The sequence below is a fragment of the Mustela erminea genome, chromosome 18 (assembly GCF_009829155.1).
Source record: "Mustela erminea isolate mMusErm1 chromosome 18, mMusErm1.Pri, whole genome shotgun sequence".
Classification (NCBI taxonomy): domain Eukaryota; kingdom Metazoa; phylum Chordata; class Mammalia; order Carnivora; family Mustelidae; genus Mustela; species Mustela erminea.
This window is the reverse complement of record NC_045631.1, coordinates 55,964,327-56,025,274: the sequence shown is the minus strand read 5'-3', so window position 1 is coordinate 56,025,274 and position 60,948 is coordinate 55,964,327. Positions and strand designations below refer to the sequence as shown.

The following is a 60,948-nucleotide window of genomic DNA, read 5'->3' as shown; positions in this document are numbered from 1 at the left end:
AACTCTGCAACTGAAATTTTGTCCTTATTTTACAAATGGGAAACTAGCTCTCAGAAAGAAATCCAGATTCAAGCTCTGATTTCTCCAATGGGAACCCGAGATAGCAGCCAACCCACACTGCTTTACCTCCTACTTGATAACTATCTGACTTACAAGGAAGGCACACCTGCTCACTGTCTAGCTCGGTCTGAAGGGTTTTTGTTTTTTAAGTTTTGGGAAAAAATGATCAAAAATAAAAGTTTTGGGGGGCGCCTGGGTGGCTCAGTGGGTTAAGCCGCTGCCTTCGGCTCAGGTCACGATCTCAGGGTCCTGGGATCGAGCCCCGCATCGGGCTCTCTGCTCAGCAGGGAGCCTGCTTCCTCCTCTGTCTCTGCCTGCCTCTCTGCCTACTTGTGATTTCTCTCTGTCAAATAAATAAATAAAATCTTTTAAAAAAATAAATAAATAAATAAAAGTTTTGGAAATTTAGGTCCAGCCTTTTAAGAATGGGCATATTTTAATCCAAACAAGTGGTTAGCACATACAGACGTGATCCATGCCTTCTAGAAGAGAACTTATCTCTGGATTTTCATGAAAACCCAGGAGAGCGGTCAACCAAGAATACAAGCTTCCAACTGCCGGGAAAGGAGGCTACACAAAAAGGAGAATGTGGCTTGATTTTTATGGAGCTACTGAAAAAGGTCTGCCTTGAGGAAGCATGTCTGACATGGGGAGGCCTCCATTCTCGTTTGTTCAAGACTCTTATTAGGATCTTGTAAACAGCCATTCTTGAGCCCTCCAAGTGGTGTCTGCATTTGTTGCAGGGATAGATTTACGCAGACAGGTGGAAGAGTCATGACTTAAGGGTTATAAACAGCTGCAGAGGCCAGGGCTGCTCCGTAGTCTTGGTAGCAAGGGATGTGACTGTTCCCCACCACCTCAACCATTACCCAGTCTTAGAACAGGCCCTCAAACCGGAGCGACTGTAATTTTGGTCCAGTATGTGCACCACCCATGACAGCTAAATAATATTAAAATGGGAAGAATTTCCAGTCGTTTGAAAAGGGATCATCTTGGCTTGCTTTCTGTTGCTGACTCATAGTGCTGCTGTTTTGAGACTGTCAAGTTGCCAAACGGGACACACAGTAGGTATTCAGTGAATGTCAGTTTGTGGCAGTAATTTTCATCCCTTAAGGAGTGTGCCTTACTGTTTCTCCATGAGTAAGGCAAGTTAAGTAATGGTAAAGACAAATCTGTCCTCGGCTTGTGGGTTCCAACTCGCCCAGGGCGAGTTTTCCCTAGGTCAGGTAACTTCCTTTAGTGATAGCGAGCACAACTTGTGCCCAGCGCGGGGCAGGTTCGTCCTTTTGTCCAATCATCGCCTAGATTTGGGGATGGGGGAGGGGGAACTTCTAAAGACACCCTGACCAGGAAGGGGGCGGGTTTAGGCTGAGCTGGGGCCACCGCAGCCCGTCGAGGTGCCGCACGATGCTTGGCACTCCAGGGAGCCAATAGGAACGAAAAAGGCTATTTGAATTGGCCAATACCGGCAGGGTGGGGGCGGGCTTTTCTGAGCCTTATAAAGGCTGCGGCCGGCGAGGCAGGCGGTGGCAGAGGTTCCTGCAGCGGTCGCTGGCAGTGGGGTGGGGAGCAATTCTGCGCCCCTCGGACCCGACCCTTTCAGCGCTCTGCACCCGCTCCAGCCTACCTCGCTCCTCGGCACCATGACCACCACCACCACCTTCAAGGGAGTCGATCCCAACAGCAGGAATAGCTCCCGGTGAGGCTGCGGGGCCGCACCCGCCCCACGAGGAGCTCGGGGGGCGGGAGCGGGGGCGGGAGGGCGGCTGCCCGGTGGGGCCACTGAGGCCGGGCGGCCGGTCGTTGGCGGTAACGTGCCTCGGGCGCCGCGCTCGTGCCGGGGCGGGCGGCGGGGGTCGGCCGTCGGCTCCGTCTTTGTGCCGTCTCGCAAGCCCGGCGCGCCAGCCCCGCCCGATCCCCGCTCCTCTCCCATTCATTCCTGCCCCCCGAGCGAGGGGTCTGCCGAGAAGGGCCGGGGCTGCTCGCCCTCGCAGTGCTGCGGGATTTTGGTAGTCAGGCCATGCGGAGACGGTTCGCTTCCTTCCCTTTGCGGCGCGGCTGGCCCGACTTCAGGGAGGTGGTCTTGGCCCCCAGGTACTTGGGCAGCCCCCGGGGCGCCCCGGTCAGGCCCCATTGTCCCACCCCTGGCCACGCGCTTATGCCTCTAGCCCGGGGCAGGTGGCGGCCCCGCGCCCGGCGCGGCTGTCACCTCTTGCGGCCGCAGCGATCGAGTCTTGCGGGCTCCTACCCGCTGGGGCCCGCCCGGCAGGTGGCATTTGTGGTCGGGCGGGGCTGGTCACTGCGACCCCCACGCCGGTCCGGGACCCAGCCGTCAGTCCTCCGCGAAGTGCTTCCCCTCCGCTAACAAAGGAAAGACCCCTGCTCCTTCCCCTCCCGCGCCCACCTCCGAATGCGAAAGGGGGGGCGGTGAGCCAGTCCGAGTGGGTTTTCTGCGCTCAAACCTTCGGACCTCGGTCTTTGCATCCCACCTCTTTCCCTTCCCCCTTTGACGTTCGCCAAATGAGTTCGTCGCTGGCCCGGGTTCCCGAGCTGGAGGAGGTTTCCTGTTCTTGGGCGGGGCCGGAGACATCCATTGTCTCTTCCGTACTGTCTCCACCTGGGAAGCCAGGGCCTTTCTGGCCAGTCTTGCTACAGCATTGGGGGAAGAGGACACTGGGTGTTTGGACTGGAACCCTTTTCCAAGCCCTTGCCTGACTTGGTGGAAGGGTCTGTAATCGGTGGAAGGTGTCCACATTGTCTCGGCTAATTGCACGCTGTTCTTTTAAGGTGGATACAGACATTTCTGGGATCCTGCTCAAGGCTTGTAGGAAGCTTAGGTTCCACTTTTTCTGGGCATCTGTTCTTCATGGATCACGACCTGCTGTCGTGTGCGACCAGCCTTGGGGTCCTGGGCAAGTGGCACAAAGGGAGCCATTTTGTGGGGCTAAGAAGACGGCTGTGAAATAGTGCTTCACCGGGGTTGGAGAACTTGGGGACAAAAAACTGGGCTCAGCAGTGAGTCTTGGGCGGGAGGTTGACATCCCTTTTCAACTCATTCCTTTCCCTTATACAATGTGGAAAAGAGTGGGAAAGATTTAAAAAACTATAAATTGGTTGGTCCTGGCAGGTTGGGGACCTTGATTAGGACAGACCTATGAAAATACTGGTCACTCCCTCTTCTGTTGTCATCTTTGCAATGAGATCATTTTTTTCAGAGGGCTCTGGAACACACTGAACCTTGGTTTTTCTTTTGTGCCATGTGGTCAACTTTGTGCTGGTCAGACTGTAGTGATTGGAATGTGAAAATCGACACATTATGTAAAAAAATCAGGTATTATCTTTTGGGGTTAAGTTCTGTTTAGTGCTTCATAAAGAATTTCAGTAACCAGGTCAAATGAATCCTCATGCTAGTTTTTTGATATGTATATTGGAAATGTGAGACAGGAGTGATTTTTTTTTTGTTTTGTTTTGCACAATAAATGTTTTCATTCACCTTTTGTCATCAGTTTCCCTCCCATACTGTGATCTCAGGACTAGAGCTTTGTCCTTGTGTTTACTTCTTACCTTTCCTTCTTCTGTAATCTCACCGAATTCTCCACTTGTTTCTGCAGTAACATTTTCCTGGCTCCATAAGCACATTATAAATTTAGGCTAGTAGGGGAATGATCTGCAAAGATCACGTGCGAACTCTGAGGTTTAAAGAAAGAAGAAAGAAAAAGTAATTCTTAAAAAATTGCTGTCCATAGTTCATGGGCACATTTTTGTTGAGTCTCAAATATGTAATCCTGGTTTAGTTCAGAAAGAATAGGAGGATCTTGAAAAATTAAACGGAAATAATTTCTGTCTTATGATCCAAATCCTTTGTTTGGGGATGTCTCACTGTTACAAATGGGCTCTACAACAATGACGTCATTGGAGTAGGTATTACCTGCTATTGCGGGAGGAACACAGACCTTTAAAAAGTTGGGTGCTCAGAGCTTTGACTTTCTTTTTAAGCTGGTGTTTGGGTGCTAGTATTCTTTTTTTTTTTCCCCTTTTTTTCAACACCCCCAAATACTTCCCAGCCTGTTAGGGTTCTGGAGATTTTCATCTTGGTAAAATAATTCATGAGGGTTTAATTATGAAAAGGAAAAAAAAATCATTCTAATCTCTAGGGAGTGAAGGGGATGATATTGAAGCAAGTTAATTTTGATTTTATTTCAGGTGTCTTTGTTGATTTGGGGAACAAGGGATAAAAAGCTGGTTGCTTCAAACTTTACCAAGAGAGAAAGCCTATTAAGAATTTATAACACACCTTTAATTATGATTTAAGCAGCTTAATTAAATAAACCTACAATTATCATCTTTATAGAATGTATGCCTGGATATACTTGCCTTTTTTTTTTTTTTTTTTAAAGATTTATTTATTTGAGAGACAGCGAGAGCGAGTGGGCAGAGGGGTAGATGGAGAGGGAAAGAGGGAATTTCAAGCAGATTCCCTGTGGGGTACGGAGCCAGATATGGGGCTCAGTCCCACAACCCACGAGACCATGACCTGACCTGAAACAAAGAGTCAGAGGCTTAACCAACTGAGCCATTAAAAGTGAGCCTGTTGAATTAGATAGAACAGAGCCCAGCAAACTATCACCCAAGGGCCAAATGCCGCAGGTGCCTGATTTTTATATTCATAAATGGGTGTAAAAAAAAAAGAAAAGATTCATTTCTTGACTTGTGGAAATTACATGAAAATCAAATGCAATGTTTGTAAATAAAGTTTGATTTGAACAGAGCTGTGCTCCTTCGTTTTCAGATTGTCTGTGGCTGCCTTTGTGCTACTTAACAGAGCTGAATAGTTCCAAAGGCCACATAACCCATGGATGCCTGGGTGGCTCAGTCATTAAGCCTCTGCCTTTGGCTCAGGTCGTGATGCCAGGGTCCTGGGATCGAGCCCCACATCGGGCTCCTGCTCAGTGGGGAGCTGCTTCTCCCTCTCCCATTCCCCCTGGTTGTATTCTTTCTTTCTTTTTTTTCTTTAAAAAGATTTTATTTATTTATTTGACAGAGAGAGATCACAAGTAGGCAGAGAGGCAGGCAGAGAGATTGGGAGAGCCCCGCATCGGGCTCGATCCTGGGACTCTGGGGTCATGACCTGAGCCAAAGGCAGAGGCTTTAACCCACTGAGCCGCCCAGGCACCCCGGTTGTATTCTTTCTCTCTCTCTGTCAAATAAACAAATAAATTCTTGGGGGGAAAAAAAGACTGCATGACCCACAGGCCAAAGACATTTACTTTCTCGGGCACTTGACACCATTAGGAGAGGATCTGCCATCCTTTCCTCCATGTAGACCCGACCCTCTTTGAGCCTATGGAGGGTTCTACTGATGGACTTTACGGAGGACGTGGAGGTTTAAGAGATGGGCTAGGTTTTGAAGAGTCCTTGAAAAAAGGGTAGAGAGTGCTCTAGGCCGGAGTAAAAGTGGGAGTAAATACCTCAAAGTGGAGATTAACCAACTATTCAGGGAAAGGTGAGGAAAGGGGCTTGGCTGGATTGGTGAAGAAGGTAAGATCTAGATAAGATGGCGAGCCCTGTTGTTGGTCACATCTCCTCAGTCCCGCCTGGGCTTTTTTTTTTTTTTTTTTTTTTAAGATTTTATTTATTTGACAGACAGAGATCACAAGTAGGCAGAGAGGCAGGCAGAGAGAGAGGGGGAAGCAGGCTCCCTGCTGAGCAGAGAGCCCGATGCGGGCCGTGATCCCAGGACCCTGAGATCATGACCTGAGCTGAAAGCAGAGGCTTTAACCCACCGAGCCACCCCAGTGCCCCCGCCTGGGCTTAACCAAGGCTTGCTCCTGCTAGTTTGTGGGGAGGAGGAACAAGGTAGGAAGGGGTGCGGCGTTAGGGAGCACAGGCCAGGGTCCACTGCAGCCGGGGGAGCAGAGGAGCCAGGGTTTCAGTTGTAAGATGCGAGGGCACAGGGGTGCACACAGACAAGCACATGCTGTGGCCAGGGGGAAAGCTAGGACTGTCGATAGAAGGAGTGTCCAGGAATTCCGGAACCCAGAAGCTGCCATTAAAAGAATTTTAGACTGGAGCTCCTGCTCAGTTGGTGGAACATGGGACTCCTGATCTTGGGTTTGTGAGTTCAAACTCCACGTTGAGTATAGAGATTACTTTAAAAAAAAAAAAAAAAAATCTTAGGGGCACCTGGGTGGCTCAGTGGGTTAAGCCGCTGCCTTCATCTCAGGTCATGATCTCAGGGTCCTGGGATCGAGCCCCGCATTGAGCTCTCTGCTCAGCAGGGAGCCTGCTTCTCCCTCTCTCTCTGCCTGCCTCTCTGCCTGCTTGTGATCTTTCTCTGTCAAATAAATAAATAAAATCTTAAAAAAAAAAATAAAATGGGGCCCCTAGGTGGCTCAGTGGGTTAAAAGTCTCCCTGCGACTCGGGTCATGATCCCAGGATCCTGGGATCAAACCCCACGTGGGGCTCCTTGCTCAGCAGTGAGCCTGCTTCTCACTTTGCCGGCCGCTCCCCCCCGCTTGTGCTCTCTATCAGATAAATAAAATCTTAAAAAGAAGAATTTTAGATTAATGGCAATCCAGAAGAATATGAAGTGTAAAACAGGACACTGAAATTCACCTGAAATTCCATCTGAAAGCACAAACCCTGGATAACACTGTGGTGTTTGTGCTTTTAGTTCTGATGCAGTATCTTGTAGCTGTCTGTGTTCCAGGTTCTGTTCTAGGCAGAGTCTATAGGCTATCCTTAGAATAGCCTTACAAGGCAGCTACCGTGAACCTCTTCTCCTTGCAGAGAAAACCAGAGCATAGAGAGAGGGTAAGCAGTTTTCCCAAGGTCACACAGCTAGATAAGTGTATCTCTCATTGTTCTATGTAACACGTGATTGCCCTTCTGTTATCCAACGTTTTTCATTCACTGTGTTTTGAATAACTTCTGACATCTACCAGTGAAGGTAAATCTGACCCTGATGTATACAGCTTTCTGTTGTATGGACATGCTTGGATAACTAAACCCCTACTAAGGGCCAGTTAGGGTATTACCAATTTTATTTATAGAGTAACATTTTTATAGGATTGTCCTTGTACATATTTCTGGTTATCCGATAAGGATAATTTCTGGAAGTAGAAATGCCAGTTCATATAAAAAGCCAACAGTTGACATATGCTATCAAAATATCCTTTAGAAAGCTTGTACAAATTTGGGGCATCTGGGTGGCTCAGATGGTTAAGCGTCAGTCTTCGGCTCAGGTCATGATCTCAGGGTCCTGGGATCGAACCCTGCGTTGGGCTCCTGGCTCAGCAGTGAGTTTGTTTATCCTTCTCCCTCTGCCTTCCCTCCTGCTTGTGCTTCTCGCTGTCTCTGTCTCTCTCTCAAATTAATAAAAAAATATTTTTTTAAAAGAAAGTTCGTAGAGATTTATACTCTCATACTTTAATTAATGCTGGAAATTGTCATTTTTTTCATATTTACCAGTCTAATAAGCAAAATACATATCCCTTTGTTTTATTTATTCTTATTTTTATTTTTAAAAATTTTTAAAGATTTTATTTATTTATTTGACAGAGATCACAAGTAGGCAGAGAAGCAGGCAGAGAGTGAGGTGGGGAAGCAGGCTCCCCGCTGAGCAGAGATCCCTATGCGGGGCTTGATCCCAGGACCCTGAGATCATGACTTGAGCCAAAGGCAGAGGTTTAACCCACTGAGCCACCCAGGCACCCCTATCCTTTTTCAAAATTTCACTTATTTGCTAGTGGGATTGCATTTTTAATGTTTAGAGGCTACCCACATTTTTAAATTGCCTGTTAGTATTTTTTGTCCCATTTTCCGCTTGTGATTCCTCTCCTTTTTTTATTTTTAAGTAATCTCTACACCCAACATGGGGCTTGAACTCACAACCCCAAGATCGACAGTCACACGATCAACTGACTGAGCTAAACAGGCGCCCCTCTTCTGCTTTAAAGATTTGTTTATTTTAGAGACAGAAGAAGTGCATGTGTGAGTGGGGGGAGGGGCAGAGGGAGAGGGTGAGAATCCTCAAGCAGACCCTGCTGAGCGTGGGCTCAGGGGCTCTATCCCACCACCCTCAGATCATGGCCTGAGCTGAAACTGAGTCCGACACTTAACCGTCTGAGCTGCCCAGGCATCCCCAGTGGCAGTCTTTTGGGGAGAAAACTCCTGACAGAATTCTGAGGAGAAACTGAAAAACTCTTCATTGTAGTAGGAATTGTTAATAGATTCTCTCCTTAAGTGATAAAACATACTTAAAAATCCCCAGTAGATTAGAACAACTCACAATTAGCAGGCTTTATCCTAGTAGATCTATAGAACATTGGCAAATACACGTTCTTTTCAAGCATATATAGATTTCTTAAGTTGACCACATATTAGGCTTTAAAAGCACCTTTCCTCAAATTTCAAGGCACTCAGGCAGTTGTCTGTGTTATAGTTAAAAGCTAGAAATTAATAAACCAAAAAGACCCCTATATTTGGAAACATATAAATGTACTCTTCAATGATGTATGTGCCGAAGGAAAAAATAATGGAGGTGAGAAAACATTTAGCATGCAACAGTAGTTTTTAAAAAATCAAGACTTAGAATGCCCTTAGAGGGGTACTTAGAAGGGAATTTACCCCGTAAGTGTTTAATTTTTTCCTTCGTTTTCTAATGTAAGGAGCTGTATGCAAATGAAAACTGTTATTTATTTGGAAACTTGGATGACATGGACATCCTCCTGTAAAAATATTTCTCAAACTGATTAAGAAGAAGGAGACCAGACTACTCCTATCCCCAATAACGGAATAGAATCAGTAGTTAGAAAATCATCCCGTAAGACCATGTCCATTTCTCTTTCTGAGTAGTGACAGGACAAGTTAAATTGAGTTCTTCCAGGGAGGAAGCACATTGATCAATCCAAGACAGGACGCTCTGGAAATGTCCAAGTGCTGGGTTTCATTGCTGAACTGAAAGCTGTAGAGGGTGTCCAGTGGTGCCTGGTAATCGAAGATGCTGGGAGTCTTACGCCCATGTCTCTTGCGGACTTCCTCCTGTGGCGGGTCCCTTGTCATTACTAGTGAGAACACTGCGTGCCTTACAGGTGTGTAAATGCGGCTCGCTGGTGACGCCAAGACAGGAGGAGACTATCATCAGCTTTCCTTGGGTTTCCAAAATGATCAGCTTTTACATGTATACTCTTGCGTTTTTAGTTTTGTTGAAAATAAAAGTGGAAGTGCGTTATGAATACATAAATAAAGAGATGTGCTTCCAAACGTCTTTGCAAATATATCCAGCCACGCCCACTAGGCGAGGTCTGTTAGGTCTTTGTTAAAAGGGGACATGAACCAGGCTGTTTCAGCTGCCCTGGGCATCAGACAACCTTACTGCAAATATTAAGTCTTTTTATTGAGAATAGTTGACAATACAGTATTATATTAGTCTCAGGTGTATACCATACAGCGTTCGACAATTCTATACACTATGAGATGCCCACCATGGTGAGTGCTGTCACCGTGGGTCCCCACACAAATCTGTTAACAACATTATTGAGTATATTCCCTTTGCTGTACTTTTTATCCTGTGACTTGTTTATTTCATACCTGGAAACTGGTACCTCTTAATCCCCTCCCCCTCGTTTATCTATTCCCCCACACCCTTGCCCCTCTGGCCAGTTTGTTCTCTGTGTTTGTGAGTCTGTTTCTGGGGTTTTTTTGTTTGTTCATTTGGTTTGTTTTTTTTAGGTTCCACATGAAGTGAAGCCATGTAGTATTTGTTTCTGTCTGACTTAGTTCTTTTAGCATCATATCCTCTGCATCTTTCCATGGTGTCTCCAGTGGCAAGGTCTCATTCTTGTTTATGGCTGCGTAATACCCCACTGTGCATCTGTCTGTGCCAGATCTGCTTTATCCATCTATCAGTGGACACTTGGGTTGCTTCCATACCTTGGCTGTTGTAAATAATGCTGCAGTAAACTTGTGCATATATTTTCCAAATGAGTGTTTTTGTTTTCTTCCGGTAGATATCCAGAGTGGAATTACTGGGTCATAGGGTATTTCTATTACCAGTTTTTTCAGGACCCTCCATATCGTTTTCCACCGTGGCTGCATCAGTTTACATTCCCACCAACCACCATGCGTGAGGGTTCCTTTCTCTCCACTTCCTTGTCAACACTGTTGATTCTTGTCTGTCTACCACTGGCCATTCTAACTGGTGTGATCCAGTGCCGAATTTATACCATGATGAATCAATTCCTCTCCCTTGTTGGGGGCGGGGTAGGAGGAACAAATGGGTGAGAGAAATGAAATGAAAGGGGTTTGAAGACATTTATGCCGAGAAGTATTTGGTATGACCTGAAATGGATGTCTTGCCATTATTCCAAGGGTTTTGCGGCCTCCAGGCGGTGGATCCAATTTTTCATTAGGCTTTGATGAACCAACAGAACAGCCTGTGAGGAGGAACAAAATGGCATCTAGCATCTTCGGGACACCTGAGGAAAATCCTCCTTCATGGGCCAAGTCGGCAGGTACTGCTTATATCGGTGGTCACTGGTCAAAAGGGACGGACCCAGCATGAGTAACTACAGTTGGTTTTCTGTGAGGAGCAAAATCCAGCTCAACCATAATGAGATCAACAACAGTTAAAGCTTGTCAGTGGAGGAAGGACTGGGACCAAAAAGTCTTGAGGGGTCGGAATAGGGACTGGGGTCAAATTGGGTTATTTGGTGGAATTTTTAAGCTCTCAGTTAACCCTCCTAACAGTGTTAGCTCATTTTGTATATGAGACTAACATGAACATCACTCATGAAAGCAGTGTTTTCGCTTTAGTTCTGTCCGTTCCTCAAGAAAGTGTGGTTTAATTTAGGTGCCAAGTCTAGTGGTGGCCGACAGGATTCTGAGTCATCTGGACCCCAGAGAAGGAACTCTTCTGAAGCAAACGCTGGAGACTTCTTAGATCTGAAGGTCAGTGTGACAACACGGGACAAGGGCTTTGAGGTTAATACAGTTTAGAAATTCACTTCTCTCCTGTTGTACTAAGAGCGTCAGTTCTGCCACTGGAGTCTGACATAATTAGGAGAGGGACGGAGGCCATATTGGGAATGGAAGTTCGATAAAGAATAAAGTCGGAAAAGTGAGGTGACGTGATCTGGATCTGTTCAGATGTCTCTTCTATTAGTAGGATTAGTCTCTCTCCTTCACTGTTGATTTCGGGAACTAATGGAGCACGCTTACTTCCTACGTAACTCATATGTAGTAGCATTTGTGACTTCAGAGATTGTTCCTGTTGTTGGCAAACATTGCCCAGTTGTTCTGAGCTGAACTGCAGGAGACTCCAGCCTGGGCTTTACCCTCAGTTGTCTGCAGAGGACCATGGTCCCAGTGCCCCCAGGGATGTGTCTGGAAGCAGGGACCTCAGAGCACACACAGGCATCAGCGGTGCAAGTGTGGAAAGACCTGTGTGGGGCTTTGGAATTTATAGAGGCCCTTCAACAGCTAGATAAAGAGAAAGGAGAGAGAATATGGAAGGATAAATTTTACCAGTTTCCCATTCTGATTAAAGGATCCTCTGAAATCCTAATTGATATTAGGTCACTGACGTAAATGTTCACGTTTTTTGGTGTGTTGGATATTGCTGGCACTGGGGCAACCTGTCATGTAGCATTTTTGTTCAGCGTTGTCCAAAAGTAAGTACAAGTTGTAATGGAATCGTGTTGCGGCCTGACCCTGAACTTGACTGCATCAAAATGAAATTTCATATTTGGTTTCAAACAGATAGTACCCTGTCAGAACCGTGACTGCATTATTTGCTTGTTATAAAATTAAAATCTGGAGTAAATTTTTAGGGGCACCCGGCTGGCTCAGTCAGAGGAGCATGTGACTCTGGATCTCAGGGTCATGAGTTTGAGCCCCATGTCAGCTATAGAGATTACTAAAAAAATAATAATAATAATAATAATTAATTAAATAAAAATAAAAACTGAACTAAACTTTAAATTTCTTTTATTTTCCAGGGAGAAGGCGACATTCATGGTGAGTCCTCCCGAAGCCCTGGTTTCTGGTTCTGTAAATGGTTTTTAGCATAGATTGGAATTTGAAATTGAAATCGGGTTTTGGGGAAAAAGAGACTGGGGAGTGAAACCTGGCTTTGCCCCAAGCGCCTGCGCGCACTGGGTTTGGAGGAAAGAAAAATGAAACCGGGAAGTTAGTGAGCACGGCCGCATGTGTATCTGCTGCGGTGAGCGTCATGTCAGAAATGCCGCAGGGACGGGAAACGGAGAGTCTTTCACGAATATGGTAGTCAGGCTGGTAGTCAGGCTGGTGTCTGTTAGTCTTTTTTTTTTTTTTTTTTTTAAGATTGTATTTATTTGACAGATGGAGATCACAAGTAGGCAGAGAGGCAGGCAGAGAGAGAGGAGGAAGCAGGCTCCCCACCCAGTAGAGAGCCCCATGTGGGGCTCGATCCCAGGACCCTGGGATTATGACCTGAGCCGAAGGCAGAGGCTTAACCCACTGAGCCACCCAGGCGCCCCAGCATCTGTTACTCTTAATGAGAGCTTTTTAGTAATAAGTGCTGGCATTTCAAGCTTGGCCTACGTTTAATGACCAAGTTTGTTTGATTTTTATGCTCAGGTGCTTATTTAGCAAGACACGGGTACCTCTGTGATCTTACAGATGATGATTTAGGGGGCAGATGTAAATTCTCAGCATCGATGTTACCAATTATATGTGGAAATGAGCTATAATCATTTATTTAATGATAGTCAATCTTTGAAGTATTTATTGAATCTTCCTTAACAAGTGCCAGAGAATTACTTCTGCGCGTAATGAAAGTCACGTGTGTGTCAGGCAGTAGGAATCGGGTGAAAGTTGACTCAGTGAAATGCAGCCGCCGGAAGGCCTTGTCTGGTCCAGAAGGAAGAGGCTGCTTCCTCGGGACCTCTTCCTACCATTACACTCTGTGAGGCAGCTACTCCGTAGAACAGGTTTAAGAACCAGATTCCTCTCCTGCCCTCTCTCTCTCCCCTCCCCTCCCCTCCCCTTCTTTTTCTTTTCTCTCTTCTCTTCTTTTCTTAAAGATTTTATTTATTTATTTAATATTTTTTAATTTTTTTAAAAAAGATTTTATCTACTTATTTGACACAGAGAGAGATCATAAGCAGGCAGAGAGCCCGATGCGGGGCTCGATCCCAGGACCCTGAGATCATGACCTGAGCTGAAGGCAGGGGCTTAACCCACTGAGCCACCCAGGCGCCCCTTATTTATTTATTTTAGAGAGACAGAACACGAGTGGGGGCGGGGGGGGGCAACAGAGGGAGCGGGGAGAAGCAGACTCCCCGCTGGGCAGGGAGCCCGATGCAGGGCTCGATCCCAGGACTCTGGGATCATGGACCTGATCTGAAGTCAGACGCTTCACAGACTGAGCCCTCCAGGCGCCCCTCAGACAGTGTTTTTCGGTGGGCGTGGTGGGAGAAGGATCTCCTGAACCCTTGTGAGCGTTACCAGGGTTTCTCCTCAGAGCATGAGCCACTTTCTCACTGGACTGAAGATGTTATTGTTCGTGTCCAGTGTGTTCCGTCTGCAGAGACTCTTCTGGAGGTAAAGAAATCTTCAGGGCTTTTCAGTTTTGCTGCTTTTCGTGTTCTGAAGTACTTCCCCATCAGACCTGACTTAGCAAGAATCATCTTTAGTCCCTACTTTTGGACAGGAGATAGAGTTAGCAATCTGGGGAGCCTGAAGAAATATGTGAGAGCCCCTGATGAAGTTAGGAAAAAATGTGTCATTACTCCTGCTAATAATGACTCCTCTCTCACCCCCGTTCAGCTTGTTAGAGATTCTTCAGGTAAACAGCACCCTGAGTTGTGCAGTATGACAAGTCTTTACTTTGAGTTCGTTTGTCATGAAATGACAAGGGCATAACGGATTCAAGATCCGCCTGGTGGCGGAGAAGTCAACCCCAGTCCTGTTGCCTGGTTTACTTCAAAGTCAAGCTACTCTGCTCAGTTTATTTTTTTCTTTGTTCCTACTCAGTTTAAATAAGACAGATTTTTTGGGGGTAGAAGGAAAATTGCCTTCCTTTTTGGGGGAATGAAATACAGCAATGGCTAAAGGGAGCACGTGGGAAATCTGCAGCGGAGGGAGGCGGTCCATGGGATTTAGGTCGAAGTGTTTCCCGCCTTTAGGCAAGTTAGACAGTCTGCTGCATTTCTCGACACTCTAATTCTTTCATCCTTATAATAAGCACTTTATCATTTACTCTGATGTGTCCATTCACTGAGCTCATTGATGTGCCGAGGAAGAAAGACAAGTCAGGAGTATATAAGTTAGCTATTCTAGTAGACATGTTTGTGTTTAAAGTCCCATTTTTCAGTTATTAGATTCAACAGACAGAAGCTTTCTCTGTCAGGTCCTGTGTAAGTTTCTTTTCTTTTTTTAAAGATTTTATTTATTTATTTATTTGGCAGAGACATAGAGATCACAAGTAGGTAGAGAGGCAGGCAGAGGGAGAAGGAGAAGCAGGCTCCCCGCTGAGCAGAGAGCCCGATGCGGGGCTCACTCCCAGGACCCTGAGACCATGACCTGAGCCAAAGGCAGAGGCTCAACCCACTGAGCCACCCAGGCGCCCCTCTGTATAAGTTTCTAAAGCCTTATTCTCAGTTCCTGTACTTGTCTCATTATAGACTAAAGGGATGGAGTAACAGACTAGCCTCATTCTTTCTGGCTGGAGTAGTTCTGAGTAGACAAAGGAGCATTTAAATTAAGAATTGTTTATTCTTCGTATGTGCTTTTTTTTTTTTTCTTTCTTGGCATATTATCTAGACATGAAAGACAAAACTGTTCCCTTAATAATGAAAGACAGACATAAGATTGGTGGGTGTGAGCTTGATTTATCTAAAAATCATTTTATGGAGGGGCTCCTGACTGGCTCTGTCAGTGGAGCACGAGACTCCTGATTTCAGCGTCATGAATTCGAGCCCCACATTGGGCATGGAACCTACCTAAAATTTATAAATAAATAAAATGAAATAAATAGTTTAATGGAGGGGCGCCTGGCTGGTTCAGTCCGTGAAGCATAGAACTCTTGATTATGGGGTTGTGAGTTCAAGCCTACTTTGGGTGTGGAGATCACTTTAAAAAGAGTCTTAAAGGGGTGCCTGGGTGGCTTAGTGGGTTAAAGCCTCTGCCTTCGGCTCAGGTCATGATCCCAGGGTCCTGGGATCAAGCCCCACATGGGGCTCTCTGCTCAGCGGGGAGCCTGCCCACCCCCCACCTCTGCCTGCCTCTCTCTATGTCAAATAAATAAATAAATAAATAAATAAATAAATAAATAAATAAATAAATAAATAAAATAAAATCTTCTTTAAAAAGGTAAAAATAAAAATCATTTTATGAAAATAAATGACCACGGTAGGGCTGCAAGGTAATGAGCTGTGTCCTTTGGAAGTACTCCTAACTGCCTGATGCAGACAGACAACGGGGAGCTGTTGGAGCCTGGGTACTGGTGAGGCCAAGTTCTAGAGCACCAAGAAAATTGCTTAACTCCATAGGCTGGCTCAGGTGGAGTTATGCTCTGTAATCATCCATCTTGGGTTGTTTCAGAATGTCAGGTTTTGGGTTTTGTTTGTATTTACAGTAAATGGGACATATTTAAGAGATACTTATCAGAGGACTTGTGTCCTTAATGTTGATGCCTTTGATCCTGCTTCTTGTGCAACAAGAGTGTGGCAACGGGAAACGGAGGGGGGTGGGGTGACCCTTTCTCGCTCCATTGTTGTTTGTCAGGACTGTCAATTTGGAAAGCTTCAGACTGATTTTTACTGCTGGTTGATGATAGTATAGAACATTGTATGTGTTATGTTACCTCTATAGAAAGTTCCAAATGTTCATAAAAGGTAATGTCAAAAGCAGCAGTAGCATATTTCTGAGGTTTTCTTCTTTTTTTTTTTAGGATTGTATTTATTTATTTGAGAGAAAGAAAGTACGAGCAGGGGTGTGGGGGAGAGGGAGACACAGTCTCCCCGCTGAGCAGACCCAAACTGAAGACAGACACTTAACCTGCTAAGCCACCCAGGAGCCCCTATTTGAGTTTTTTTTGTTGAATTTCCAATCTTAGACCTCTTCCTCCTTGGACTTCTCAGTATCAAAGTTGGCCAAATTAAAACTTGGTACAAGGGGTTTTAGGAACATGAACTTTTAATGGTTAGTCTTTGAAGGACTTAAAGTACATTTCTTGGGGCGCCTGGGTGGCTTATGATCTCTCTCTCTCTGTCAAAAAAAAAAAAAAAAAAAAAAAAAAAAAAAGAATATGCACCTGAATTGAATTTGATGGTTTAACACCAAAATGAGGCCCAGCATTTTGCAGTCACTTTTTAATTTTTTAATTAATCTTTAAGATCTTATTTATTTATTTGACAGAGAGTAGGCAGAGAGAGTTGGGGGGAAGCAGGCTCCCTCCTGAGCAGAGCCTGATGTAGGGCTCGATCCCAGGACCCTGGGATCATGACCTGAGCCAAAGGCAGAGGCTTTAACCCACTGAGCCACCCAGGCGCCCCTGCAGTCACTTTTGACTTGGAACAAAGATTTTTCCAAAAAAAAAAAAAAAAGAAAAGAAAGAAAAGAAAAAGAAAGCAAACAAACAAACTTTTCCAAGTTTGGAAACTGCCTCACCCAGGTGCCCCAGTCTGGCAAATTTTAAAGTGAAGTGATTACTAAATGGTTGGTGTGCAAAGCCGTGTCGGGCTCTGTGCCTAAGCAGGGAGCCTGCTTGAGCATTCTCTCTCTTCCTCTCCCTCTGCCCCTTCCCCTGCACTCTCTATCTCTCTCTCAAATAAATAAACCTTAAAAAAAACAAAAAAGGGCGCCTGGGTGGCTCAGTGTATTGGGCCGCTGCCTTCGGCTCAGGTTGTGATCTCAGGGTCCTGGGATCGAGTCCCACATAGGGCTCTCTGCTCGGCAGGGAGCCTGCTTCCCTCTCTCTCTGCCTGCCTCTGCCTACTTGTGATCTCTGTCTGTCAAATAAATAAATAAAATCTTAAAAAAAAAACGCACAAAAAACCCAAAATACATCTTCCTGTTTGTGTATACTTTAGAAAAGAACACACAGGGGTGCCTGGGTGGCTCGTGGGTTAAAGCCTCTGCCTTCGGATCGGGTCATGATCCCAGGGTCTTGGGATCGAGCCCCGCAACGGTCTCTCTGCTTGGCAGTGAGCCTGCTTCCCTTCCTCTCTCTCTGCCTGCCTCTCTGCCCACTTGTGATCTCTCTCTGTCAATAAATACAAATTTAAAAAGAAAATTAAAAAAAAAAAAAAAAGAACACACATAGAAAAGCGCCTGGGTACAAATATGACAAAAAGACTGACGGTGGTTGGTTTTGGGTTATGGGGACATAGTTGAACGATTGTTGCCTTCTTTAGGTATGATTTGTTATCTCTGTGTATGCTTTGATACCTCTAGGTATGATCTGAACCATCCTTCAAGAAAATCTTAAGATTCTTCATTCTACCTAGAAATAATTATTAGCCCTAAGTTTCTTCTGTTTTCCTAGAAAACGTGGACACAGACTTGCAGGCCAGCCTGGGGCAGAGCGAGGAAAAGCCTGTGCCCGCTGCCCCTGTGCCCAGCCCAGTGGCTCCGGCCCCAGTGCCATCCCGAAGAAATCCCCCCGGTGGCAAGTCCAGCCTCGTCCTGGGTTAGCTCCGATTCTCTTGAACTCTTGTCGTTTTGTTTGTTTTTGTTTCCTCCATGCTTGTGAACTGCACAACTTGAGCCTGACTGTACATCTTTTGGATTTGTTTCATTAAAAAAGAAGCACTTTATGTACTGCTGTCTTTTTTTTCTCCCCCTCCCCCCCCCAAAGAACAGGTTTCTCTCTCTCTGTCCTGATTCCTCTGGGTCTGTAGGCCATGGCATGAGTGTTTTCTAGTAGTAGATTGGAGGGAAAGTTTTGTGACACTTAGTACAGTGTTTTTAAGAACAATTTGGTTCCAAATGTGTTAGAGGATCTTTTGTACTGAGGTTTTTAAAACCCTTTTCTTGTCAGCTTTACTTGGGTTGACCAAGCCTTGACTGGACAGACCAGTGAACAGTCCACAGGCACCGTTCCTTCAGGCCCCCAAACACAGGGTTGTCTTTACGCCAAACCTCCTCATTGTTGGCCTACCTTGTCAGTGGCCTTTGCTAAAAGCATCTCCCTGTGCCATATGGAACAGTAGAGGCCTGCGCCTCATATGCCTTGCTGCCTGCCAAGCAAAAAACTGCCTTTTTCATTTTTGAACCTTAAGAGATAAGCCAGATACTAACTCAACTAATGACGAGCTAAGCCCGCTGCTCTCACGTAGAGGAAGGCTTCCATGTACGCTCAAGCTGACAGATTTCAAGTGGTAAGCAAAGCAAGGGCGGTGACCACACAGAAGTGGGTCTTTGTGGTGAACAGACCCCAAGGGGGCAATGCTCTTCTTCGGTAACTTGAAGCTGTGTGCATGATGCTGGTGCTTGACCTTGAACTGAAGTATCCTTAAAATGTGTGTTGTACTTCACAATCCTGGACTGTTGCTTAAAGTAAACAATGTACAAATTTTGAAACATTGTGTCCTGTGTCATCTTTTTGAGACTGTTTCAATGTTCTACCTGTTTAGTTGCTTTTTTCTCTGTTACTCTAAATTCTGTTGCCCAAGGATTAATGAGTCATTCAAGTCAAGACAAACTAATGAAAACCCAGAGAGGTGGGCTTCTCTCTCTAAAGAAAATAGGTTGGGGGCTCCTGGATGGGTCAGTCGTTAAGCGTCTGCCTTCAGCTCAGGTCATGATCGCAGGGTCCTGGGGTTGAGCCCCACACTGGGCTCCCTGCTTGGTGGGAAGCCTGCTTCTCCCTCTCCCACCCCCCCTGCTTGTGTTCCCTCTCTCGCTTGTCTCCGTCAAAGAAATATATAAAATCTTAAAAAGAAAAACAGATTTAAAGTCACAGCAGGAGTTCAAAGCACCAACATGGTATCTGTGGTACTAAAATACATGAGTAGTATGGATAAATGATAAAACAATTATTAGCTACTATATTTTACATTCTCCACCTACCCTTTGTGCTGGGCAGTAACATGTAAGATTTTAAGTCCTTTCATCTTGCAAGGTGCCTCTCAGTGGTGTGAGGTTACAGAAGAGGACTCCAAAGAAAGAGGGACGAGGATCTGAGGAGACAGAAGATAAGGAAAAAACTCCTGGGTTTTAGGCAGAAAGTTCTAGGTCAACATGCTATATTAAATGTCCTAATTGGGCATTAAGACTTGGCTTTAGGTCTAGCTACACTACTAAATTGTGGTTTTTGTCTTGTAATTTAGGGACCAATTTCCTTTCTGAAAAAGTGAGATCTTTGAGATCATAAGCATAATCACTGGTTCACTTGAACTCCTGGATATTTCTTTGGGAAAATAAAAGTGTTTATAGGTTCTGGGGGTGTTAAGTTTTTCTCCCTTATGGTGCAAAGCATTTGCAAAATGGAGACGTCAACAGCTTTGTTACAGGATCTGTCCAATTTCACTAAAACAGGTTAGCCCTACAAACACTAGCCTGAGTTACGGATTCTATTAGGACACTCAGGAGGTAGGAACCCTACCTGTACCCTTCTTTCTGATGGTGGGGATCCTGGAAAAGAGACTTCTCTGATTTGTGTCACAATTCGTAACTTCAGTGTTTTTTGTTTTGTTTTCAAGATAAGTGCCTCATCAGAAGTCAAGTATTGTGAAGCAGGGAAGTTCTCCCAGTCATTCTGATACCAGAACAGATTTCAGGAATTCTATGTAAACATGTTTACTAAGGGTGTTACATTTTCCACTTTGCTTAGGGTCTTGAAAGTGGAGTCGAATAATCATAAGATGACGCGGGCAGAACAAGCAGTATCTGGTGCACAATCTGGACTTTGGGACTCGGGCTGTGTGACGTGAGTGGGAAGGAGGGAAAACTGGCGGACTCCGGATTGCTTATGCCGATTCCACGTCTTAAGGTTTTTTCATCAGATCGCTCTAGAACGCGACACTAGTCTCCCGCCTGCAATGCTTCTGTTAGCACTGGTTTGGAAGCACCGGGGCGCTCAGTGGGAAACTGCGGGGAGACGCTCACCTAACCCAACCCGAGTTTGCAGTCGCAGGTAAATCTATTTGGACACAGTCCGAAGACGGCGTGAAGCCCACGAAGCAGCATCAACAAAACTCGGCAGCGCTCCGCGTTCTCCAGATGGGGCTGTAACGCCCCACTCCGGAGCAGAGGTCCCTCCCGCAGAAAGGACACTCCCGATGACCGGAGCTGGGAGCTTGTCGTCCCCTCGGGGTGCAACTGGACGTTCGCAGCGGCGGCTCCCGACTCCGGCCGGAGTCCGCGCCCCGGGAGCCCCGCCCCCTTCAGCCGTCGGTTCCCTTCAGAGGCGCTGGGCGCCCCCGTGAGGCGGGCCCTGGAGGCTGCGGGCGCTGAAGGCTGCGGCCCCGCGTCCCGCGTGCTCCTGCGCCCCGCGCCTCAAGCAGGGAGGGCGGCGGCCCGGAGACTCGAAGTCGGGATTCTGGGGCTCGCGCCAGCCCCACGGGTTTAAAAGGCCCTGAGGCCTTCGCAGGGTCTGGGGTCTTCCACTGCGGAGTCGGGGGCGGCGGACGTGCACGCGGGCGCGCGCTCAGGCCGCCCCGCGCCGCCGCAGCCCGGGGAAGGCCGCGCGCTCCCTCGGGGCCGGTCCCCGGGGCGCCGCATGCAAATGAGCCCCGGTGCGCCCGCCCACCCCGCGCCTCCGGAAGTTGCGGGCGGGGCGCCCGCTCCCCCTCCGCCCCCCCACCCCGTCCTTCCCCGGCCGGGCGCCCGCAGTGATGGCGGCGGCGATGGCGGCGCGGCGCGCGCGGCCCGTGCGGGTGCTGGTGGACATGGACGGCGTGCTGGCCGACTTCGAGGGGGGCCTTCTGCGGGGCTTCCGCCGCCGCTTCCCCGGGGAACCGCACGTGGCGCTGGAAGAGCGCCGAGGCTTCCTCGCCCGCGAACAGTACCGAGCCCTGCGGCCGGACTTGGGGGTAGGTAGGGAAAGGGCGGGAACGCAGCGGGGGAGGGGTCGTGGGCGGGAGGGGAGCCCCGACCCCACAGGGCACCCAGGAGTCAGGCCTCCCCACGCCTAGAGAGCCGGGGAACCAGGTACCCCGACCACACAATGTCCCCGGGAGCGGGAACCCCGACCCCACATTGTCGCCAGGAGCAAGAGCCCCGACCCCACAGTGTCCCCGAAAGCGGGGAGCCCGAGCCCACAGGGCACCTAGGAATGGGAGCCCTCCCCTTGGGCAAGACTGCCTCTGCTCCATTTCCAGAGTCACCTCCTTTTTGTTTAGCAAAACCCTCGTTTCAGAATCCATTGTTCGCCCTGGACAAGAAAATCTGAAAGAATGGATGCAAAATCCTGCCCTGTGGCTCTGATTTGCCGACGGGTCCCCCAGGAGTCTTACTGTGAGAGTCATCCCTGGGGCTAGATCTGCTGGAGGTAGAAGCTGGGACAAGAACACCGTATCTTTCAGGACAAAGTGGCCAGTGTGTATGAAGCCCCAGGCTTTTTCCTAGACTTGGAGCCTATCCCTGGAGCCGTGGAAGCCATGCGGGAGATGAACAACATGCAGGAGTGAGGAAGGGCAGAGAAGGGGGGCGGAGGGCGGTGGAGGGAGGGCGGGCACCACCCCCAACTAACTATGCCCCTTCCGCGCAGCACGGAGGTCTTCATCTGCTCCAGCCCTCTTCAGAAGTACGAGCACTGTGTGGGTGAGAAGGTGCGGTTACCCCAACCCTTCCTAGCAAACAGCTTCCTAAGTTCTGATGTTTAAAATAAACCAGCAGAACTGAAACACAGGAAGTGCGGTGGTGGTGGGCGGGGAGCAGCATCTCTCAAAGGCTGGAGACTCCACTAGCACGCATTTACTCACTGGCCCTACTGACAGACCTGTGTCCTCACCACAGTACCGCTGGGTAGAGAAACACCTGGGGCCCCAGTTTGTGGAGCGCATCATCCTGACGAGGGACAAGACGGTGGTCTTGGGGGACCTGCTCATTGATGACAAGGACAGCATTCAAGGTTAGTTTTAGACCTGTTTTTCTGGCAACCTTCCAGGCAGCTGGCCTGCTGGGATTAGGGAGAGGGAGTAAAATAACCACGATTACAGACTACATCTCACTGCCTTTCTCCCATGTCCTGTCCCAGGCCAAGAGCAGACCCCAAGCTGGGAGCACATCCTGTTCACCTGCTGCCACAACCAGCACCTAGCCCTACCCCCATCAAGGAGACGGCTGCTCTCCTGGAGTGACAACTGGAGGGAGATCATAGAAAGCAAGCGGGGGGCCAGAACAGTGGAGAGTAGCTGAAGAAGGGAAGGCAGGCCAGCAGGGAACCCTAGCAGAGCTGAACGACAGCGCAGTGTCGTGGTGGTGGCCCCCGGCACTGCAGAACAGGGAGACACAGTAACCGCTATTCTCGCAAGCCAGCCACCTGGAACCCAACAAGATGGCTGGCAAGGAAACTTGGTGGGAAAATCACTCAGGAACCTTTTTAATAAAACACTTTGCCTCAGCTTTCTTTAAAGGCCCTTTATTTGGGAAGGTAAAGGGACAGGAGCCCTGGGAGGGGCGGGGGGGATACAGGCTGATGGGCTTTCTCCTCCCTCCTCCTGTCTGTAGTCCAGTGGCTCCAGAACCTGCCCCACCTTCACAACCAGACACCACCTTTCTTGGATCTGCTTTTCCTTGGCCATGTTAGAGGTCAACCTTGAGGGAGTGCAAAAGGGAGGCCAAGAAGCTTCCCACTGCTCCTGAACTCTTAACTTTCCATGGGGGGGTCCCATGAGATAGACCGCTGTGGATAAAATGTTGATCCCAGGCCACAGAATTCTCCAGGCCGGCATCAACCATACCCAGGATCCAGCCAGGGGAGCTAGCAGTGCGGGTACCCAGCCTCTGTAGCCCTGGAGTAGGCATGACACCTTCTCGGAGCCCCAAGCTGGCTTCTCATTTCCATTCTTCAAGATTATTTCAGATACTTCTGTTAAAGGAAAATTCCTGTCCTCAAGCACCAGCAAGTCTAATCTGTTCTTCATGAAAAGCCCCTTCCTTTAAAGCCTCTGAATCTAGGGTCCCAACTGCTTCTCACATGATGTTGATGCCCTGGCAGTGAGGCACTGCGGGGGGGTGGCGGCGAGGCAGGAGCTTGACCTCCAGCGGGTTGACAGTGCCAACCTATGGAAATGGCACTGCCTTTGCTCTCCTCCTTGGGTCCCAAAGCCTGGCCTCCTCTCTCAGTGCCCCTCACCACAGTGTAAATACCTGTCACGCTGAGAAAACTCACCTTTAAAATAGCCGAAATGGCACCTTTGGGGAAAAATGCACAGCGGGAGCCAGGCTGCTCCTGCTCCCCGAGCCCCCACCAGGACTGTGGCCTCATCTCTAGCAGTCAGGGCGTCATGGCTGCGAGGTCTCCCTGGGTCTGGGCTGCTGTGGGGCCTCAGTCCTTGGCAGCGGGATCCCCAGGGCAGAGTGGGCCTGCCAGGTGCGGGCCTCCGCCACCTGGCTTGGGGAACAGAAGTCTTCCAGGAAGATCTGGGCCAGGTTGCGGAGCCTCGTGTTGGCTGAGAGAGAGAAGCGCAGCATGCACTGGACCACGGGCATGGCGGTCAGCTCAGGGGGGGAGCCCGGGGAGCTCAGGTACATGATCGTGGTCACAGCAGATAGCACGGTCTCCTCGTTGGGACTGGACAGGCAGTTGATGATGAGTGGGATGCCCCCTGTCTGCAGGATGTGCTCTTTGTTCGCCCTGTCTGGGCACAGGTTGCAGAGGCCTCCTGGGGAAGAACAAGAGGAGACGTGATGCCTCAGGCCTGCGCATCCTCCCAGCGCCTCTGCCCACTTTGTCCCAGGGACAAGGGATCCAAAGTCCATTCTGGTATCCACCCCTTCAAGGCTCCCGAAGGCCTAGCCTTCAGGAAGCGAGTACCAATCCCTTTCCTCCTTGGTTCAACCAGTTGGATGGTTAGTATTTTTTTTTTTTTAAGCAAAAACAAAACCAAAAAGACCAACCCCAACCAAAAAATAAAGCCCATATCAGTTTACAGAATTAAACAGGGGTGCCTGGGTGGCTCAGTTGGTTAAGCGTCTGCCTTCAGCTCAGGTCATGATCCCAGGGTCCTGAGATCGAGCCCCACATCAGGCTCCCTGATCAGCAGGAAGCCTGATTCTCCCTCTCCCGTTCCCCCTGCTTGTATTCCCACTCTCCTGCCTTTCTCTATCAAATGAGTAAGTAAAATCTTTAAAAAAAAAAAAAATTAAAAAAACATAGGTCAGGTGATGATTTCACACATGTATATATGCCAAAACTTATCAAACTATCCTTTAAAGATGTACAGCTTATTATATATCAATTATCTCAATAAAGCTGTTAAAAGTACTAGAAGCCAAATTATAAACCAACTTAATCCTACCATCCATCTAACATTTGCTTTTCCTTTCTTCAACTTCAAAATATGTGAATATAAGGGCGCCTGGGTGGCTCAGTGGGTTAAGCCTCTGCCTTCGGCTCAGGTCATGATCCCAGGGTCCTGGGATCGAGCCCCACATCGGGCTCTCTGCTTGGCGGGAAGCCTGCTTCTCCCTCCCCACCCCCTGCTTCTGTTCCCCCTCTCTCGCTGTGTCTCCGCCAAATGAGTAAAAAAAAAAAATCTTTAAAAAAATGTGAATACACAAACTTTTAATAAAAATGTGATGGTTTCCTCTTTTGTAAGGCAGCTTTTTTCATTCAGCAATGGAACGTCTTTCCATTCCAACAGATCTACAACCATTGTGTCATTTCATGGCTGTGCAGCGCATTACCTTACGGATGCAGTGTAATTTATTAAAACACTACAGGAAGTGGGGGGGACAGGTGGGGGCTGGCAGGGACATGCCTCTTCCAGAGGCAGGAGTCTGCCCAGGTCTGGCGCCCTCCCTCATGGTACCTGGGTCAGTTTGAGTCCTGCTATAGGAAAGTATCTTTAGAAGTTTTATCCATTCAGCCTCTAGGGACTTCTCCCTGCTTCAGAATAAAATCCAAATTCCCCTCTGACGTCCTCACAGCCCTGCGCCATCGGGTCTGGTCCTTCTCTGGCACCCACAGCCTCAACCCTTTCTGGGACCTTCCGGGCCCAGATTTTCACATGCTGCCTCCCTTGGGCTGGTAACCAACACGTCACTGCACCCTCACCAGTGAGGGCCCCCCGGAATACCCTACTCTGACCACGTCCAGGGCACTCCCCACACCCCTGCCATTTTCTTCATATGTCTAGAACCCTGAGAAACCACCCTGGCAAGTTTGTTTTCTTGCTCACTAGCTGCCAAGCCCCACTAGAAGGCAGGTGCCTTAAGGTCAAGACCATGGCCATCTTATTCCCACAGGTCCTTGGTGCCTGGTCAAGAAGTGCTCCACGAGTACTGCTGGAAGAGCTTAGAGCACTGAGCTGGGGAGAGGGGCTGTACTGCAGAGGGCTGGGGGCTGGGCAGTTGGCTCCCTGAGATGTCGCCTACCATGGACTTCCGCAGTTCAGGGACCCAACTGTGGCTCAGAGCACCTCTGAGGGAAGGAAGCAGCTGAGAGTCACTCCCGCAGGGGAACAAGGCACTCTGACAGGGAGGTGCCTCCCTACGGGACACGCAGAGACCTGGCCTGCTGATAACTACCTCAGCACATCCTGGGGCGTCCCGCGGACTGCCTTCCGTACTTGTGCTGTCCCCGTCACGACAGCACAAGGCAAGGCCCCGCTCTCTGGTTTACTGCCTATCCCAGGCACCTGCGACTGTGGACGCTCACTGGACACGTGCTGGGAACATGACTGAACCCCAGGAAGTGGTACCACAACCCTGATTTTAGTGAAAGCTGAGGCTGTTGAGTAAGTTGCCCGAAGTCCCAGAAGATGGGAAGCGCTATGCCACGGTCTGGCGGGCTTCTGGCTTCCTGGACACAGCTACACCATCTCTTCTGAACTGCCAGTGGTGAACCAGCCTCCTACCCACACTGTAGATGAACTGACTGGGGGCAGGCGATGGGATTTATCTCTGCTGTAAAGTATGATAAGATGAAGTCTGAGTCACCCTTGGCCACTGAGTCATCATCACAGAGAGATGTGCCTGGGCAGGACACTGCCACCCAGGCTGGGGGATAATCAGATGGCATCTGCTGGAGGGCGAAGGCAGGCAGCCTCTGGACAGCTGGCCCCATCTGCTCCCCGTCTGTAGACCAAGGAAGTCTCCAAGGATGGATCTTGTGCCTGCCAGAGCTTGCCGCTGCCTGGGACCCAATCCCAGGGCAGTCCTGAAGCCCCTCCACTTTGCGGGCAGCAATCCTCAGAGTAGAAAACAAGAGTGAGTGCTTGGAAAGAGAAGGGCTTCAGGGGGCAAGGAGTCTGAACGGAAGCACCAAAAATGGAGCCGGGGGACCCAGGAGAAGCCAAGGCCACAGCGAAGTGAGCTCGCCCTCTCGAGTCTACCTCTGGAGCCTGCCCTGAAGCACGAAGGAGGGCTATAGGAAAAGAAGAACACAAAACTGTTAACTTCCTAAATAGTGCCCAGCAAGAGTAAGCTGGCTGGATCCAGTTCCGTCTGTCCGGATGATGGGAAATTCTGTAAGTCTTAAAAATCATGTTTTCAAAGAGTACTAGGGGAAAATGCTTGCAACATAAGGTTAAGGAGGGAAAAAGTCATCAAATTGTATATACAATAAAACTGCAATGGAACAAGTTAAGTCCAGCAAGGTGTCACCTCTTCTGAGAGCCTTCCACGACCACCCTCACGGCCCGTCTCCCCAGCACCCTCCCCCCACCTCCTTTGTGTCTCCTCTTCATGCCGAAGTTATCTGTCAGGTTTACTGACGGTCCCACTAAATCCCAACTTCCACCAGAGGGGGAATTTATCTTGTCTCAAACGGTCACCTCGGCCTGGCATATAGCAGATGCTCAATAAACGGACAGATGCGTTAACTAAAGACAAGCTGGAAACACAGCCGAAGGTTAACAAGGCTTATCTCTGCAACAGATGAGGAGTCATTTCACCTTTATTTTCTAAGTTTACTTCCACAAAAATACTTTGTTTCCTGTTTTTTTTTGTTTGTTTGTTTGTTTGTTTTCTGTGCAGAGGAAACAAGGTAGAAAACGTTATTTTTATATGCAGGAAAAGGAGTTTTTAAAAGACTCACTTATTTTAGAAAGAGCAAGAGAGAGCGCATACGCGCACGAGCAGAAAAAGGGGCAGAAGAGGAAGAGAAACCACCTGGAGCGGACCCTGCGAGCACAGAGCCAGACCCAGGGCTCGATCCCAGGACCCTGAGATCATGACCTGAGCTAAAACCAAGAGCCAGCCTCTTAACTGAGCCACCTCAGTGCCCCGGAAAAGGATTTTTTTTAAAGCTACATTTAAGATTATTTATTATTTATTTATTTGGCAGAGAGAGAGAGAGAGAGAGAGACAGTGTGTGTGTGTGTGTGTGTGTGTGTGTATGTGTACACACGGCGGAGCTGCAGAGGGAGAAGCAGGCTTCCCAGCTGGGGAGGCCAAGACGTTGAGATCATGACCAGAGCCAAAGGCAGACGCTTAACCGACCGAGCCACCCAGGCGCCCCTAAAGGTAAATTTCATTTAGAAAGTAAAACTCACCAAATGACATCACTAAAAAAAAGTGAAAAGACAAAAGGAGAAAATATTAATGAACTATGTATCTGAAAGAAGACTTCTTCCCGGATACATAGAGTCTGTATGACTGCCTATCCAGAAAAGATAAACATGTTGTAGAGACGAGAAGAGACCTGAGTAAGGACAGTGACGTGTGACAGTGTGTTCGTCACTACCTCTCGGAGAAATGAAAATTCACACCATGCCAGGTGCCTCCCCCCGCCTACTGTCATGGCTAAACCAGAACAGACCGACAAGACTAAGGGTTGGTGGGAGGTGGGGCTGGGGACTCACAGGCTGGTGGCTGGGAACATCACACGCCATCACGGGGTTGAAAAATACGTGGCAGCTTCTACTGAAGTTAAGCGTATACCTCCCCTGTGACTCAGCAACTCACCTCTACTTGAACCTGAGAGAAAGGAGTACCTATGGATGCGAGAACACTCGCGTACAAACGCTGACGAGAGTTTTATGCACAAAGGCTCCACACGAGAAACAAGCCTCCGTCAGCAGGTAAACTGGGTGAACAGACTGTGGCGTATGCTTACGAAGACATGAGCGAATGACACGATGACAATCTGGACGAATCTCAGAAACGCTGAGTGACAGAAACCAGACCCAGGAGTACATCCTGTGTGATTCCACTAAGATGAAGCTCAAGAACAGGCAAAACAGGGGTGCCCAGCTGGCTCAGCTGGTGGAGCAAGCAAATCCTGATCCTGGGGTTGCGAGTTCAAGCCCCACATTGGGTGTGGAGATTGCTTAAAACTAAAATCATTTTTGGGACGCCTGGGTGGCTCAGTCGGTTAAGCGGCTGCCTTCGGCTCAGGTCATGATCCCAGGGTCCGAGGACTGAGTCCCACTTGGCGGGGAGCCTGTTTCTCTCTCTCCCTTTGCCTGCTGCTCTGCCTCCTTATGCTCTCTCTTTCTGTAAAATAATATCTTAAAAAAGATAAATTTTTTTTTTTTTTTAGAGAGAGGCGTGCACTTGCATGTGCACGAGCATGGGGGAAAGGCACAGAGGGAGAGAATCGTAAGCAGCTCCGCGCTCCATCACTCACCAAAATAAAGTCTTAAAACAACAACAAACTAGGCAAAACCCATAGGTTAGAACAATGGTTACCTGGGCGTAGAAGACACTACCTGGGAGAGGGTGTGAGGGACCTTTCTGAGGGAGATGGAAACATTCTGTATCTTGATTTTAGTGTTGGTTACACAGATGCACATATACCTTAATGAATTTAAAAATCCATCAAACTTCACTGGGTGTTGTACAGAAGTGCTGAATCACTGTATCACCTTAAACCAATATTACACTGTCTGTGAACTAACTGCAATTAAAATAAAAACTTAGGGATGCCTGGGTGTCTCAGTTGGTTAAGCAGCTGCCTTCAGCTCAGGTCATGATCCCAGCGTCCTGGGATCCAGTCCCACATCGGGCTCCTTGCTTGGCAGGGAGCCTGCTTCTCCCTCTGCCTCTGCCTGCCACTCTGTCTGCCTGTGCTCACTCTCGCTCCTCTCTTTCTGACAAATAAATAAATAAAGTCTTTAAAAATAAATAAAATAAAATAAAATAAAATAAAATAAAATAAAAACTTAAAAAGAAAAAAAAGGTCAAGAAAAAAACCTGTCAAACGAACACAAGATATGTGCGCTTCACCGTATGTGGATGGCACAGCATCTTAAACCATGCTTACCAAACAGAAAAGAGAACAAGTTCTGACTGGCTGATGAACATGCCTTGAACAAACCACACAAGACACAAAGAACAGGGGGCAAAAGCAGGGCCCTCCTAGGCACAGGGAACCACAGAAATCCCCAGGAGAGGTGAAAGAAAAAACCCCAAGGACAAGTGAGGATGAGAAAGCTGGAGGCTCAGAGAGGTCAGGTAGGGGACCTCAGGTCACACAGCAAGTAGGGCACTGCTGCTGAGACAGGAGGGTCTAAGGATTGTTCTGGGGATTACACGAGCTCATGCTTAGCCAGCGGCTGGGGGCTGGGCAAGCCCTAGGAGAGTGACCCAAGACTTTACTCCATCTCGTGACTCAGCCATCCCAGGGCGCTGGGCTGGCTGCTCCCCATCCCAAATAAAAAGCTTCATTCGAGACTATTTGTTCTTGGGTTTTACTTTAGTATCTTTTTTTTTTTTTAAAGATTTTGTTTATTTATTTGACAGAGAGAGAGAGACAGCAAGAGAGGAACACAAGCAGGGGGAGAGGGAGAAGCAGGCTCCCTGCTGAGCAGGGAGCCCGATGTAGGACACGATCTCAGGACCCTAGGATCATGCCCTGAGCCCAAGGCAGATACTTAACCATTGAGCCACCCAGGCACCCCTTACTTTAGCATTTTGAAAACAGTTCTTTCTGGAACTTAAATGTTGAGGGATAGAACAGTGTATAAAGTTACCCCTATGTATAAAAAGGAGGGGAACGGGGTAAAAGTGATAGGGATAGAAGGGACACTTCTCTCAAAATACCTTGTCTAGTTTTGACTTAAACTCATGAATGCTTCCCATCATAACAAACATCAAATTAAATCAAAAGCAGAGAAAACATGGCTTTTCATACTTCTGGCCTATATTTCACTTCTGGGAATTTATGCCACCGGTATACCTTTACAGGGGAGAAGTGGCATACATATAAGGTTATCCACGGCAGCACGGCTTGGGAGAGCAAATGGAAACCACCTGAATGTCCACCCCTAAGAGGGAGCTAAACCCAGTCCCTGGGTGCCAGGGAATGGCATGCAACATTTGCAAAGAATGAGGCAACTTTGGGAGCTGATACTGCAGGTGCACTAAGACATGATGCTAAATTAAAAAAATAAAAAGCAGAATATACATATACTACGACACACGTAGAACCTGCAAAAAGGTATACGTGCAAATACATACAGATTTGTCTGTAAATCCTGAAAATATCTCTGGGAGGAAAAAAAAAAAGAAACTAGTAACAATGGTTACTTCCAGAAAAAGCTATATAGAGAGATACCGTTCACAATATACCTTTCTGAATTCTGTACCATGTGACTCAATCATGTAGTCACATAAATTAACACACACACATATACACACACACGGTGTGTTCGTGCACAGAACTCAGAGGAAGGGGAGCTGGTCTCTGCAAGTCTCGGAGGAATGGCAGAGGCTGGCTGCCCTCCTCCAGCTAAGCGTGGAAGGGAGCAGTGGGGTGAGAACACAGACATCACCTCCTTTCTATAAGGGGAATCCTGCCACAGATGGGTAGCTGAGGAATTTTTTCTTTTTTCTTTTTTTTCTAAGGTAAACTCCATGCCCAACGTGGGGCTTGAACTCATGACCCCTAGATCAAGAGTTGCAAGCTCTAATGACTGAGTCACGCAGGCACCCCAGAGATTATTAAATTATTATGAGTCAGGAAGGTGTTCACCTCTGAGAGTAAAGAACTGGATCAGGAAGGGACATACAGAGGTTTTTTTTTAAAAGATTTTATTTATTTGACAGAGACAGTGAGAGAGGGAACACAAGCAGGGGGAGTGGGAGAGGGAGAAGCAGGCTTCCCGCTGAGCAGGGAGCCTGATGTGTTGCTCCATCCCAAGACCCTGGGATCCTGACCTGAGCAGAAGGCAGTGGCTTAACGACTGAGCCACCCAGGTGCCCCGACCAGTCTTTTTTTGAGCACCACCACCATCTGGTGGCAACTATATGTATTGCAGGAAATAGAACACAGGAAAACAATCTAACATGAATTCTGGGAGGCCACCTACTTGAACCCTGTTTGAGTAACAAAACTGCCAAGTATTCTGTGATATCCTAGGATTAAACCAGTTTTCATGGAGGCAGAGAGTTCTCTCCTGGTTCCATTCTATCTCCATACAGCATCTAGGAGAGACGCATAGGCTGCGTACAGAACACCTGAGAATCAACCAACAGTGCTGTGGGCAAACATTCCCAAATAAATGCCAAAGGCTGTCTGAGTTGTTATTTGGAGCAAGAGCCCCAAATTCTTTCACCCACTTGGGTATTTACTGAGATCCTGGCTTTATAGCTGGTCCTTCATAATTCTCCCACTCCCATCCCCCCGACCCCAAGCAGGGGCCAACCAGTATGGCCTCCCAGTGGCAGTTTCCCTTAGTGGCCTGAACTGTGAGCACCGCCAGTAGGAGCAGGGATGACTTCCCACCAGAAACACCTGGAGGACAGTGTGAAAGGGCAAGGTGTGGTGGAAAGAAAGAACAAGGAAAGAGGACACTCTGGAGTTTGAGTCTCGGCTCCGTCAGCCGGGGCCCCTGGGGACAGAATTTGGATCCCGGCAGAATGGGTAAATTCCTGGCTCCAGTCATCACGAACAGTGGGAGCCTCAGACAACAGACCTAACCTCACCGAGGAGTTGTTTCCTCACACGTGAAGAGGACTTAGTACTACGGACCTTGTGGTTGGTGACACATCCAGAGCCCTAGCAGGACAACAAAAGGGTAAAACAGCTCTACAATTGTTCTAAATGGGCAAATCCACAAAAGGTCAAGAAAGGGGAAGGTACAGAGACTCAAAAAGCCCTGCGTGTTACTGGCAATCCTGGTAACCAGATTCATCTTGAAGGCTACAGTTATCCTGCCCAGGGTGGCTGAGGGGTCACGGGAAGTGGCCTCCACAGAAAGTCAGCAGTCAGGCACACCAGCTTGCCACCGGTGAGTGACTGTGGCCGCTTTCAGCCCTCAGAGCCGGCAGGGCTGCCTGACAGGAGAGGTCTTACCGCGGAGCTGAACGCATCAGCACCACCTGGAAAGATGCCTGCGATCGTGCTGGACGGATGGAAGCCCGCGTTCTGACCCTGACCTGCCACTAATCCGCTGAGGCTGGGTGGTCCATGCCTCAGTTTCCTCATCAGTGAAATGGAGGGTCTGCAGTGCCTTGCAAGCTTTCACAATCCACAATCCTAGGAATGGGGGAACTCCTGTGTTCTCTTCTAGAATCTGACAGCCTTGGGTTTCCGTTCCAGGCTGGCCATCTTTAAACCTTCAGCCAACTCACTGATCTTTCCATCTTTCCTGAGCCTCAGACTCCGCATGGAAAATGGAGGTTCTTTTTTTTTTAAGATTTTATTTATTTATTTCACACACACACACACACACACACACACACAGGGAGAGAGAGAGAGAGATCACAAGTAGGCAGAGAGGCAGGCAGAGAAGGGGGTGGGAAGTAGGCTCCCCACCAAGCAGAGAGCCCGATGCAGGGCTCGATCCCAGGACCGTGAGATCACGACCCACTGAGCCACCCAGACACCCCAAAAATGGAGGTTCTGAGCACACCTACTTTTAGTGGGTCTCAGGGTTAAAGGTGACAAAGCACAGGAGCCAGAACTGGGCACACAGAGGGTGCTCTGTAAGCGCTAGCTAGTACTGTAAGTCCTTCTAAGTCCCAGGGCACCGTCTCTGTAATCAGGGGTCTGGCTACAGTAAGCTATCCCACCTCACCTCTTTGAGACATGAGAAAACTGTTTATCCTCAAAAGGTCCTGGACACCAGGCCCTTGGGTGGAGGCCTAGAGGATCCTGAAGCTGCAGACACTTTGTCTCATTTAATTCCCTCAACAATTCTGCAAGGCAGATGCCCCACCTAAGAGATGACCAGAGAAAGGAAATCACATGCCCAGAGTTAAGTGGGAGAGCTAGGACTTGGACCCAGACCTGCCTGACCCTAAAGCCCATTCTTATCAAACTCCCTGTGCTTTGTTCTGCGAGGCCGAGGTGATCGAAACCAGCCCTCCTCTCTGCAGTCACTCCAGAATCAGTCCTGCTCAGGGCTACAGCACTGAGTTTGGGCCCATACTCCACACCTTCTAGGCCCTTCTCTCCTCTACCGCAAAGATAAGCAAAGCTGAGCTCTGCCCTCGTGGAGATAAAGTCATCCCTGCCACCAGAGATAAAAGAGTCAAAGCTACAAAGCACAGCACAGAGCCTATTAGCCAAAAAGGCACCTGAGAATGTTTCCCATTCAGGGCCGGCGACATGAAGAGAAAAGGAAATGACAGCAGTAACAAAATATGCATCTAAGTACGACTGGGCCTCTCCTCGTAAGTCATGCACAGAAAATACAAGAAAAGTTTACTCTGCAGACAATCCCATGGAGGGGTTCAACGCTGAGAAAGCAACTACTCTGGGGATTAGGAACCTTGTGCCGGCTGAAGGAGAGGAAGAGAAAATGAGGAAAAGCGGCAGGGAAAAGGAAAACTGGGGAAGAAGATACTAAGAAAGTGACCAGCCGGTACCTTCACGGAGAGACTCGCACACGCCCATTCTGCTCCCCGCGACCGTCCCGCAATGCAGGGCAAGCAAGGTGAGGAGACGGATCTCAGAGAAGGGACAGATGCATCACCCACTCTCGGAGGCTGCCCAGGAGAGCAAGAACCCAGGCCAGGCCCAAGTCTCCCACTCAGCAGCCCAGGGTCTTAAGAGTACTCTTGCCCTGGGCAAGTTCCTGATCCTGCAAAAACTTTTTATGGGGGACTGCTCCTTTTATCCAAGTTTGCACCCGTCCAAAGCTTGAGCTGGAGGAGCTCCGTCACTCCTCGGTGGAGGCTGTGCGTCGCAGGGACCCCTGTCACCATTCATAGGGCAGAAGCTATGGAGCAGAGGGAGGGGACGGACGACTTCTACAGAAGAAAATCTTAAAGTGACCGATGTTTAGAAATTTATTTAGCATAATGACCTCCGGGGGTGTCCGTCTGGCCCTCTCCACAGGTTGAAGAGTGCAGGGAGCCCACCCACAGCCCATCCTCCTTTCCCCCATACCTGGGGCTCCAGGCCCTGAACCTGCTCCCCCAGCTGTACAGGCCTCTTTCTTGGATCCTGACTCCCATGGGTGGACTCTAAGACCAAGGAATGGCCACAGGGCAGGTATGAATACAGCCGAGATGTCCACACACCTGGGTGAGACCTACTGTGGTGAGGAGGGATGGCCCCCGTTTGTACCGTAGCCCCACGCACCCCGAACAGTAGGGGCCAGCCTGGGTAGTCTTTCAAAATTTTACAACACACCTACCTGATGTATTCAGTGCAAAAAAAAAAAAAAAAAAAAGTGTTAGTTGAATCTATCGAGGCCTTCAAGCTCCAGAGTGCTAACCATTACACAGTGGGACCTGCTCTATCAAGGCCTTCAATGTAACTTCTAGGTTCCAGGAACAAAGAGGAAAGAGGAACAAGCTAAACGACACCATAAAGAGGCAACCAGACAATTAGGAAACAAGGAGGAAGGTGGGAAATTCTGCAGAACTGGTCTGGATCCTTCAATAATTAGTGTCATGAAAACAGTCTACTAGTGATTAAAAGAGATAATTTGTGTAGCGCCTTCCTTCCAAAGACTACAATATGCGAAGAGGAGGAACCTGACCAGTACTAGTACCAGCTGATCACCTCAGCCCACTGATCAAGGCCACGATCAACCGTGAGAAGTCACGCTGACAGCACAGCTCTGTGACACGATGTGGGGAAAACGGCACTTACTTCTGTGGTCCTCCCCTAAAACCCACAACCCAGTCTAATCAAGAGAAAAGCATCAAACAAATCCCAGTTAAGGGACAGTGTACAAAATTCCTGACCAGCACTCCTGGAAACCATCAATGTCACCCAAAAAAGGGTAAGTCTAAGAAACTGGCACAAGTCCAGAGGAGCCCAAGATGTGACAACTAAAAGTAATATGGTATCCTGGATGGGATCCTAGAATGGTAAAAGGGTGTTAGGGAAAAACTAAGGAAATGAATCAAGCATGAATTTTAGTTAATAACAATATATCAAAGGCTGCCTGGGTGGCTCAGGCAGTTAAGTGTCTGCCTCAGGCTCAAGTCGTGATTCCAGGGTCCTGGAATTGGGCCTCATACTGGGCTCCCTGCTCAGTGAGGAACCTGCTTCTCCCTCTCCCTCTGCCCTCAGAGCAGGCGGGGCTGCCTGAGGCTTGTGATCTCCCCCTGCTTGTGCTCTCTGTCAAATAAATAAATAAAATCTTTTAAAAAACGGGCTTACTAATTCTAACAAATGTACCATACTAATGTAAGTGGTTAATAATAGAGAAACTGGGGATGGCATATATGGGGACTCTCTGTATTACCCTTGCAATTTTTCTGAAACTGTTCTAAAATAGAAAATTCATGGGGGTGCCTGGCTGGCTCAGTCAGTAGAGAATCATGACCTGAGCTGACGACAGACGCCCAACGACTGAGCCACCCAGGCACCCCTATTTTTTTTTTTTTTAATTTAAAAAAATATTTAGAGAGAGAGACAGCATGTGTGCAAGTAGGGGGAAGAGCAGAGGGAAAGGTAGAGGGAGAGAGAACATCTCAAGCAGACTCCACATTGAACTCTGGAGCCTGACACAGGGCGATCCCACAATCCCAAGATCATAACCTGAGCCGAAATCAAGAATCAGATGCTTAACCCGTTGAGCTACCCACGCACCCCAGAAAAATCTTATTTTTTTTAAGACGCATGCTGAAAAAAAGAATTTTTGTTTGTTCTCAGAATAAACTGCTTTTGCCCATGGCCTAGAGCTAAGTCAAGTAAACTCTAGTACTGCCCACCTCTCCAACCTCATTTTGTTCCACTCTGCTTTTGTACCACATCAGCTTTCTTTCTGGCTCCTCCCGCTTTAGGGTCTCTGCCCATGCTGTGCCTCTTCCTAGAATGCCTTCGCATGACAGCAGAATTGAAGCAGCCCCCACCTCAGCTCTCTGCTCTATCTCATCACCCTGTTTACTTCTTCAGAGCCTCAGCTTTTTTGCTGGTTTGATCACCATGTGTCTCCCTTCACTAGAATGTAAGTTCCTTGAGGGTAAAGACCTTCCCTCCACTTGTTCATCAGCTCTCCAGCATTTCGAACAGTGCCTTACAGTACATGCCAAATAAGTATCTGTCCACTGAATAATTCAACAGGTCTTAGACCATAACAACCACAGGAGCTATAAGCCATTCCAAGTCACCTCTACTTTTCTTGATACTACGACATTAAAATAAAGATGTTTAAAAAACATCTTGCTAGGGGTGCCTGAATGGCTCAGTTGGTTAAGGGTCTGACTTCGGCTCAGGTCATAATCTCAGGGTCCTGCGATCCAGCTCTGAGATGGGATCTGCACTCAGCACCCCTCCCCCTGCCGGTGCTCTCTCTCTAATAAAAATCTTTAAAAAAATTTAAAAACTAAAAATAGGATTCTATAAACTTTTTTTCCCTTCAAGTGGCTTCAATCCATTCCCTCGTTTATGAACTCCTCTCTAACTAGGAGGAAAGGCAGACATGCAGAGGAACTCCTGGGCATTGGTTCCAGATCCAATTCAAGCTAGCTGTCACCTGGAACAATGTGTAAACCAGGAGGTGGCAAAGGCATCGCTGGCGCAGACATCGAGAAGATTCATCTTCTCAAAAGAGGAACTCCCTAAAATATTCCTTTCCCGGTGACTGGCCTTTTTTTTTTTTTTTTTAGATTTAAAAAATTTATTTGACAGACAGAAATCACAAAGAGGCAGAGAGGCAGGCAGAGAGAGCGGGGGAAGCAAACGCCCTGCAGAGCTGAGAGCCCGATGTGGGGCTCGATCCTAAGACTCTGGGTTCATGACCTGAGCCAAAGGCAGAGGCTTAACCCACTGAGCCACCCAGGCGCCCCTTCCCCCAGCGACTGGCTTTTAACTCACTTACTTCACCAAGTCAAATCACGTATCTGGGAGACCTGCCCCATACTTACCAATTGCAAACTCCACCAGGGTTTCATTCTCCTCCGACAGGGAATCGAGGAACAAATCAAGAACTTGCAGCTGCCGAAGATACGGGTAGTTACTGGGATCATAGGCGAAGTTGGCGAGGTTGGCCAGTACTTGCTCCTTGGCGTCTGCGGCGGAAAAGTGGCTCTGGAGCCAGGTCTGGGGCGGCTGTCACGGCCGGGCCCCTGCCCCGTCCCTTGCCCCCCACCCTGCCGCTCTTACCCTGGCTCTCCGTCTCCTGGAATTCCGTAACCAGAGCCTGCAGGTATCCCAGGCGCCCGACGTGGGGGTCTACCTTCGGCTTCTGGGCCATGGTCAGGGGGCGGGGAGAAGGACAGGAGACTGTGGGAGGTGAGGACGGAAACAGGTTCCTTCCCTGGCTTCAGGTTCTGCAGTAATTTGCTGCCGAAACTGGAATGTGGGGGGTGGCGTGGGGTCTCAAGACCTTCTTAGAGGTGGGCGTGAAAACCTAAACTTGGAAACGGGAAACGAGAAAGAGCCAGTAGCACCACCCAGACAGCAAGTCCAGAGCTTGATTTTCGCCTGGATTCTAGGTTTCCGGCGGAAGCCACGCTTAGCCCCGCCCCAGGGACGGAAGAGGCGGGTCGAGGCAAGCTAGGGGCGGGGCTGTCGCTGAGCTCGGCGCCCGTGCGCGGCGCGCTTCGTGCGGTAGGACTATGGCTGAAGGTTTTCCGTCGTCGCAAGGGTGCTATGGGGTTGATGTTGCTTCAGAGAGTCCCACGAGGGGGCTTGGGAACCCAGAGGAGTCGGAGGGCGCCCATGTGGGGAAGTGTCGAGGCAGAAGAACCTCCAGACACCTTTGCACTTGACGAGGGGGCGCAACCCAGCCTCCTTGACCGGGACTCCTCATCTGAAATGCGGGCATCAGTTCCCTGCACCCCAGCCCGGGTCCTTTGACACTATCTTCTGATTTTTCCCCAAAAGCCAGGTGATCCTGGAACCTTCTGCTCCCCAGCCCTGAGCTGGTCACCTCTGGCTACGAGTTACAGGGTAATAATACCCTAAGGTTTTTTGCCAGCCAGGTGGATGGGGAGTGCTAGGGGCATCGATGAGCCGGTCCACCTAAATATTCTGCTTTGGCCTTTCTGGGTTGTGGAGCCCTGTATGCTGAAGTCCTTCAGCCTAGTTCTTTCTCAGGGCTTGGTGAAGTGTGACCTAGGCCTCGTAGGCACAGGGTATCGATAGAGCACCAGGCAGGGAAATGGCGCTGCCGCACTCCCATTGTGCTTGAAAATGCTGGAGTAAGGGGGGGTTTGGTCTGTGAGCTTCTTGAGGCTAAGGACCACGTATCTTTGGCCCTGGGCCTGGCCTGAAGGAAAGTGGCTGCCACACTCCAGCCTGCCACAGCATCACTGACAGCAGACCCCACACACTTCCATGGGCTCAGGTCCTTGTGGTCAGCCCCTGCCCTGTGTGCACCCCTTGAGGCAGGAGTTATGACTATAATCTGGGTGCCTGGGTACCCTGGTAGCTCCACATAGGACAGGGGCCCCAGACCTGTCATCAGGCCCTTTGGCTTCTGTAGAGAGCTGATAAAACGTGGGGAAGTACATCTCAACCCAAGATGGCCAGGGGCTTCTCTGCCTCTGTCTGGACAGAGCAGCAAAGTCCTGGGGACCAGGGGCTCAGAGTTCAGGGACAGGAGGTAAGCGAGCTCTAACCTGCGCTGGTCAGGAATAGCTCTAGTTCCTCTCTAGAGGATTCCCAGGAGAGCACCTAAGTGGGGATCTGGAATCAGACGGGCCATCCAATTCTCCCTCATTTGTCCCCTCCAAAAGGCTCAGGGGTCTTCCTTCTTGGGGAGAAATTCTCAGTCCTTGGTTTTGTGCTGAGGGCGTCACCAGGTCTTACTCCTCTTACCCAGGCCCTGGGATGTGGTAGATGCTCAATAATTTTGTTGAAGGGAATCTTCCCAGAGATTATTGCCAATCTTGGCTGGGAGAAGATGAGATCAAAGCTTCCTATGCTGAATGTTCACTGATATCTTTTTTCCTTAAAAGAAATCTGTTTTCAGGAAGTGGGCCTAATAGGGGTTGCACATTTCAAAGCCTGGTGGCTATTGGGGCCAAAGATATCTACCTATCGACCAGTCTCACTCTCTCCTTTTCCACTCAGTTGAGATGGAGGAGAAGACAGCACCAGGTAAAATGTGTCTAAGCGTTCCCCCTACAAGGCACAGGCTGTGGATGGTGGCCTCCTGGGTGAGGAGCAGGAAGGCCATGGGGGTCTTCAGGATCAGACTTTTCAAACAAGGGACTCTGATTTATCCAGGCCAGGCTCCTCCTTTTTTAAGGCCCAGAGATGGTGAACTGCCCGAAGTCACACAGCAGGTTGTGGCAGAGCCAAAACACGAAGTCGGGTCTCTCCCAGCTCAGAGCCTTTTGCTTCACCTCTGCACTACTTTCTTTGACCATGAGGGGGCACTCATGGCAGGGTCCGGGAGAAGACAGTACTTCCCCAAGGATGCTTACTCATGCCAGCTGGACAGGAGAAGGCAGGCTGGAGTCAGGTCAAGCAAATAAAATTTTATTTTCCTGATAAGGCTTTCTTGTTGGAGCCTGGCTGAGCCTGAATCAACAAACAAGGCCTTGGGTCACAGCAGAGCCTGCTGAGCAGGGAGAACTAAAGGGGGAGGGGAGTACTCGAGGCCTGTTTTCAAGCTTCATTAGTTTACGGGTTTATAACCTGCTGCAGGAACGTTTTTGTCTGTTATTCAAACAAACTTTGTTTCCATTGCCTCAGGTGGTACCCTGCTGGGACAAGCCTGGGCTGATGACAGCCAGCCCCCAAGTGATGACCTCAGGAACCTTGCCAGCAAAAGAGAGTATGTGTGTGGGGAGCACTGACCTCCACACCACAGGCAGAAGCCCCCTGGGGAGTGGAGGTGGGCTGGCAGCTGGCCCAGCCAGCTACTTACCCTAGGGTGGACACCTCTGACACAGTAGGGAGAGGAGGGCAGGAGAGGGAGAGAAGGCTTCTGTTGCAAAACAGCTCCATTTTCCCAGAGGTCTCCTGCCCTGCCTAGCAATCCTTCTGCTCCCCTGCTCACTCAAATGTCAGGCTTTCCCCCACGCCACCACGCAGCTTTATGACCAAGATACAAGGCAGGGGCACAGGAGGGAGGGAGACCTTACAGCAGGCACTGCTGAGTGCAGGGGACCCCTCAAACCTAGTGATTCTAGGACCCACGCCAAGGGCTGCCCTCCAGTCCTTCGCCCAGACACCAGGTTGGGTCCTCTCCCCAACCGTTAATCTGTCCGTGTCCTGTGTCCATGCCAACCCCTCAGCCTGGCTGTCCACCACTGCCGGTCCCAGCTCATTCTTTCAGGGGGTTCTTCTTCCCAAGGTTCCAGTCAGCATGAGGCCCAACAACCTGTGCCCGGGCCCTTGGGAAGAAAGGGGGCAGAGAGCCTTGGAGGAGGGGTAAACTCTCTGGAATTGTCTGGAGGCCGAAGAAGGACAAAGAGATCACATCAGAGACATCCAGGCTAGACTGGAGGGTCCAGTGTGTCAGGTGGCAGCAACAGTACTGGGCAGCCCACTGGGCTGAGCCGGCTGTGACAGACCCAAGCAGGGTTTAGACTCACTTTCCTAGGCTCCAGGTATGCTGGTGCCCCAGAGAAAAAGTCAGGAGGACCTGCTCCTGGATCTGCTGGTTGGAAGGAGCTCTGAGTCACTGGAGGCCAGCCTCCAAGGTCCCAGCTCCTGGCTGAGTCCCAGTGTGCAGAGCCTAGGGCGGCTTCTGGCTTCGGGCTTCCTGGGCAGCCCCTCACCCCAGCCCCTGGCAGCTGGACATCACATTCCTGGGCTGCGGCAGTGGTCACTCATGGACTTCAGGGCTCAGACGCTGGTCACATACATGACCTCTGTGTACAGCTGCTTCTTGGAACCACGTGAGTCCTCCACCATGAGGCCCTGCTCTGAGGGCACCTCCGTGATGGCTCCTTCTGCCTCGGCCGGCTTGCCTGGCCTCTCCTTCTTCTGCAGGGCACAGAAGCTGCCACCCATGAAGAGGGCAGCTGATATAAGGAAGAAGCTTGACATGTAGAAAACGTAGCTAAAGTTGTTGTCGGTGGTGTCCAGGAGAAGCCCTGGGGGACAGAGAGCAAGTTAGGCCGCTGTCTGGGGATGCCAGGCCTCCCTCCCACTACCTTGTGTGCTCTCCGAGAGCAGAGACTTTATTTCAGGCTCTGTTGTATCCGCAGGATGAGCCACTGTGACTGGCACATAGAAGACACTCAATAAAGATTTGTTGACTCAAAGGAGAGCAGGAACATTAAGCCTGCTCTCCAGAGGGCAAGAAGAACCCTTGGGCCAGAAGGGCACCTCATGGCATGTCTCCCTTACCCTTGGTGGCAGGGAACCAAGCACACAAGAGCCAGTAGTCTGGGATACCTGCTCAGCTACACCTGGGTCCTCCCATACCTCCTCCTGGGTAAACATCTCCACTTGTTGCTTTCATCAACTCCCTTGGAAACTGCGACTTCCAATGACACACTTGGAAGAGTCCCCCTTGTCATCAGAGGACTGTACTGACTGCCACCATCGCTGACTGCCCTCCAGCCTCAAGGGCTTCACACAGCTTCCTGTTACTTTGAATGTCACATTCTTGGCTTCTTGGCAAGTCTGCCCATGGGGATCTCTGCTTCCACACCTGTTTGTTCCCCTCCTGACACAGATCACCACGCTGAGCACAAACCTGTATCTGGTTTGACTCTCCCACCAGAAGGGAAGCCCTGAGAGGTGGGGACTGGGCCTCTGTCCCCAGTCAGCCAGGACCCCAGTCAGCCAGGACCACCAGTGACGGGCACAGGCGAACCAGTCATTAAGGCAGGTGTTCCTGTTTGCCTTTTGGAGATGACACTGTGGCTCAGAGAAGGAAAATGACTTGCCTGGGTCCCACAGGCAGGGAGTGGGACAGCCAGGATCTTAATCAGGCAAACATGCACGTGGTTTTCTGCTCTGTGCCAGGCTCTCTGCTAAGCTCTTTGCTATATAACTGCGGTCCTCACAACAAGTCTACGGCGTAGATGGTATTAACCTCCCCACTTTGCTGATAAGAAAACAGAGGGACAGAGAGGAAGATGAAGGACTCAGGCAAGTCTGGTACCCACCCCCCCCCCCAAAAAAAATCCTTATTTTTAACTGTTCATGCCCTGGGCGCCAGCTGGGGAAGAGGTTGCAGCTTGGAAAATCACAAACGCTTGGAAAATCACAGATTCCAAGTCCCTCGCCCGGGAGATGCTGGATGGCACCCAGATCTGTTCAGACTGTTCCCCTTTGCCCCACCTCCGCGTCCCGCCCACCCAGGCCACGCCCACGCACGCCCAGGCCGCACCCACGTCCGCCCCAGGAGGGTCCTCACCAGCCAGGGGCGGGGAGATGAGGATGGAGACGCTCTCCAGGACGGTGAAGAGGCCCAGGGCGCTAGAGAACCGATCCATGGGGACGATGTCCATGAGGACCTGGAAGATGAGGGCTCCGACGCCGCTCATGGACACGCTGTACAGCAAGCAGTAGCCCACCAACACCCGGAAGTCGGCCGACGCGGCGCACACCAGGTTGGTGAGGCCATTGAGCAGGGCTGCCAGGCTGAACAGGTACTTCCGGTGGCCCGCGAAGTCGCGCCGGCCCGCCACCAGCCCGGCCATGGGCCGCAGGAAGATGTTGCTAAAGCCAATGATGGAGACCAGCAGGGCCGCCCTGTGTTCGTCCACCCCGTGCCACATGGCGTACGGCACCAGGAAGACGTGCGGCAGCGGGAAGCCCAGGATCATCCACATAACGCCCAGCGTGTACACTCGGTAGCCCGCGTTGTGCCGCAGGATATCAAAGGCCAGGTGGCGCTGGATGGCCCGACCACACGCTGCCAGGCAGCCGGGAGCAGGAGCCTTGGAAGGTGGGGGCGGCGCCTCTTCTGTGGTCTCAGGGGCCACGCTGGTGGCCACGGGCCTCAGGATGGCCCCACAGACGCAGCAGTGGAGAAGAACGCCGCCGAAGACAAGGAAGGTGCCCCTCCAGCCCAGGTCCTCCAGGAGGTAGCGGGAGAGCAGTGGCCAGAGCGTGATGCCCAGGGACACGCCCACCGAAGCCAGAGCGTTGGCCAGAGCCCGGTGGTGGTGGAAGTAGAAGCCCAGCACGGTGATGCTCGACTGGAAGCTGAAGCACATGCCCAGGCCTGTGGTGGGAGGGAGGAGACTGGCTGGAGGGCATCCTGGGCCTCCCGCCGGCACCCAGAGGGGTCACGGGGTCCTGCTCCACGTCTGCCCTCCTTCTGTTCTGGCCCAGACCCACTTCCACGTCCCCAGGGATTGAGGATGGAAACAGCCTGCCTTGCCACCTCCTTAGAAACAACAGCTCTGCCCTCCCAAGGCTGCCAGAGGCACACCTGTTGCCCTTTGCACAGCACCAGGCTGATTTTTAAAAACCTAAATTGGGGGGGGGGCGGTGCTGGGTGGCTTAGTCAGTTAAGCATCCGCTTTCAGCTCGGGTCATGATCTTGGGGTCCTGGGACCGAGCCCCACGTCGGGCTCCCTGCTGAGCGGGGAGCCTGCTTTTCTCTCTCCTTGTCCTCTGCACTGCCCCCCCCCACCCCCGCCACTTGTGCTGGCTCGCTCTCTCTCAAATAAAGAAATAAAATCTTAGAATAAATAAATAAGTTGGGACGCCTGGGTGGCTCAGTTGGTTAAGCCGCTTTGGCTCAGGTCATGATCCCAGCGTCCTGGGATCCAGTCCCACATCGGGCTCCTTGCTCAGCAGGAGCCTGCTTCTCCGTCTGCCTCGGCCTGCCACTCTGTCGGCCTGTGCTCACTCTGAGAAATAAATAAAATCTTTATAAATAAATAAATAAATAAATAAATAAATAAAAACCCTAAATTGGGGTAAGTCTCTTTCCTGCTTGACACCTTTCAAAGACTTCCCATTATACCTGGAAAAAAATACCACAGTAGTTGCTGTGCCCGGGAAGGCTCTGCACGGCCTGGCCCCTGGTCATCTCTCGGGGGCCATCTCAGGCCATTCTCCCTGTCACTCACCATGATTGAACCGCATCACCTTCTTTCTCTTCCTCTGGACACCAAGCTGTCCCCCACTGCGGGACATTTGCAGTTGCTGTTCCCACTGCCTAAAATATGCTTCCCCCAGACTTTTCTCTCCTGGCTCAGCTCAGATGCTACACCCCCATCTTCTCTGTGCTGCCCCGAACAGCTGAACATGTTGCAAGAGAAAGCTCACAGCCACACCATGACCACGATTCTCAGGCGGGCTCTCGGGCCACCTGTGATGCCACTATCAATTTTCTCTCCCACCCTCCTGGATGACCACCAGTCCTTCTCTATGCACCTCCCCAGTACCCCCAGCTGACCACTTGCCTTCTGTCCATGACACTGGACTGTCTGTCCCTGCTGCCAGCCAAGGTCAACCCGCTACTTATGCCCTTCATCTTGTCCACTTAAGGCATATCCCTCCAGCAATTTCTTTCTCCTGCACCACCCACTTCCTCCTCTTTGCCAGATCATTCTCCTTCGTTGTTATTCCTCCCATTAAAAACAAAACAAAGGGCGCCTGGGTGGCTCAGTTGGTTAATCATCTGACTTTAGCTCAGGTCATGATTTCGGGGTCCTGGGATCAAGCCCAGAGGCTGGGCTCCCTGCTCAGTGGGGAGTCTGCCTGTCCGTCTCCATCTCCCTCTGGCTCTTCCACCGACCTTGTGTTCTTTCTCTGTCTCAAATAAAGAAATAAAATCTTTTTAAAAAAGCAAAACGAAAGTGAACAAAAAAAGAAAACAGAAACCCAGCCCTGGCTTGCTCCCACTCCCTTCTCAGTAACTGCTCCCGGTAGCCACAAGGGTCTGCGGGCCAGGGGTGATCCCCAAAAGGAGACAGAGGCGGGAGATGTGCAGGTGGAAGCGTCTTGGGGGTTCATTCTCTCTGCTACAAAGAGGAAGAAGAGCCCACAAAGAGAGGCCAGGGAGCAATGGTGTCCGAAGAGGAACAGGCAGTACAAAATGTCAACCAGGAAAATGCAGGAAAGGATGAAAAGGAACAAGATGCTAATCAAGGAGAGCCCTTGGCCTTCTGTTTGGAAGCTGGTGAATGTCGTGTGCCTCCGCAGGCAGCTGCATCCTGCAGTATAGGTGGGACGTGGGTCAGAGGCTTGGAAAGCTGTGGGCGAGGGAGGGAGGAGGTCAGGCAGCAGATGGAAAAGCAATCCTGGCGTGGTCTTCGGGCAGTTAGCACCAACCCTCCTCACCGTGACCGGATGAGGAGTTTGGCCTGATGCCTCAAGTCCTGATGTTCTCCCTCAAGGTCACAGGAAGACGTGCCTATATTCTAAACTTGGTTACAAGGGACCTTTCCCATAAACCCTTTGGTGTTACATGTTTCTTTAGGGTCCCCTGTTACTGGCTGTGAACTGAATGTGGGTGGGGGGTTTTGTATGTTTGTTTTTATCTTATTTATTATTTTTAAAGATTATTTATTTATTTATTTGACAGAGAGAGAGAGATATCACAAGTAGGCAGAGAGGCAGGCAGAGGGAGAGGGGGAAGCAGGCTCCTCACTGAGCAGAGAGCCTGATGCGGGGCTCCATCTCTGGACCCTGAGATCATGACCTGAGCCGAAGGCAGAGGCTTTAACCCACTGAGCCACCCCGGTGCCCTGTTTTTATTTGAAGTGGGCTCTTCACCTAATATGGGGCTTGAACTCATGACACAGAGATCAGGAGTCACATGCTCTACTGACTGAGCCAGTTAGGTGCCTTTGAATGTTGTATTTTGACTCAGTCAAAAGATTCTGTCACCCGGGGAGTCTTCCCCTATTGCATGGAATGATGCTCATAATATTTTGTGAAGCTAATAAGGCAGTTAAAAAAAAAAATAAGCAAAAAAACCCAAAACAACTAAAAAAAAAAACCCTCTCTTGATCCCACAGCCTCTTCTGGGTATTGGCCTGTTTCTGTGTCCCCTTCATCGAAATTTCCTGGAAATACTGTTTATCTCCACTGTCTCCAACTCCTGTCTTTCTCTTTGCTCTTGATCTGCTGCAATCAGACTTCCCGCCTCACCTTTGGTCCAGACTCCCCCTTATCAAGGTCAGCAACCCCCCATGTTGCCAAATCCAAAGACTGAGGCTGAGACCTCAGTCCCCTTCCATCTGACCCACCAGCAGCCTGACACAGCCCTCACTCTCTCCTCACCTTCTCAAGAAACCTCACTCTCCTGGGCCTCCTCCTGCCTGTGTCCCTCCTTCCCACCAACGATTGGACACCGCAGGGCTCAGTCCTCAGGCCTCCTCAGGCCCCCGCAACCCCCCACTCTTGTTCCCTCAGTGACAGCAGAACGACACCTCCTCTCAATACTAGAAAGCCAGCCCTGCTGTGAGCAGCCGACGGCCTGTTCCCGAACAGCAGACTGGATGCTTCCACATCTGAGTTTCCCAACCACCCACCAACCTGCTCCTCCCTTCGGTTCCCCACTGTAGTTAAATACTCCATCCTTCCGGCAGTTTGGGGCAAAAACCTTGGCGTCACCCTTCTTGGCTCCTGGAACCTTGGGTCATCCTTGACTCTTCTTCTCTGGACCTCCCACGCAGTCCTGAACCTGGCCACCCCTCACCACCTCCAACGTACCGCCATGGTCGAAGGTAGGCCATCTCCCGTCTGAGATATGATGCTCATACCTGTCTCCTGCTCTTAGTCCCCACCCAGTGCACATGCGTTGAGCATAGCAGCCGGAGGGCTTTACAAACACCAGTTGGATGACGTCCCTCACCCCACCACCCGAATCTCTCGGATGGCTTCCCATCTCACTACTCAGCCATCAGGCACTACTCCCCACCCAGCCTCCACCCTACCCCATTGCCCCTTGGGCCCTTCTGGGCTTTGCACTTGCTCTTCCTGCTGCCTGGAATGCTCTTTCCCTGAGAGCCTGGCAGCAGACTCCCTCACCTCCATTAGCTTCCTGTCCAAAGACTGCCCTGTTGAAAGCAGCAACCTCCCCGACCTTGCTTTATCTTCTGCCTGGGGTGTCCTAGATGTTTCACCTCATTGCTTGTTTAATCTCAGCCCACCCACCCCGCAGCCAGGGCACCATCCCATCAGCGGTCCTGGCTTCTCAGGTGTTTGTCACCATCAGAAACAATCTTTCTCATTTACATATTCATTGTCCCTCTCCCTCATGGGACCGATAAGCAGCCCCAGAAGATTAGACACACTGCCTGCACTTATGCCTGGCACTTTTTGGTAGGCACCCAGAAATTCTCAAAATGGGAAGACAGTCACCTGTGATGAATCCTGCTGTGAGGTAGAGCTGGCTAAGGGTGCGGCAGAAGGAGCCTGCTACCATGCCCAGGCTGGCCAGTGCGCCCCCCAGCATCACCGTCACTCGGCAGCCAAAGCGTCCCACCAGGATGCTGCACAGGGGTCCTGTGGGGAGGAAGCAGGGAGGGGGAGGGGTGAGGAGACAGCCAGCGGGGGGCAGCTGGATGAGGAGGACAGGAGGGAGGGAGAGAGCGGGCTGGGGAAGGGGTTCCAGCAAGAACTAGCCACGTGGCTGGAAGGGCACAGCCCTGGGGCCTATAGGTCTCGATTCTGATCGCCACCCAGGCCCAGGCTGGCTATGGGCTGGGGCAAACCCAGTCCCTCTCTGCACCTCCCCTACAGGAGGTCGCACTGGATGACATCTGACCACCTGTGAGTGGAGGTGGAGGTCCTGCAAGGGCTCGGTTTAACCCCTAACAAGGATCCCCAGAGCTGCTGTGCTGACCTGAGGCTGATTCCATCCGAGTAAAAGAGGCCTGGCTCGTGACCTGGGTAGATGCCCCTTGCTGGGGGTTTTTCTCGGTGGGTGAGGGTCCCAGATTATCAAAACGATGGCAAGTGCCTACAGCCCCCGCCTACTTCCCATTCTCAAGAGGACTGGCCACAGCCCTGCCACTAGCCTCCAACCTGTCTAGGGTGGGCAGCCTGGGGTGCGGGACCACTCACTCCACACCCCCTTGCCCTGGCCTCGGGAGAGAACTGGGTGGGGTGCCTTCTCCCCTCCCCCATCACTTCCAGCCAACACAAATTCTTGCACCCAGACGTTTGGCTTCCGGTGGAGAGGGGCCTGTTCTCCTCCACCCCACCCCCACCTTAAGCTGCCTCCTCCCCAGCCCAGACCCAGGGCGGAAAGGAGCCAGTCCTGGCTGGCTGCTTCTCCACACCTCACAGGGCCCCATTCACCAGGTGCCCTGCCCCCAAGGACACATAATGGAATTTCTACAGTTACTCTCCCAGAGCACGGCCAAAGGAAGAGGGAGGGAGGGAGGGAGGAGGGAGGCAGCGTGAGCTTGAGAGCGCATGCCCCGTGTGTATGTTTGGGGTGGAGAGGGGATGTGTGCCTGTGAGCCAGTATGAGACTGGGAGTGACACAGGAAGTAGGCAGCCCGCACTCGGAGATAATCAAGCACAGGCAGATAGAGGGAGAGGCAAGACTGCAGTGAACATGACGACTGCAGTGAACATGACCACTGCCCCACACATCGTCCATCTTCCCCACCCCAAACTCTGGTCTGACTTTGGAAAAGTGACACTGGGCAAAGCCCCAAGTCATGGCACTGGGGGTACAGGTTGGGACCAGTGCCAGCTTACCTCAGACAGCCAGGGGCCCTGGGAGGCGGGGTGTTTCCTCGACTGGGCACTGCTTCTGCCCTGAACTCACTCTGCAACCCTGAGCGTGCCTAGTGCTTGTGCCTGCTTGCTTTCTTCATCTCTAAGATGTGTGGGGGCTGGGGCTGCTTGGGATCGAGGATAATTTCAAGTTCAAAATTTCTCTAGGGACGCCTGGGTGGCAGAGTTGGTTAAGTGTCTGCCTTCGGCTCAGGTCATGATGCCAGGGTCCTGGGATCAAGTCCCGCATCGGGTTCCCTGCTCAGTGGGCAGTCTGCTTCTCCCTCTGCCTGCCGCTCCCTGCTGTGCTCTCTCTCCCTCTGACCAATAAATAAATAAAATCTTTAAAAAAAAAATAAAAATAAAATTCCTCTGATACTCTGAATGAGCATGGGCTAGAGGTGTGTATGTGAGACAGACAGACAGACAGACAGACATACAGATGGGAATCCCAGGCCGACTGAGGTGTTGGCATGCTGGCTAGGGGCTGGGGAGTCTAAAGCTGGTTGGGAGTCGGGGTCCCCACTGGATGCCTGTTTCCCGGGCCCTGGCATGGATTCCTTTCTGGCCGCATGGAACGAACTGCCTGAGATTCCCACTTCTGCCCCAACCTTGCAGGTGAAAAGGTCATGGGGTCTGGCCTAGTCCAGGCCTCTCCCAGGGCCCCAAGTCCAGGCCCCGCCAGGTTCAGGGGTCATGTCAGGGAGGCCATCTCTCCCAGTCTGACCTCTCCCCCAATTAGAGGGAAGGACCTGGAAAAACAAGCAGGCTGCTCCTGCCGGGTGGAGGGAGTGGCAGGAGGTGCACAGGGGTGGAGTCAGCGGAGCCAAGGAAAGCACCTGGGGAGAGCCCTGTGGGCCAGGAGATCATGCTCCTGCTGACCAGGGCCTCCTGCCCCATCCCCCAGCCCCCACCCCTGCTTGCAGGTCCCAGTCTTTGGAGTCTCCCTGAAGAGCTCTCAGGAGTCAGGGGCAGGCCCCTGAGCCCAAGACTACTGGAGGGAATCTCCCAGGCAGCCCTGGCCTTCTCCCTTCACTGAGGTCAGGGGAGGTCAGGGGAGGTCAGGATGAGAGGGTCACATTCTTGAAGGAGCTAAGCAGGAAATGGGGGGGGGGTTCCTTCACTTGAACCTCCCTAGTCCTTGCAATACCCCTTCTGCTTCCTGGGGAGAGACGGGGCTCTTGCCCTGCCCCCATCTTGCCCCTTGTGTTTTCCTCGAGCCCCCTTTCCCATCCTGAAGCCCCCGCCAAGGTTCTCCAAATACTAGCTGCTCGTAACTCATGGGATTCTCCCTATGATCCCAGGTAGGAGGTGGTAGGGTGTTGGGTGTTACCTCCATATTGCAGAAGAAGAAACTGAGGTTCAGAGAGATTACCCAAGCAGCAATTCCTCAAGTCTGAGCTAAGCGTCTGGCACTCCCACAATCTGCCCGGATCCTCTCTCGGCCTCCAGCCACTGCGAGGACTGGCTGTGCGCCTTGGGAGCCTCCATACCCTCTCCCCATCCCCAGCCCGGCCAAGACCTGCTCAGCCCAGTTCAGCACAGCCCAGCCTTGTATTCCAGCCAGGGGGGGCTGAAATCAGGTGACATTTTAGGAATTCACCCCATGAGACAAAGCCTGTGGCCTCAGAGAAAGTGAGCTCCCAGAGGCCAGGGAGACAGGGGCTTCCTCCTTCACCCTGCGCTCTTTCTCAACCCTCCCTCGGCCCCTCCCCAGGCTGCTCACCCCCAGCGTGGAGCATGGCTGTCAGGATGGAAGGGAACCATGAGGTCTCACTGTTGCTGGCCTGGAACTCATGCTGTAGTTCAGTGAAGAAGATGCCAGTGCATGTGGGGAAGCCCAGAGTGAGGCCCTGGGTCACCAGGGAGGCCAGCAGCACCACCCAGGCCCAGCAGCCCTCTGCACGCTCCAGGACCTGGGGCATCCTTTGCCGTTACCACGTTACCACTGCCTGGGCCACCTGCGGAGGGGACAGAATGCAGCTGCCAACCCCAGTTCACCTGCCACTTTCCCTGGGTGGCTGAAACCATCCCTTCCTTTGCCCCAGCACCGCATAGCACAGAGGGCACCGCCCCCTGGGAGGTGGCCAGAGGCAAATGAGTTGGCCTTGGCCTTTCCTTTCACCCACTTCCCTGAGCCAGCCTGGCAGGAGGTACAGGCAGGTGAGCTATCAGTGGGATGAGGCAGGTGGGAGAAATTCTTTCTAGACTTACAACATCTGGTGGTTAGTCAGTAGACGCACTTCCTGGCCCGGCCTTGGGGCCCCCTCCTGCACACAGCAAGCACTCAAAAACAGCTTGTAGAACAGAACAGATCTCTAGAGCCGGCGACGTCCCAATTCCCCCGCAGGTACGCACAGATGCATTTTCAAACATTCATAAGCAGGCTTCCTGCACACAAACACAGACTTTCGCAAAGCCGCCTTGACAGCAGTGTCCGCTGTCAGCGCTGCTGAGACGGCCTAGGTGAGTAAGTGGGTGCTGGGCGTCGTCAAGGAGTGTACACAGAATAGCCTTCCAAGGGTGCCACACAGGGTCCTGGGATGGAGCCCCGCATCGCATAGGGCTTTCTGCTCAGCAGGGAGCCTGCTTCCCCCTCCCCCTCTGCCCACCCCTCAGCCTACTTGTGATCTCTCTCTCTGTCAAATAGATAAATAAAATCTTAAAAAACAGAAAAAGGCACGGGTCTCATCCGAAGGCCTTCTGATATTCCTCCTTCCACAGGGAGCTCGTGGCAGAGTCAAGTTCTACAGTGATGCTCAGTAATGATCCACCACCTGTCAGAGCTTCTCTGAGCAACACTCCCCCCAAAACACACACACACACACACACACACACACACACACACAGTCACACACAGTTACACATGGGCATATACCAAGATATACACTCACAAAGACACACACACAAACACATTGCATAAACAGAGACACACAGAACCACACAGGTACATAGACTTACAGGCAGACACACACTTACACAGACACACATAAACAGAAAAGTCTAGAGACACACAGACATACAAAGTCACGCACGTAGGCCTGCCCAGACATATACAGAGACACACACATGCACAGATACACACCTACGTGGACACAGGCAGACAAGCCCAGAGACGAACAAATGCAAACAGACACACACTACACAGACAGACAGACACACACACGCGCACAGGGTCACACACACAGATACACCCACCCCCAACTTTGGCTCAGTCCTTTCTCAGTTTTTCGCCCCATCCAGGCTGCTCCCCCACCCCGTCACAGAAGCTGCCACAACCAGGCCTCAAAGCCCCAAGGTCCTTCCCCAGATGCGCAGCCCTTCCCCAGCCCCCTCTGTCCCTGCTCTCCACCTGTCCCCTGGTCCCTCGTGGCCCTCAGACCTCACCCGCACTCAGGGCTTAGGGCTCCGGCAGCCTTTGCCTCAGCGAAGGCAGTGGATCCCTTGAGCTACAGTTCCCACAGCCTCCCTCCTTCTAGCCCCTGGTCCTGGGAAGATCCATGGAAACCCATGGATCTACCAGAAATATGCAACCCCAACCTCATGCCACGCCCTGTACTCCAAGCTTTCCCCGCCCCCCTCCACCAGACCCAGGAACTTTAAAACAGCACCTAAGAGGGATCCACCCCAAACCGCCTCCTTCTGACGCTCCCGCCTAGTCTCTGGGCACCAAGCCTTCTTTCTCCCCAGAGGACCCCGGGGAGCCCTGCAAGGTGAGCAGCCCATTGGACAGACTGCAATGAGCGTGGGCGCACGCCTGTGTGTGTGTGTGTGTGTATGTGTGTGTGTGTGTGTGTCTGTGTGCGCGCTGCAAGCAGGTCCTGCCATCCCGGCTCTGGCTTGTGATCCTGGCCCCAGAGATCCCTCAGCCCTGATCCTCCTGACGCCGGTCCAGGCTCAGGCAGACCTCCCATACAGTTCCCTTCAAGGATTTCTGTTCCCGCAGCAAATGGAAAGGTCACCAGTGCAACGTGATCCTGTGTTGGCCTAAATGTCCCCTCCACAATCTCTCCAGAGCTGGGCCCTCAGTCTTCCCTGACCTGCCACTTTCCCCTCGTCCTCCCAGAAGGGCTGCCGCCTTCCTCCACTGCCTTCCCTTCCTCCGGCTCTTCCCTTCACAGCTGCCCTACCCCTGTCCCTTCCCAAGCCCTGGGACCCTGCTGGTTTCCCTTCAGAGCAGCATACAGTCCCCTGACCCAGAGGTGGCAGGCAGGAGGTGGACGACAGAGGAGACACAGGCCCGGCTCCCCTCTCCCTGCTTCCCCAGCTCTGGTCCCTTCCCGTTCCTGCTTGTTGTGCCCCTTTAGAGAGAGGCCTCTACCACCTGCTCCCACCCGCACGCCCCCATCAGAGGCATCTCTAGTGCCCTTCTCAGCAGCCACTTCTCCAGGCAGCCTTCTGGGGACTTTGTTCAGGATTCCGCCCTTCACTCTGCACCCACTTTCTGTCTGGATCTTTCAGTGCAGCTGACTTTCCCCAGCCTCTCCTTCCTCCAGGCCTCCCAGGAGAGTCAGAGCCCAGGAAACCTGGAGCACCTCTGCGCTCTCTTTGCACACTGGGAGGACCCCTGGCCTCCCTCTGGGGGTTCCCCTGAAGACTCTGCCTTCCACCAGGGGGTGTCCCCTCCCAGACCCCAAGTGACTCCTAGATCACAAACAGCCTTCTTGTCTGGTGGGCACTCCAGCCCCTTCCGCCAGCAAGTTCCTGGGAAGCTCCCCTGACCCCTACTCCAGGCTAGACCAGGCCCTCTTCCTCTATTTCTTTCTTTCAATGTACTTTTCACACCACAATCGAATGGATCCTTCTCTTGTTTATCATTGTTGCCCCTCCCCCACAACACACACCCCCTACTCTAAGAACAGGGACCTCTTCACACATCCCTACCAGGCCTTGGGCGAGCACAAAAGATAATTTAATGGGACCCACCTGTGTTCCCCTCGGGGCAGGCAAGACCAGGACCAAGGGTGACTTGGCTTCCTGGTGGGCAGGTCCATTCCAGAAAACTCAAGCAGAGCAGAGACGAGATGGGGCTGGGGGCTCTGGCTCCAGTGCTGCCCCAGAAGGGAAGAAGTGGTCTTTCCTTTGCTCTGGGCACCACGAATCATGGTCGCTGCCTGGTACGTTGTGGCAAGGAAAGAAATGCAGCTGGAGACACCTGGCTCGCACTTCCAGGGGCCGGAAGCTCTCCACAGGAGCTGCCCACCTCAGCCTGCAGGGACCCCAGCCCAGGGTCTGAGTGACTCCCTTCATTCCCAAGTGGCAGGAAGCTGTGGACAGGGCACAAGACCAGAAGCATTTCTTGTCCTTCAAACACTGCACGCATGGCTTGGTTTGGGTTTAGGGCCTCCGCAGAGCCTCAGCAGGGCGTCAGAATCCCTTCTCTGCCCCTCTAAACTTGCAGGCATGGTCAGGGGAGGGAGCGAATGCGCTCACGCAGGGTTTTGGTGTGCTGAGTGGAAGGGATGCCCGTCTCCCATGGTGAGAGGCAAAAGAGGCACCAGGCGGTCCAGGGCAGGCCCAGAGGACCTGAGCGCCCCCTCCCCCCTCCCGGACCCCGTATCAGGCAGGGCCCAGGACACAGGGTGGCAGTGGCAGGATAGCTGCCAGAACCAGCTTGAGGATGGGACGGACAAGCCCTCAAACCCCTACACTTGGCAGGGGCTGAGGAAGGAACAGGGTGTTCCAGAACTCCGCGAGCTGGGACAAGTCACCCTCCTCCTTTCTCTGTCTCCAAACTTGCCCCCACATTCCTGCAGGGGCCCTCTGACCTCGGTCTGGAAAGGGGGATGGCATAGGCGACAGGGACCTCAGGACCCGTTCCCAGCTTGGCCCCGTGTCCCTGGCGTCCCGGGTCATTCGGCTTTCCCACCTTCCCCAAGACGGATCTTCCCTGGGTGGAGCTTCTAGGACGCCCTGGCGCCCTGGGCACCCGCGTGGAGATTTCAGGCCAGGCCTCGCGTGGTGCCCGTGTCCCCCCCCCCCAACTCCCCAAGCCGTGGAGGGTGGCAGTGGCTCGGGAGAGCCCCCTCAGGCGTGGGGGTCCCCAGCCATCGCAGGCTGGGGCCGCCCAGGAATGGGACAAGACTTTCCTGGATCCTCAACCCGGACGGAGCCCGTCACAGGCGGGAAGGGGCCCCGGAGGTCCCCGGAGAGGCGGGTCCGCCACGGCGCTGACGGGGACCCCGGCGAGAGGGCGCCTGGCAGACAGTGGGGAGGCCCGGGGAGCCCGCTCACCGGCTCGCGCCGCCCGGCCGTGGGGTGGCTCCACTCCCGCCGAGCGCGACTTCCTGCGGCCCCGCGGGCGAGCGATGGACGCGGCAGGACGCCGCTGGTCCGCGGAGAGCCGCGCCCTCGGGGGGCGGGCCGCAGGCCGCCGGGGGGCGGGACCACCTCCGCGCCGCGGGCGGGTGGGGAAGAGCCATCCTGGCCCCCGGGTGGGAGGGCGTGGCGGCGCGGCCGGGGCGTGCACCCCTCATCTCAGCCCGGTCCAGTGGTCCGAGTAGCGGGCCGCCGGGCTGCAGACGCGGGCTCGGCGGAATCATTTGCATGTCATTAGCATATCATTTCTCCCGCTCCCTCCGAGTGCAAGGGCTCCCGGAGGGGGGAGGAGAAAGCGTGTGATTAAGGGGCTCTACCTCCCAGCGGAATCGGGTGGGAGGCCCCGGTGGAGGACCCGTTCTTTGTCGGCTTTAGCCCCCCAGTGGTCCTTCCACTGAAAGCTGGAGCTTGAGGGCCACACCCAGAAGAACTCTGGCATCTGGGGCGGGCCAGGCGCGCCAAGAAGGTTACCCCTCAGACCCTGGGGGCGGGTCAGAGGACGCCCACCACCTTCGCAGGCGCCGCTCAGACCTGCAGGCCCTTTTCCATCTTCTCCACCTAGCCAGCCCTTAAAATGCATTATTTAAAGCTTTTTCAGTTACTGCAAAGTTATGGTCATCGAGACAGTGTGGTACTGGGGTGTCTGCTGACTTGGTCGGAAAAGCACGAGACTTTTGATCTGGGGGTGGGGGTTCAAGCCCCAGGTTGGGTGCGGAGATTACTAAAAATAAATAAACTTTAAAAAGGACAGTGTGGTACTGGCATAAGGATAAACTTATAGATCAAATGGAAAAGAATTCAGAATAAATCCTTGTATTTCTGATCAGCTGGTTTTCCAGGGTGGAAAGAATGGTCTTTTCAGCAAATGGTGCTGGAACAACGGAAAATCTGCACGCAAAAGGATGAGCCTGGACTCTGCCGCGCACTATGACAAAGAGGGGGGAAGGTCATAACTAAAACAATAAAACTTTTAGAAGAAAACATGGGAGTAAATCTTGATGACCTTGAACAAGGCAATGGATTCTTAGATACGACACCGAACACCAGTGACACTCGAAATTAAAAACTTTCATGTGCCAAAACACCATCAAGAAAGTGAAAAGATAATACTCAGAAAGGGACAAAATATTAGCAAATTTTGTATCTGATAACTTGAATCAAGAATATACGAGGAACTCCTACAGTTCAACAACAGAAAGGCAAATAAGCCCATTTGAAAATGGGTAAAGGATCTGAGCAGACATTTCTCCAAAGGAGACATATAAATGGCCAATAAGCACATGAAAAGAAGCTCCAGGTCCCTGGGTGGTTCAGTCAGTCAAGTGCTGGACTCTTGATTTCAGCTGGGGTCTTTGTTCTTTTTTTTTTTTTAAGTTTTATTCATTTATCTGTCAGGCAGAGATCACAAGTAGGCAGAGCAGCAGCAGGCAGAGAGAGAGAGGGAAGCAGGCTCCCTGCTGAGCAGAGAGCCTGATGCAGGGCTCGATGCCAGGGTCCTGGGATCATGACCTGAGCCAAAGGCAGAGGCTTTCACCCACTAAGCCATCCAGATGCCCTATCAGCTGGGGTCTTGATCTCAGAGTTGTGAGTTCAAGCGTTGCTTTGTGTTCCGTTCTGGATGAAGAGTCCGCTTTAAAAAAAAAAAAAGATGTTCAACATCATTAGATATCAAGGAAATGCAAATCAAAACCACAATGAGAGGGGCGCCTGGGTGGCTGAGTGGGTTAAAGCCTCTGCCTTTGGCTCAAATCATGATCCCAGGGTCCTGGGATGGAGCCCTGCATCAGGCTCTCTGCTCAGCAGGGAGCCTGCTTCCTCCTCTCTCTGACTGCCTCTCTGCCTACTTGTAATCTCTGTCTGTCAAATAAGTAAATAAATAAAATCTTAAAAAAAAAAAACAAACCACAATGAGATACCACTTCACACCCAGTAGGATGGCTTAAGTCCTGGGTAAATTATGTCGGAGATATTTACATTAGTTGTAAGGTACATCTTAGACATAAGTCATCTCCGTGACTATGTCTCATTTCTTGCCAATGGTCTCTGGGCTGGGGTTGGCCCTTACACAAAGGGACATTTGCCTTAGCCTGAGTCTCCATGGATACAAACATTGCGAGGAGGGAATGGGATCCATTAAAGTGCATCCATGGTCCTCTAGGGATGGTCTCAGGCGTGTATGGGGTACAGAAGGGATCCTACTCCAGGGTCTGCACCATCTCAGCACCCCCCTCCCCCACTTCAGCCTGGTTTAGTCCTGTGAGTGGCAGTCCCTGCTCCTGGGTACTCAGAACAGACCGAATGCAGCTGTTCCCCCCATCCTTGGGGACTCTGGCGGGATCCAGGGACTTAATACCCGGGGACTTCCTAGAAGTTCCCACCCTCTTTTTTCCAGGATCTCACTGTTCTCTGGGGAGCTCCACGTTTAACTTTGACCTCTGCTTCATCAAGATAAAATTGATAGAGCTGTGGGAACACTCCCTCCACCTTCCTGGACCGTGAGTGCTTCTCGAGGGTGCAGTTCCCAGCAGGCTGGAGCATGGTCACGGTGGCCATAGAGCTCCGAGTCAGGGTCTGGCGGAGACATTCTCTATGGCCTTCCCCAGGCTTCCTCTCTGATTCTGTCCCCTAAGTGCTGCTGGTCTAAGTGCACAGCCTAGCATCACGTCCCATTTCGTGAGGGCCTATGGACAGCTGTCACTATGTGAGTGGCTAGGGACACAGAGTTGGAAGGGTCACCATCCTACAGATCAAGGAACTGGGGCATCTGCGCACAGAGAGAGGGAGGCACTTGGGCGAGAACATAAATTTTCAGGAATTCATAGTAAGTAATTGTACTTACTAGCACAATCACCATACGTCAGGACAGGTATCAGCCACCACCACATTCTGTTGCTGGTTGGCCGGATCCTCTGAGATCTCTGGACGCGTGTGGCTGTTCCCTTTCCCTGGAACACTGTCTCCAGGAGCCTTGTCTTCATCCGATTGGCCCCTCGTTGGTCTTCAGGTGTCCACTTTGTAGCCCCTTCCTCCAAGAAGGCCTCTCAGACCCTATGGGTTGAGGCATTAATCCCTCTGAGTGCTGCATTGTCTCCCACTAAGCTCCTCAAGGTTTAGGAGCTTTCTTCCTGGATGATCAGTACTTCCCCAGCACTTCGCACAGTGTGTAACGCAGGATTATAATAGCTACGAGAAGGGTCGACACATATGGAGTGCTGTCCAGGTCCTGGCTCACTGGCTGAAATGAAGGAATGGATGAACTATTGCCCATCCAAGTAATGCCCCCATTCCTGGGTCTTAGCACCCTAAGCCCACAGTCTGGGATTCTTTTTTTGTTTGTTTGTTTATTTGACAGAGAGAGATCACAAGTAGGCAGAGAGGCAGAGAGGGAGAGGAGGAAGCAGGCTCCCTGCTGAGCAGAGAGCCTGATTCAGGACTCCATCCCAGGACCCTGAGATCATGACCTGAGCTGAAGGCAGAGGCTTAACCCACTGAGCCACCCAGGCGCCCCCACAGTCTGGAATTCTTTAAAAATATTTTAACTCTTGGGGCGCCTGGGTGGCTCAGTCGGTTAATGCCGCTTCCAGCCGGCAACGGGAGAAGAATTAGGCACAAACAAGTCAGCTGCAAGAGACTGGGAGCAGAGGACCACAGTCGAAAAGGGCTGGGGCCACGAGCAACTCCACAGTCTCACTTTTATTGGATAGAAACAATAGCCAACAGAAGGACCGATGAAGGTCAAACGTTAGTCACGTCCGCAGGCGAGCAGGGAGGAGGACCAAGTGTATCGTTAACCAAGCACATTCAAAGGACTCATCTAACTAACGGCGGGAAGAGAAAGGAGCGACAAGGAAAAAGGGAAGCCGGCGGTGTGCGCCCCACCCTGAGCTGACCCGGCGTTCCCGGAGCAGGCGGCAGGCCGGGCATCCCCCGCTGCCCAGCTTCACGGTCGTACGTTGTCCTTCTCCCCAAAGACCCGTTGCCAGTATATGTATTTCTCAAGGCCATATCTAAATGTGCTTGGTAACTAGGAAAATCCTCCAGGGGTTACAGTTTAAGTAACAAATTGTTCCGAGGGGCAGTAGCAGGTTAAGCCTCTGCCTTCCGTTCGGGTCATGATCTCAGGGTCCTAGGAACGAGCCTCCCATCAGGCTCTCTGCTCATCGGGGAGCCTGCTTCTCCCTCTCTCTCTGCCTGCCTCTGCCTACTTGTGATCGATCTCTCTCCCTCTCTGTCAAATAAATAAATAAAACTTTAAAAAATATATATGTTAAGTACTTAAAAGTCCGAGGATGGGATCCTGGTCTCTCTGCCCCTCTCCCTGGCTCTCCTCTGGCTGTGACCCTGTGCTGTCCCTGGCTTTGTCCCTGCTGAAACCACGGGGGCAACCTGTCTGGGCTGTCCTGGACGCTACTGGTGGCTGGACCCCTCAATGTCTTCTTGTTTACGGTCCCTTTCCCTCTCCACCAGCACTGGGGCTGCTTCTCCATTCTTTCTCTTCTTCACTCTTCTGCCTGTTTGCCCTACTCTGCCCAGGGCGTGTGGCAGCTTGTCGGCTAGCCGCAGAGGTCTATCCAGCTGGCCATTTGCCTGAAGACCCCGTGAATTCAGATCTGATGGGCACGGCCTGTCCTGGAGCTGGCCATAGATGCTGGCAGTGATGTTGGGCACCCACTGCTTCTACCCTCCCCTCTGCCCCAGCCCCCACCTCCTGGTGGGGGGGTGGCGTAGGTGTCCTACTCTCTCCCACTCGGGAGCAGCACATTGCCTTATGCTGGGGCTGGGCTGGGAAATAGAACAAGAGAAACCACAGGGTGACCTCATAACCCCTGATTTGGGACTGTCCCTGTGCTTAGTCCTGGCCTGAGTTCAGGGGCAATGGTCATAAATCAGGCAGTCAGTCACTTCTAGAACTATGGCCTGGACACAGCGCTCTCTCCAAATAACCACTTTGCTCTCTCCTAGCCTGGGAGGGGGGTGTAGGAAGGGGGCTCCCTTGGCTCTGGGGTCACCCTTTCATCTTGTGTCCCTAATTCCTTCTCCTGATTCCTCCTTCCTGCCTCTTAACCAGACTCTCTCCTCCAGCCTAGGCCCCCCTTCTCCAGAGCTCCAGGCCCCTCTCCTTGTGATTTTCTGTCACCCAACTCAGCCTGTCCCCACAGCACCCTTGCCATCTTCCTTTTCAGACTGGGCCCCGCTTCTGTGCTCTGAAGGTCCCGGCTTCCCTCCCTTCCCTTCACCTCCAACGTCACCTCCAGCGACTCATGAATTCCACGGACTGCTCTTTCCCGTCTTGCTGGTCTGTCTTACCCGGCTGGTGCCACATCAGACCTATGCAGCGCAGACCCTGAACCTCAACAGGACCTCTCCACTTAGCCTCCCTTGCCTGGACTGCCAGATTCATCTTCCCAAATCACCCACCTTTTTCAGGGGCTATACCTAAAAGCCTTCCCTGGCATTGGGTGCCTGAACCACTCTGCCCACACCTGGGCAGGGCTCTGGACACACACCGATTTCC

General features: G+C 51.3%; 4 protein-coding genes across 17 annotated transcripts; 2 read left to right on the top strand and 2 right to left on the bottom strand.

Annotated features, from left to right (window-relative positions):
* The first annotated feature begins 1,566 nt into the window (after positions 1-1,566).
* On the top strand, positions 1,567-18,628 carry JPT1 (Jupiter microtubule associated homolog 1). Of its 2 annotated transcripts, none has more exons than XM_032322712.1 (5): positions 1,567-1,759; positions 10,433-10,575; positions 10,914-11,011; positions 12,061-12,079; positions 17,592-18,628. In XM_032322712.1, exons 1-5 carry the CDS (start codon positions 1,704-1,706, stop codon positions 17,738-17,740), a joined length of 465 nt encoding a protein of 154 aa, XP_032178603.1. In that variant the 5' UTR covers positions 1,567-1,703; the 3' UTR covers positions 17,741-18,628. The 2 variants fall into 2 exon arrangements, with proteins under 2 accessions (XP_032178603.1, XP_032178604.1); XM_032322713.1 differs by lacking the exon at positions 1,567-1,759 and adding an exon at positions 1,880-2,154.
* ARMC7 (armadillo repeat containing 7) lies at positions 2,153-38,040 on the bottom strand. 3 transcript variants are annotated; one of them, XR_004280864.1, is made up of 5 exons: positions 37,671-38,040; positions 37,433-37,576; positions 23,385-23,877; positions 19,118-19,227; positions 2,153-3,749 (listed from the first exon to the last, which is right to left on the bottom strand). XR_004280864.1 is itself a non-coding variant. In XM_032322711.1 (3 exons), exons 1-3 carry the CDS (start codon positions 37,759-37,761, stop codon positions 23,498-23,500), a joined length of 615 nt encoding a protein of 204 aa, XP_032178602.1. In that variant the 5' UTR covers positions 37,762-38,040; the 3' UTR covers positions 22,616-23,497. The 3 variants fall into 3 exon arrangements, 1 of the variants encoding a protein (XP_032178602.1); XR_004280863.1 differs by lacking the exons at positions 2,153-3,749; positions 19,118-19,227 and adding an exon at positions 22,616-23,081; XM_032322711.1 differs by lacking the exons at positions 2,153-3,749; positions 19,118-19,227 and having other exon boundaries at positions 22,616-23,877.
* Positions 20,823-22,615, top strand: NT5C (5', 3'-nucleotidase, cytosolic). The gene is made up of 5 exons (XM_032322709.1): positions 20,823-21,081; positions 21,574-21,674; positions 21,759-21,819; positions 22,007-22,121; positions 22,248-22,615. The coding sequence occupies exons 1-5, from the start codon at positions 20,884-20,886 to the stop codon at positions 22,406-22,408; spliced, it is 636 nt and encodes a 211-aa protein (XP_032178600.1). The 5' UTR covers positions 20,823-20,883; the 3' UTR covers positions 22,409-22,615.
* A 1,934-nt stretch (positions 38,041-39,974) lies between the features above and the next one.
* On the bottom strand, positions 39,975-55,441 carry SLC16A5 (solute carrier family 16 member 5). 11 transcript variants are annotated; one of them, XM_032322685.1, is made up of 7 exons: positions 55,350-55,441; positions 54,042-54,382; positions 51,330-51,506; positions 50,842-51,076; positions 47,748-47,891; positions 42,835-43,647; positions 39,975-41,560 (listed from the first exon to the last, which is right to left on the bottom strand). In XM_032322685.1, the coding sequence occupies exons 4-7, from the start codon at positions 51,038-51,040 to the stop codon at positions 41,310-41,312; spliced, it is 1,407 nt and encodes a 468-aa protein (XP_032178576.1). In that variant the 5' UTR covers positions 51,041-51,076; positions 51,330-51,506; positions 54,042-54,382; positions 55,350-55,441; the 3' UTR covers positions 39,975-41,309. The 11 variants fall into 11 exon arrangements, with proteins under 11 accessions (XP_032178576.1, XP_032178578.1, XP_032178581.1 ...); XM_032322687.1 differs by having other exon boundaries at positions 54,042-54,229; positions 55,350-55,437; XM_032322693.1 differs by lacking the exon at positions 39,975-41,560 and adding an exon at positions 42,363-42,522.
* Between the last annotated feature and the right edge of the window lie 5,507 nt (positions 55,442-60,948).

Excerpts from the sequence above, each read along its gene's own strand:
- JPT1 (XM_032322713.1), top strand. The coding sequence starts at position 2,081 with ATGCGGAGACGGTTCGCTTCCTTCCCTTTGCGGCGCGGCTGGCCCGAC. Across the intron at positions 2,155-10,432 it reads GAGGTGGTCTTGGCCCCCAG|GGTTTTGCGGCCTCCAGGCG; the intron begins GTACTTGGGCAG and ends CATTATTCCAAG. Across the intron at positions 10,576-10,913 it reads TTCATGGGCCAAGTCGGCAG|GTGCCAAGTCTAGTGGTGGC; the intron begins GTACTGCTTATA and ends GGTTTAATTTAG.
- NT5C (XM_032322709.1), top strand. The coding sequence starts at position 20,884 with ATGGCGGCGGCGATGGCGGCGCGGCGCGCGCGGCCCGTGCGGGTGCTG. Across the intron at positions 21,675-21,758 it reads GAGATGAACAACATGCAGGA|CACGGAGGTCTTCATCTGCT; the intron begins GTGAGGAAGGGC and ends CCTTCCGCGCAG. Across the intron at positions 21,820-22,006 it reads AGCACTGTGTGGGTGAGAAG|TACCGCTGGGTAGAGAAACA; the intron begins GTGCGGTTACCC and ends TCCTCACCACAG.
- ARMC7 (XM_032322711.1), bottom strand. The coding sequence starts at position 37,761 with ATGGCCCAGAAGCCGAAGGTAGACCCCCACGTCGGGCGCCTGGGATAC. Across the intron at positions 37,577-37,670 it reads CCAGGAGACGGAGAGCCAGG|ACGCCAAGGAGCAAGTACTG; the intron begins GTAAGAGCGGCA and ends TTTCCGCCGCAG. Across the intron at positions 23,878-37,432 it reads CCTGGTGGAGTTTGCAATTG|GAGGCCTCTGCAACCTGTGC; the intron begins GTAAGTATGGGG and ends GTTCTTCCCCAG.
- SLC16A5 (XM_032322685.1), bottom strand. The coding sequence starts at position 51,040 with ATGCCCCAGGTCCTGGAGCGTGCAGAGGGCTGCTGGGCCTGGGTGGTG. Across the intron at positions 43,648-47,747 it reads CACAGCAGGATTCATCACAG|GCCTGGGCATGTGCTTCAGC; the intron begins GTGACTGTCTTC and ends CTCCCACCACAG. Across the intron at positions 41,561-42,834 it reads CATCTCCCCGCCCCTGGCTG|GGCTTCTCCTGGACACCACC; the intron begins GTGAGGACCCTC and ends TCTGTCCCCCAG.